The 72,089-nt window shown below is 31.5% G+C and overlaps 1 protein-coding gene across 1 annotated transcript; it reads left to right on the top strand.

Annotated features, from left to right (window-relative positions):
* The first annotated feature begins 20,617 nt into the window (after positions 1-20,617).
* Positions 20,618-46,220, top strand: LOC145314766 (protein tiptop-like). Its single transcript, XM_080154828.1, has 3 exons — positions 20,618-20,825; positions 42,345-43,370; positions 43,858-46,220. Exons 1-3 carry the CDS (start codon positions 20,750-20,752, stop codon positions 45,813-45,815), a joined length of 3,060 nt encoding a protein of 1,019 aa, XP_080010954.1. The 5' UTR covers positions 20,618-20,749; the 3' UTR covers positions 45,816-46,220.
* Positions 46,221-72,089: the final 25,869 nt, after the last annotated feature.

Below are 72,089 nucleotides of genomic sequence, written 5' to 3' on the forward strand. Positions count from 1 at the left end.
TGTTATCAATCAAAATGTCGATATTCCTACTTGAACTCTTGTCATCAAACTTCTAAAAATACAGGGATTATTGAAAAAGTAAATAATCAAAAAGAATATAACCTTCAGTTTAAAAGATATTATAATGATAAGTTAAAATTATTTTACCTGCCAAGATAAAAACTTATTTGCAATAAATAAAGAGGCCAAAGAAGCAAAATATGACATGGTTGTTTTAAAGTCAGAAAATCTTCATGTAAATTGAAACCATACTGCAATTTTAAGACCTCTTGTTATAACAGAAGTCGAGGTACCCATCCTCCCCCTTAGATCTAGTCCGGCTGAGGGCCAGGGTTACAGCAAGTTTTCAAGTCCTTTAACATTAACCATCTTTTTAGTTCATTTCACTATTCTTTTATATATGCAGAGGTCTCTTTGTAAACCTTTTGTCAATATCCTGTTTAGAAGAAATAGAAAAGTGGATGAACCCTCCCCCTGCTTTTTATTTATATTTTGCTTGTGGGAAGTTCTGGGAAATTTACTAACCTTTAGAAAAATGGCATAAAACCAAAGATACATTTTCTTACAATATCAAACACTTTAAATAGAAGCAAAGTAAAATTTGCATTTTAAAGACATTGCAAATTGTACTAAACTTATAAAGAAGCTTCGCTTCTAGCAATAAAAAAGTAGTTTCCCCGCATTAAAAATGTTGAGTGTGCCCTTCCTATCCTGCTGTCAAGTTTGCAATCATGATCCGCAAATTTCAATAACTAAATATTGATATTTTTACATTGCATGGCGCAAAAGACACAATAAAGGGACAATTTCTATTATTTTTAGTTTTGAACCACCCCTTAATATTTCAAAAACATGGAAATTTATGCCCTTAACAGGATACTGCTATATATTAAAATAAAAATACTATACTGCTTACTAAAATATAGAGTAAAAAGTGCACCTTTTTGATAACAATTTTTTAGTTAATGATGAAGAAAGGGGGGTGGGGATAGTTAAGGGTTATTAAATAGTTGTATGTATTTTTGAATTTCTTAGTAGTGCTAAATAAAGAAGTATTTTACAGAGAATCAAAATTTCAATTCACAGAAACGGGGAAATACAGAACCAAAACAATACATCATTAACTGACTAATCTAACTGATAATACTTATAATCTAACTTAAGGGGCATTGCCACAAAAGGGAACATACCCATCTTACTAAATGTGATCCAAACTACTATTGTAATCTTACTGAATGCGGTTCCAACTATTATTGTAATCTTACTGAATGTGGTCCCAAACATTATTGTAATCTTACTCTGAATGTGGTCCCAACTATTATTGTAATCTTACTGAATGTGGTCCCAACTATTATTGTAATCTTAATGAATGTGGTCCCAACTATAATGGTAATCTTACTGAATGTGGTTCCAACTATTATTGTAATCTTACTGAATGTGGTTTCAATTATTATTGTAATCATGCTGAATGTGGTCCAGCTACTGTTGTAATCTTAATGAATGTGGTCCCAACTATTATTGTAATCTTACTGAATATGGTCCCAACTATTATTGTAATCTTAATGAATGTGGTCCCAACTATAATGGTAATCTTACTGAATGTGGTTCCAACTATTATTGTAATCTTACTGAATGTGGTTTCAATTATTATTGTAATCATGCTGAATGTGGTCCAGCTATTATTGTAATCTTACTGAATGTGGTTCCAACTATTATTGTAATTTTACTGAATGTGGTCCCAACTATAATGGTAATCTTACTAAAAGTGGTCTCAACTATTATTGTAATCTTACTGAATGTGGTCCCAACTATAATGGTAATCTTACTGGATGTGGTCCCAACTATCATTGTAATCTTACTGAATGTGGTCCCAACTATAATGGTAATCTTACTAAAAGTGGTCTCAACTATTATTGTAATTTTACTGAATGTGGTCCCAACCATTATTGTAATCTTACTGAATGTGGTCCCAAATATTATTGTAATCTTACTCTGAATGTGGTCCCAACTATTATTGCAATCTTACTGAATGTGGTCCCAACTATTATTGTAATATTACTGAATGTGGTCCCAACTATAATGGTAATCTTACTGAATGTGGTTGCAACTATTATTGTAATATTACTGAATATGGTCCCAACTATCATTGTGATCTTACTGAATGTGGTCGCAATTATTATTGTAATCTTACTGAATGGGGTTGCAACTATTATTGCAATCTTACTGGATGTGGTCCCAACTATAATGGTAATCTTACTGAATGTGGTCGCAACTATTATTGTAATCTTACTGAATGTGGTCACAACTATTATTGTAATCATACTGAATGTTGTCGCAACTATTATTGTAATCTTACTGAATGTGGTCCCAACTATTATTGTAATCTTACAGAATGTGGTCCCAACTATTATTGTAATCTTACTGAATATAGTCCAACTATTATTGTAATCTTACTGAATGTAGTCCAACTATTTTTGTAATCTCACTGAATATGGTCCCAACTATTATTGTAATCTTACTGAATGTGGTCCAAACTATTATTGTAATCTTACTGAATATGGTCCCAACTATCATTGTGATCTTACTGAATGCGGTCCCAACTATTGTTTTAATCTTGCTGAATGTGGTCCCAACTATTAAGATAATCTTACTGAATGTGGTCCCAACTATTATTGTAATCTTACTGAATGACGCCATAATTTTGAATGACCCAGGCTAGATAATTCCTTGCAAATCTTATTGTAATTTTACTGAATATGGTCCCAACTATCATTGTGATCTTACTGAATGTGTTCCCAACTATTATTGTAAACTTACTAATTGTGGTCCCAACTATTATTGTAGCCTTACTCAATGTAGTCCCAACAATTATAGTAATCTTACTGATTGTGGTCCCAACTATTATGGCAATTTTACTGAATGTAGTCCTAACTATTATTGTAATCTTTCTGAATATGGTTCCAACTATTGTTGTAATCTTGCTGAATGTGGTCCCAACTATCAACATAATCGTACTGAATGTGGTCCCAACTATTATTGTAATCTTACTGAATGACGCCATAATTTTGGTTCACCCTGGGTGCTATATTTGATTTTGAATGACCCGGGCTAGATAATTCCCTGCCAATCTTTAGCTTTGCTGTTATTTCGACAAAGTACTATGCTCTCAAGTGGCAAATATATTATTCTTGTATTAATATCGAAATAATTATATTTTATTCACAGAACAAGAATATCTATTTGTCCTTTACAATATCAGTTACAGGCGTATTGTCGATAAAAATTATAAGTCAACGCTCTACCTCTAAGTTTAGCAGGAATATGCTAGATGTGGTTAGATTGAACGTAAATACAAGGCATGGCCCATAAATAACGCTTTTCTGGCTTCAATTCTGATTGCATACGATCATACACGGACACTTATTTCCTTACACAGACACACATAAACACACACACACACACATAAATACACACACCACACAGACATTTAGCACATATAAATTTACACACACATACACAGATCTATCCTACACATAAATTGTCGGACTAAATCACACAGAGATTTTGATACACACATAAATAGATGTACACACACAAAATATTTGACATTAGAAAAATATGGGTAGTAATTCTAAAAAAGAATTTTATAAAGTCGTAACCCATTTTTCTGTAGCTAAGAAACTCGCTAAGAAACTTCCTTATGTTTCTCCTTTACAGTAAACTTCTTATATGTCCAGGGAAGGTTTACAAATACTTTTGGGGTGGGTATCACAACCCTCCCAAGATAAACCGCCCCTAGAAAAAAATTATTCCAAATATTTTTTTTATTTTTTTTCAATCTAAAATTGAGAATCCTTAAAATTCTCAATTAAAAGACTGATGTGAACATTATATACCAATTAGTAAATTTTCAGCCATCTTAATCACAATTTTTTGTGATAATACCTAAACATAGAAAAAAAAGTTAGACAACCCCATCAAAAACAAGACTGTAACAGTAGCCTAGATATAGAATATAATTGTTGAAGTAATAAAGTTGACCTTTCTGTATGAAAATTTAGTTGAAAAAATTGAGATACTTTCCTTTAAAAAAAAAACACTTCTGCTGGTATATATCAAGAAATTTTCTCCATGTAAAAATGAAACCAGCAAATGTTTATTTCGCAACTTTGCACTTCCTAATCTATAAATTGGCACTAAAATAAACCAATTAGGTGGCTGTTCCTTGCTAAAAGACATCCAATAATACGCTGGTATATTGACTAGAAGGCTTGTGATTGGTCCATTTTAGCGGCAAATAAGAAATTTAAAAATTCAAAGTTTTATCATCGCTAATGTGCATGAAATAAGGATATTAAAATTCTTAAGACCAACACAGAACCATAAATGTATATACATAATGTTATTGGCCAAATAAATACTTTTTTACACAGTAGTATAAAGTACAGCAGCATTTCAGCATGTACGATCTCTGGTATTTCCGTACTTATGTTTGTTGTTTAAAACTAACTCAACATATTAAAAAAGCTTTTCTGAAAATCCCAATCCATTTTTAGATGTTAGTATTTGAGGAAACAAACTGTAATATTGAATTCGTGTCTTTGTCGCCTAGATTAAATATGTGTAATGTCGTGGATAAGAATTGATTGAAAAAACAGCTTGAAATAGTTATGGCAAGGGTTCTATCATCAACGGAGTTATTGATATCAATTTAGGGGAGTTATAGAAGCCATGGCTCTTAGGAAGTAAAGAAATAATTACAATGTAATTCAATTTTTTCTTCATCAATATAAATTCAACAAGGATGACTATTATCAACATCCAAAAGTAGCGAAGTAAAGAAATTAAGTCTTAGCTGTAGTTTCTGTATGGACAAAGTAATTTACAGAAATAATGCTCAGCATTAAAAAGAAATATATTCCTCGTTTTATCCACTAAAAGATGGACTGACGAACTAAAAAGTTTTAGACTAAAATTTCTACAGTCTTCAAAATATTAAAGTCGAATAATCTTTTAGACTGGGTCCTTAGTGCTCAATAAATTCTTCTAAAAAAAGCAACCATCTCTAACAGTGCAGTGGTCAAGAAAATTATGATTCAGTGCATAGCCTTGTACCACAAGAGTGGACGAATGGGCTGGCGGATAAAGTAAGTAGTAGTGTAGCCTCGCTAAAAATAAAAAATAAACTTTAATTTTTTGTTAAATCTTAAATTCATTACTGCTTTATTATACCTAACTAAAATTATTTATCTATTTGCATAATTTTAAGACATTTTGAAATTCATAAAAAAAATTAGACCTAATTTTAATGTCAAAACCCTGTACTGTTCTTTTATCAACTTAAGATTATTTCTTTAATGTCCTTATTAGATGAGCGTTTTTAATTCTTGAAACATAAATAGATACAATATTGAAATGATGACAACTTTTTATATTTTCGATAAAAACCATTGACATTGTATGTCAACATAGCGCTCTTTTATTTAACAGGGATTTGCATCGGGTTAACGATTTGAAAACTTGCAAAATTATTATTGCAATTCATTCTTCTTTACGATAATGAGTACGAAAAACAGGAGATTACAATTCTTAAAATTAATTTATTTTTGAAAATTGAACAAAAATGTAGTTAAAATGTACACATCTCTTTGGAATGATACTTTTTGACTGGCGGAAATGTTGAAAGAAACGTGTTGGCATTGACATGAAGAGGATAATGGAAAAGTCATTAATTTTCCTAAATCTGGAATTTGATGAAAATGACTCGAGAAACTCGTACGTCGGTCAAGCAGCAAAAACATAAAAATTTATATGTAAAGATTTCGTGAATTTTTTATATACCTCTTTTCCCAAAATATTATTATATGGGCACTGAACATCTACTCTATAACTCACTTTGTTCGTTTTTCCAGCCAGATTTTTGTGCTTCGCTACTTGTTAGCGCTACTTAGACATCCTTGTTTTGATATTATTTATCCATGTCCCAGAATAATTAGAGGGATCTCTCAATCTTATGAAACGATGTTGTAAATTTAAAACAAATTATGCCATAAGTTTGTTGCTGTATTTTCCTTGTAGAGTTGACTTGGGCGTGTTTTCAACCCCCCCCCCCCCCTAAAACACGCCAACGACACACTTTCTAATCCTTAAATAAAAATAACATGATGTCTTTGAATCTGTCTGTTTATACCGAAGGATCTCACTAACTACCGCACTGATACGGTTCTCCTTTTCAATGTAGTTTTTCATAGGTCCAGGGAAGGTTTATAACTATCTTAAAGGAATTAGTAATATAGATCCCCAATGACGATATACAAAATTACTCCTTTTATTGATTATAGGTTGAAAGTTTTGGACACTACCAGTTTTAGGCCAACAAATGAGATAATGTGTTGTTTAACTATTTACCATAAGCTTCGCCGTAAAAATTTTTTAATTGATGGTGTTACAAAGCTTTTAAGTGGGGAAATTAGAGTATTGGTCATGTTATAAATTTGTATATTGCTAGTTAAAATATAATTTATAGGAACAGAATAGTTTCAACATTTTGATGTGTATTGCTTTTTGGTCAAAACTTATTCTGCTATATATGTTGCGATTATAGGCCTATATATGGGATTTAAGAATCAGTAAATTGTTTCGACGATTTTTTAGTGAGTTTTAACTTTATACTTATACATATCTTTTTATTTTGATTTATTTTATTACTTTGAGCTTTAAATTTCATTAACATTTTTATTCATTACTTTATGAAGGAAAAATCTGTTCATGAACAAAAATGGGCTTGCGATGGTTAAAATAAAAAAAGAGATACATTAAAATGTAAGACAGTAAACAGAACCCTTAAAATGAATATAAACTACATTAAGAGATACTATAATCTAAACAAACATTTAGTTACAATCAGTTAATTGGACGGTCGAACATACCAACACACCCTAGTTATTGATGCGCATTTAATAATTATGAATATTTTTATCCGATTTTTGTATCCTTATTTCCCTGCTATTTGTAGTTTATGATTATTTTTGCATCTAGACTTTAAATTGGCAGCTATAAGTTTTTTGGCTTTAAACAACAATACAACAGGGATTTACGAAGCCTAAGGGGCGAAGCTCAATTACAGAAAATCTTTGTCTATGCTTTCTTTAGTCAACAAGAAAATAATTTTAACCATAAAATTATTAATTTTATATAAATGTTACCATACCAATTCGAATAAATCTATTTCTTGCAGTGGTGAAGATTTTTTTTAAGTTAAGGGGCAAATACTTTTTTATTTAGATGTAATATCCCTCCTTGGTCCAGTTGTTGCCAAGCAGCCGTCACTGTCAGGTTTCTGTCAAATTAATTGGATTACAATTACACGCCCATTCATTTCTGAGGGGGGTTGTGTCCCCGTGTAAGCAAACTCATTCCTTTGTCCACCCCTTCCTAAGTATCCCCTTACTTGTAGCGCGCCCATTGTCTCTTTATTTATATTAAGTACCAATCAAACAATTTCATATGATTAGTACACAAAACCACCGCTTTTTGGTGGGGCGGCGCTTTTCACAAATTTAGTTGGGCGGTCAGTTTGGTGGATTTTAGTCCATTTAGGGTCATATTGACTCTTTAATATTATGAAACAGAACGATTTTATAGTTTTATTTAATATGTTCTTAAATCTTTATTGTTGATTATTATAGAAAAATACCGAAATAAGCTAATCATGACATCTTAAGTAATATTTCATCCTTGGGTAGTGTGTGGTCTAAATTTGTTAAAACTCAGGTCCGCAGTTGGCATAGCAAAAAAGAACCATTTTATATTATAGATGAAACAATATAGCATATGACTACAATTAGATATATATGAATTTAGCTATAACAATATATCTAAAAAGAACAATCAAAGCTAGTTATAAAAAGCTGCATTATTCAAAACAAGAGTCTTACTTAAGTAAAAAAAAACGCAAGAAATTATTTACATTTTTTTCTCTGAATTACTAATTTTTGTTAAAATATATCTAAAAAGTAACACTTTAAGGAATATTACTTTGTCTTAAATTTAAATGTTTCATGTTTTAGTAAATAAGAGGTGGAGTTAAAAAGACACTATATGGAAGTGGGAGGGGCAGAGAAATTAGTATAAAGAAGGGGAAGGAGAAAGGGTAAAAAGGAGAATTGTAGGAGAGGGTAAAAGATGACCGCTTGTCTGTTAACATTAGCGGTCTGTTTAATCTGTAATAATCGGTTCTTGTCTCATGTCTTCATTTTTATGCATCAATCAAATTTGGTTTTATCTAGCATGTGAAATATAAATACATTAATTATCATCTTTATTCTATACCAAGCCCCCTGATACCTTATTCGCGCGCGCAGCTATAAATAACTTTTAAAGCTTTTTCTATAACTAAGGTCTGCACGAACGTCCGTCAGTACGTAATGGTTAGCTCTTATCGACAATTTAAACATGTTATAATTGCCCTATTGATTTCAAACATTGTATGATATTGATGATTAATGTAAAAGTGAGGTACGAATACGATTTAGAAAACGTATCAACTATAGAATCGTCTATATGTCAATTTTAAGCGAAACATTTCTATAATCAAGTCCTCTAAAAATTTGATTATTGATATTATTTTTATACTTTATTGTCTCTGATATTTTCTATTGTTATTCTATTACTATTTGTCTATATTCTCTATCGTATAAAAAATCTTTTTGTCCCAATTTCTATAATTTTCCTGTTATTTCCCTAGACTATGAACGGGGACATATTTACATGAAAATCAATTTATTTCAATCATGTTATTTTAAGAATGATGAGCTAGTGCTGGATCTGATTTTGTACAATACATATTTTGAACTTTAAGTTTGCGGGTTTATCTACTAAAATGTACAACAACAAAAAACGATTGGCTAACAGTGCATAAGTGGTTCAAAATAATTTAAATCACAGTATACCTATCCCTTTACATACAATGGTAATTCTACACTTTATGTGTATGTGTGTGTGTGTGTATTTGTCTGGAGGGGCGTGGTTGTGTAATCCTATTGAATTTTGATTGATAGGTCTCCGTAATAAAGGTACTAAGAAAGAGAGGGAATGTCTGATTGAGCCAATAGGAGAATCGCATCGGAATTTACATTGGATCTCATTGGTTGAAATTATGTACACATTTTCCTACGAAGGCATGTTTTTTTTCATTTCATACATACATAAAAGTCAGCTGTTAACAGTATATTTTCTTAGTAGAAAGCTTTGCGGAATCAGAATTAATTGCCCAAAAATTTCGTTTACAATTTGAAAGCTTGAAACAAAGTTGGATTCTTAAAAAAAAAGTTAGGCTGGCAACTCGCTGGTGAGGCAAAATTATTTTTGTGAAAAATCCTCCAAATCGAATAAAAAAAATTACAAAAATGAAATAAAATCTTAAGAGGGTTATTAACATATGATTTTGTTTAATTTTTGTAGATTTTTAATGTGCTTTTGGATGATTTTTCACAAAAATAATTTTGCCTCACTATCGAATAGCGAGTCTATCATTTTTTAAGAATCCACATCAGCTTGAGTCGAAAGTAAACAATACTTTTGTCTGCTAGGAATGTTCTCTCTTAGATTTGACGAAAAAAGGGTTCAGAATATTCTTCTACTCTTCTATTTCTATTGTCTCCGTATTATCAGAAGCTAGGGTCCAGTCTTTAAATAATATTTTTACACTTACTATTTTTATTGATAGGTCTCATTACTATTAGTAGCCAGGGTCCAGTCTTTAAACAATGTGTTTTTTATTGATAGGTTTCCCATATTATTACACATTTGAGATTAAATAAAAAGTCCTCAAAGTGGACGTAGTTATTTAACTTTTGGGACCAGCATAATTTACAGTCCTACCCTACCTGAGTTCTTTCACCAAATTAAAGATCGTATAATATGAGATATACCTCATTTTATACTTTAAAACTGGTCTCATTTATTATATAAGCTTTAGATTAGATATTGCTAGTACATCATTAGATCTTTAATTCAGATATTTTGTATTTGATGTATATTATTTACTAGCGGCTTCGCCCCTAGCCTCTAGGGGCTTTGCCCCAAGAGGTTTGATCAACTTAATTTTTCGTATTTTAGATTTAAAAAGAAAAAGTAAAAAAATTTTTTTTTTTTTTGGGGGGGGGGGTATTTTCATTTTTTTGGGGGGGTTGGGGGTGTCCCACCCCCCAAGAAAATAGCTTAAAACCATCACAGGACCAGTAGGTATATTCCCTGAAGAGTAGAGCCCAATCGGTTCAGTGGTTACTGAGATCTTAAGCTTCAGACGGACAGACAGACGGACAGACGGACAGACGGACAGACAGACGGACAGACATCGTTCTACTTTGTATTATAGATAAGCATTCAGCACCTCTTGAAGTTAATATCTTACTCATTTATCAGAAGATATATAAATTTATAAAACAAATATTTTATTTATAGAGATTTTATTGCTTCAATTTACAATGCCTAAAACCTCTAGAATGATGATTTTGTTTAGATTAAACCTCCTACTAATGGTCAATATGTAAAGAAAATTTAGAATCTGCACCATTCATTTCTTTTCTTAAAGAATAACCCCCTTAAAATTATCAATTGACTTTGCAAGAGTTTTTTTGTTTTTGAGATGAACTATTTTTTAAGAATATATCACCTAGTATTGTTAAATGTGAATTACATTTAGAATATACCTCCTAAAGAATATTTATTCAAGAATAACCACCTAAAACTATTAATTGACGGTACAAGAAAATGGTTGTTGTTGAGATGTTGTATTTTTTTAGAACATACCTCCTCATAATGTTCAGTAAATTCAGAATCTGCCCCCTATAGAATATTTATTCAAGAAAAACCTCCTAAAAATATTAATTGACGGTACAAGAAAATGGTTGTTGTTGAGATGTTGTATTTTTTTAGAACATACCTCCTCATAATGTTCAGTAAATTTAGAATCTGCCCCCTATAGAAAATTTATTCAAGAATAACCTCCTGAAAATTTTAACTGACTGGGCAAGAGTTTTTTTTTGTTTTTGAGATGAAGAATTTTTTTAGAATATACCTCCTAATTTTGTTCAATGTAAAGTAAATTTAGAATCTGCCTCCTAAAGAATATTTATTCAAGAATAACCTTCTGAAACTATTAATTGACTGGGCAAGAATTTTTTTGTTTTTGAGTTTTTTTTTAGAATATACCTCCTAATGTTATTCAATGTAAAGTAAATTTAGAATCTGCCTCCTAAAGAATATTTATTCAAGAATGACCCCCTGTAACTATTAATTGACTGGGCAAGAAAATGATTGTTTGTGATTGACACGAGGAATTTGTAGGAATGTTAAACAGACAACTAAATATTTCATTTAAAACAGGCATTAGGCATATCACATAACTTTAGGAAGCTCGTTTAATATTCAAGAAAAAAACAAGGATGATATCCATATGTAGCGAAGCTTATATTATAAAAGAAAATAAACCAGCTAAAAGGGAGGAAGAAAAAAGTGAGTTACTTTAAGAGTTGATACTAATTTTTAAAGGAAAGCTAACAAAATAGGAAATTCTAAATCTGATGAGACCAATTAAAAAATTGGCTTTCTGCTTTACTAAGCAGACGAGAAAACACATATCCACATATTAATTTAAATGTATTTTGGTTCACCTAATATTATTCAAGCAACAAACCTAATCTATGTATATTTCTATCCATTTTTTAATCTGAATGCCAGTTATCTTTCTGCCATTACATCTATTTTAACCTTGCATCTATTTTCAATTAATCTATCGACTTATCTACTGTTTATCAATCTATCTATCTATTATGCATCACATTAAAATCCTATAATAAAGTTGCACTTATATTATCTTTTTTCTCTCTCTCTCTTTCACTCACATACCCTCTCTCTCTTTATCAAAATCTTATCAAAATTCCACCCCCTCAATAATTCCATACCCCACTGCCATGCCCCTTCCCTTAACAAATCAATTAGTGTGTCAGAAGGTGTCAGATTGTATGCTAAATGAAAGAGTGGCTGTCAGTCATTGCTGACAGGTGACAGCTAAATTACAGAGCTTCAGAGTGAGAGAGAGGGACTACTACTACTACTACAAGGCAGTGTTAGCAGTTACAAAATTATTAGAGTGTTCATAAGGGTTGAAATATCCATGTTTCTTAGATTGAAGATTTCTATGAATAAGCTTAAAGTTACTATTAAAGTTAATATTTTTCATCAAAAATTATAAATGATAACTGATTTGTATCTTTTACATCAAGATCTTACCTAAAGTAAGAATCGAAAAAAAACTTTTTAAAAACAAATCTTTATTATTTTTTACACAAGCGTTGAGATGGCTTTAAATACCTTAAACAACCCCAAGACCCAATGAGATCTGCACTTAAAGGAAGACATCTTTGTTTCATTTATAAAGCTTCCGCGAAAAGAAGTATAAGCAATTTTAAAGTATATTTTAGCTAAAACTTCTTTACCTATACTTTTTATAAGGGATTTATTTTCGACTTTGGAAATGTGTAGTTGGATATAAGAATTGAAGGTGCAGTGTATTCTAAGAAACTGTGTTATTTTGAGCGAGGCCTTTATCAAATAATATTATGTCAAAACCCTGCCATTTCAATCTACACACCCCCCTCCCCCATTTTACACATTACATATTTATATCTCACTCCTTCTTTTATTGTGTTGTGTTATTTGTTTTTATTTCTTTTCTGTCTTTTTTTATTCTGTATCTCCCTCTATGTATATATATTTTTTTATTTTACTATCCTACCCTTATGAAATAAAGTAGTAAGGCTTTTCCTCTTCCAAAGACCCTTGGAGTGTTTTATGCTATTTTATTTACAGTCTTTGAATGAATATTTTTTTTAAAATATACCTCCTAGATGCTAGGGGCGCAACCACTCTGAATACATATAACAGTACTTTTTAATAGGATATTAAATATGACTCTTTTCTAATTTAAAATATTTTTTCATTATTTAGTCTTTTTTCCTCCAATTTCTATTTTTTAATCTTCTTCTCTCTTTCACTTCTTTATATTTTAGTTACTCTATAATGAAGGTCTGTCTGTCCAAATTGATATCAAATTTAAGAGTTTATGTCGACTATATGGCTTTAACTATAAGTGGACGTGGATGACATAATATTGACATGCTATTTTATAAATTACTTACTTCGAGCTTATGGCTTTTATAACTCTTAGGGATGGTGAACTGAAATTAGTTTCCGAATGTGAACACATTTTCCTAGGTGTTTCCCAATCCTATCTCAATATTTGCTACTAGCTAAAAAACCTTCAAACTTCCAAAAAAAAAATCAAAATTTTAAAAATTAAAACTTTGAATGTATAATGTATAAATCGTTAATACATTCAAATTTTGATTTTTTTTTGAAGTTTGAAGGTTTTTTAGCTAGTAGCAAATATTGAGATAGGATTGGGAAACACCTAGGAAAATGTGTTCACATTCGGAAACTAATTTCAGTTCATCTTAGGGATCTTTCCTAATATCTACCTCATAAAACAGCCATTGAGGATGTAAAGGTAAAAGTCACACCGCCATTAAATTTAGGGTGGGGTAAATGTGGAAAAATCAATATGTCAGAAACGATTTTTTTACTTTTGAGTATGTTAATTTGAAGGGCATGGACACATAAATTTTAATAGGGCAGTATTATTTATAAGTATGTTAGACATATTTGTGTGTGTGTGTGAAAGTCTAAGTGCTTGTCTGTAGGTGTAAGTCTTGTAAGTTGTGCTTGTCTGTGGTTGTAAGTAAGTGTGTGTTTGTGTGTGTCAGTGTGTGTGTGTAGTGTGTGTGTGAGAGAGTGTGTGTGTGTGAGTGTGTGTTTGTGTGTGTGTGTGTGTGAATGAGTGTAAATGAAACATTCATTGATATGATAACGGGTAGATGTGTTTAAACTTATTTTCAATGCATCTCAAGGTTATGAATATTCAGGTTGGATAATTAAAATTGAGCGCTTGATTCATTGATTATAATAACAGAGTAGATGTGTTTAAACTTATTTTCAATGCATCACAAGGTTATGAACATCCAGGTTGGATTATTTTAACTTATTTTCAATGCATCTCAAGGCTTTATATATTTAGGTTGGATAATTAGGACTGAGCGCAAAATTTATTGATATGATGTTTTTAAACTTTATGTCAATGCATGTCAAGGCTATAAATATCAGGTTGGATAATTAGGACTGAGCGCAACATTCATTGATATGATAACAGGGTATAAGTGTTTAAAGTTATTTTTAATGCATGTCAAGGCTATGCATATTCAGGTTGGATAAATAGGACTGAGCGCAACATTAATTGATATAATAACAGGATATATGTGTTTAAACTTAATTTTGATGCATATCAAGGCTTTATATATTCAGGTTGGATAATTAGGACTGAGTGCAAAAGTCATTGATATGATAACAGTTTTGATGTGATTAACTTATTTTCAATGCATCCCAATTCATAATCAGGTTGGATAAATAAACCTGAGCGCAAGATTCATCGATTATTAAATATTTTGTTCCTCTGAAATGAATAACATACTTGTAAATTTATTGTAAATAGCTTATTGCTTACCAAAGACTATATGCATACAACTCACTAATTTTTGATATAGGATTTTTAATTGCTCTATAACCATAAAGACTGAAGAGTGAAGCATTAATTTGTCTTCCTGTATACATAACATTAGTGCATCTCAAGTAGAATTTGCATGATCTACTACTACGATGACCTACAATGTAGACTAATGTTTGTACAGTTTGCGTTATTTTATCTTACTATGTAAAACTTTACAGCATTAAGATGACGTATAACTGTAACCTTGTTTGAAGACTTTAAAACTGTATAACTATAAAACTACAATTGAAAAAAAGATAATAGAATACAAAACCAAAGATTGGTCATTTTACTATATAAAAATACATCTCTTCTTTTAGTTCAAATCCTAGTTTTTTTATTTTTTTGATCGAGATTGAAATACTATGAATTGACAAAAGCGGCATAGAGGATGCTAAACTATGGAAGAATGCCTTGTCCCAAAAAAAGGTTTCATCCAATTTGATGCTGTGAGTATTGGTGCAAAAAATATGACGTAACAAAAAAATTAGCCAATGAGAGGCCGTTATTGACCAATGGTAAAATTTATAGTGGACTCTCATTGGCTAATTTTTTTGTTACGTCATATTTTTTGCACCAATACTCACAGCATCATCCAATTTTATGCTAAATTATATAAGAATGAATTCTTAACAAAGGTTGTGCAATCAAAGTTTTTTTTTATGTAACGAAATGGTAACACTGGTTATTGTTGTAAGTTTAGCAATAAAAGGCTTAATTGCGAGTTTTCTTTTAGATCAAAAGCATGCAGTAGTTAGGCTTTATAAAGGAATTTTGAGTCCCGCAAGGGCTTTGTATGATAAAGAGTGCAATTATGATTAATTATGAAACCATTATGATTATTGATAAAATTGTGTATACCCTTTCTTATCAATCACTGTGCGCCCTTGAGGTGTAGGGCATCAATTTTTTTCTCTCGACATAATGCACGATACATGATGAATCTATCTTTCACATGTAGGGAGAGGTTTACTGAAAAAACAAAAGTTAAATAATGCATGTCTTATCTGATAGTCCAGCCATACTTAAGTCATCGTTACCTAAGTGGAATCTATATATGTTTTTTTTACTGATTTTATAAATGTAATTAAAGTTACATCTAATGGTTTTTACTGATTTATTGACAATGCCTACTAAAATTATTCTAAGCATAATCGGTACATGATTTGATTAAACAAAATAAACATATTTTAGTTTTTTTTACGTAGCATTGTCCTACGTAAATACATTTTCTTTAAACTAGTTGCTTCGCCTCTAGTCTATATTGAACTAGTCTCCCCCAAACTAGTAAAACCTGACCTAAACTTGTACTAAGCTTTCCTAAAAAGAAAAAGTATAATTCTATTATATAAAGTATTGAGCTTTTTTTGTCTGTAGCGAAGGATCTCGCTAACCGCTGAACAATTATGGTTCTCCTTTAGAGTAAAGCTTCTTGAAGGTCCCAGGGTGGTTTTAGGCTGTTAAAAAAAGTCGTTGTAAGTTTTTAAGTTATTTTTCTCACTTTCATGTCCCTTCTAATATCCCTAGATACTAGGGACACAGTCGCTAATAGGATTATAATTTTAAACATCCCTTTCCTTGAAATATATTTAGCATTGATGAATCAGAAATATGAGTGCATTTTTAAGTCATTTTCAATAAATTTTTGTAATTTTTACATGCAAATATGTTCTTATGTAGCTTAGTATCACTAACAAGCTTGATTAAGAAAGTGTTATGGTTAAACCAGTTCAATTTTATGTAAACCAAAGCTGTTAATTGAAATGATTTTTATTGTCTGAGTGACTAAAACAGTTTATGGATTTATCATTTAAACTTCAACATGTGAGAAAATGATGCTTGAAATGTATTTCAAACCTTAATGTGTCTCCAATACATTTATTCAAAATAAAAAATTTCATTTCCAAAGAGTATTACAAATTATTAACACTTTGTTTGAGAGATAAATTGTCTGATATTAACATCAATATTATAACCATTACAACTACTTTTTTTAGGGCATTACAATTTTAGCTTTCCTAATTATATATGTACTTTATACCAACTTAATATAATACCAGCACTTAAGTTTATAGAGAAAAGTATAAGTTGAAGAATAGTGCAAGAAGGAGGTGTGCATGCAATTCCACCAAAAAATGTATGCAGAAATTGCCAAAATTCTCTATATATTTTTTTAAAGAAGTTGGCTTTTGTAAATATGTACTTATTTAAATGGAGCAACATACATCAAATTGTCTGGAGAGCACCTTACCTCCATATTTTTTCCTAAATAAGGTTTGGTAGGGGGGGGGGGGGTCAGTGCTCACTAGAAACTTCGATGAAAAGCACTTGCACTGTATATGAAACTAGTCTCTAGGGGCGATACCCGAAGAGGTAATTTTAAAAAATTTAAATTAAAATAAAGTGCTGCCGTTTTATGTGAAGTAACTGCCTATAAACAATTTTTGTTGGGGGGGGGGGGGGGATTTTCATTTTTTGGGGATTTGGGGTGTCCTACCCCCCAAGAAAATAGCTTAAAACCACCACAGGACCAGTAGGTATATTACCTGAAGAGTAGATCTAAATCGGTTCAGTGGTAACTGAGATCTTAAGCTTCAGACGGACAGACAGACGGACAGACATTAAGCTACTTTGTATTATAGATAATACCCAATTACACTGTTGATGAACCTAAAAACGTTTCAGAAACCCTTTTTTGGTCATTTTACAGAAACACCATGCACCAAGAACTTGGAGCATAAAAAAAAAGAAAAAAAGAGAGATAGAAAAAGGGAAAAAGATAGAGAACAGGGAGCTAAAACGAGAGAAGAAACAGCGAAAAAAGAAAGAAAGAAGGAGAGAAATGGTGTGTGTGTGTAATATTTAGTATTTGAAAGAGGATATTTGATTGATCGTATTGAGACTTGATGGATGGATATACGTCATGGATAGACATCAATCAATCCATCCATCCATCAACTTTCAAATGTAGGATTAGACTGGGTTCTTTCTATGTGTGTGTGTGTGTGTGTGTGTGTGTGTGTGTGTGTGTATGTGTGTGCACTAAGAAGTTTTAGGCATAAAGAAAACTGCTTTTTTCTGACGTTAGATCGGATGCATGACTAAATAACACAAATAAGAGGAATGCTTTGGCCCATAACTGGTGTAACTAAAACTATGCACAGTTACACCAAAGTGTTGTTTTTATATTTACATATCAATCACTTAATTTTCCTTTGTCCATGAATACAAAAAAACACACAGACATATTATAAAACCCACATACACACACACACACACACACACACACAAACATACACACATACACATTTCCCTACTTTATAACACACAGACAATAAATTTTAAAAGTGTCTATATTAAATCAAATATATCTAAGTAACTTTGATCGTTGAAGATGTTATCATATTAAAATAATAGTAGTAAAGTTTTCGTGTCATATCTGCGATGGTAATGATTTGCGCTTGTTTATTGACTAATTAATGCATCCCCCCTACTCTCACTATTAGTGGCACGTTTAAGACCTAGCAGCAGTAGGTACAATGTTTATCGTCCATAGTATGGCGCAGGATGGACCAGACTCGAACCCGACAGCAAGTAGGCATGCTAATGACGCGGTTTTATGAAACAGTTTATTGAATGTCAATACTGCACTCCCAGGATTAACACGGCATGTATTCATAAAATTGCATAACTACTATAAATCTATCAATGTTACTCATAACTGACAAGTAAACAAGATCAATTAAATCCATAGTAGTAGGCACAAAAGTGTAAATAACTCAAGCAGTGTTTTCATCAAAGAGCCAAATGGTTATTCCTGAAATTTGTAAAGGTTGTCTGTTTGTTTGTATCTGAATATATTTGACAACTTTTTAGGGAAGCTTTTTGTATAAAATGGCTTAAAAACCCAGAGAAATGAAAACAACAATAAAGTTAAATCGAGCCCCAATCATTCTCTCTCCTCTAAAAAAGTAAAAAGGATTGAATTCTTATAGAGATACTTTTTATACAGGGTGTCCCTCATAAACTGTTTTTTTTAAACGCTTATTACTCCCTTAATATTTGAGCTATCTTAGTAAAATAAAAAGTATTTGGCAGTCTACTACTGACCATTTTATGGGGTAATGATGAAAAATCCACAAAATAAACAGGAAAAAATCTACGAGGTATTACTTAAGAGGTTCATTTTATTGAATTTAGACTAACCCACAAGAAAATATTTGCTTTGTGAAGTTTAAGATTAGTTAGGGTCCAAACGGCTGGTCGCTTAGACTTTCTAAGCACAAAAATTGAACAGGCTTGACATGGCATACCAGAAATTCTCAATAATCAAGATTCTGAAGTGTAATATAAGTGAACAATATGTAAAAATAGGCATAATATTGGTCTTCTTTGTAAATTTTTTATGTGAGCTCGCTTCAAATGCACGCAAGAACCTGAAATATACCAGATTTTTTAATTAGACTACAATGCCAGTTCTTATAATGTCTGGAGTAAGTCTTTTTGATCCAACGTTTGACCACCAGCTGCTTTTAAAGTTAACGAAGGCATATATTTCTGGTGGATTAGTCTTATATTCACTAAAATCAGCCTGTTATGTATTACCTTGTAGATTTTTTTCTGTTAACTTTGCGGATTTTTCATCACTAGATCATTAAATGGTCAGTAGTAGGCTGCCAAATACTTTTTATTTTGCTAAGATAGCTCAAATATTAAGGGAGTAATAAGTGTTTCAAAAAAAACAGTTTACGCGGGACACCCTGTATAAGAATTATTTAAAACTTATGTTAGCAATAAATCAAATTAATTAACTCACAATTTTTAAATATAAAATATTAAATAAACATTTGAAGACTTTAAAAAATATACTTTTTTAGTATGATGGTTAAAGAATCACTTTACAAAAATGTCTAATATCTCAAATTGACTTACAAATACTTGTTGGGTCTAAGCTATTTATATCCCATCAATAAAAAATCTAGGATGAAACAATTTTACTCTCCCTTGTTGGCCCCCCTCCCTTCCCCCATTGTAAAAAATCATGTGCACACCTATGCTTTGTAGATATGAGTTTCTAGTATTAATCTTAAATAATCATTTTTTGATCATTTTTTAAGGCGTACTTCTTAGTAATTGGCTGCGTGGTGACATCCCTCCCCCCCCCCCCTCGCAAAAAATGTATAAGAATGAAAACAATACTATATACATTTGCAATGCATGCTAAAAAATGTCAATTTACATACATTTTATGAAGCGCAGCTACTCAACATTGCAATTGCAGTTTGTTTGTCCGTCCATATGTCCTATCCAATTGAAACTATACATGAGGATTCATGCCTGGGGAAAAGACCCTCAAATTTTAATTTTAAATTCAAAAATTACAAAAGTTTGGGTTGGGTATTTTTCTATATTTCTCTTGTTAGGGTGGCGAAGAACCATATCAGTTTAGTGGGACCTTTCTATTGACCATTTAAATCAAAGTTTTATTTCTGACATCCCCTTGGCTATTTATATACATATGTTGTCATTCTTGTTACAAATGCAAGCAATCACACACGCAAAGCTAATTCACATCAAAAATAGAATATCTAGGATGGGTGTGGGGTGTTGAAATGGAGGGGTGTGGGGTGTCAATGGGAGAAAATTAACCCCTTTGCAGGCCAATAAGCAAATTTGTGCATTTATCCGATCAAATACACACTTATACTCACAAACACGCACACACTTTAAAAGACACAGGCACACAAACACACACAAACGCATATACAAGTATGTCCCTTTACTACCGTATTAAAGAGAATGTCATAAACGGGGACGTGGACAAGGTGAGATATTAATGGAGCAAGGGAAACAGTTAATTGGGAAGGAAACAGAAAATCCGCGTAGAACCAATGTTGTCATAAATCAGCTGTTATGTCATCCAGAGTGAGGGAGCCGGGCGTACGCGACGGGCCGCGGTATGCCGCGCCGCGCCACAATTTTGTGGCCTGACTAGACTGATCAGGCCGGGCGGCCCGGTACAATGAGGCTTAATGTCTGCCTACTCCGGCCTAGCAGTCGGAATAATATACTTGAGTGAGATGGACTATGCTACGCAAACGGAAACAAAATCTGCCTAAACGAAGTGAAAACAGCCCTGAAAGACCTGTAGATGAAAATACAGGTATAGTACCTTAAAAACTATAATATACTGTATTGATACCGTATAAAATCCGCATTCTCTTGCTTAAAAGTCCTAAATTAGTGCTTATTATCATAATACTCACAAAGTGAACTATAGTTTTGAGATATGTCTATTAATGTTTATGACTTTTTATTATTACTTTTATGATAGCAATATAATGGCAAAGCAACCGCGCCTTAAATTATGCTAATAAATTTTCTATTTTAAGATTATAAAAATATGCATACACAATCTGTTACTATATATTAGAATTTTTATTAAACTTTTTATTATTTAAAGAAAAAGATCAAGTTTATTATAAAAATTGAAAATACTTTTGTGTTTGTTTTTTGTACCTTTAAAAAATAAAAGTATAAATATGTAATCTCTATGGCAAAAAAGTTATATTTACAAGTGTAATTGTTAAACAAAAGCATTTTCACATAAATATTTGACATCTATAAGTACGTTAGGGAGTTATATAAAATTTTAAAAAAAATTGTCTTTCCTTAAGCTTTTATACCAGTAGCAAATATTGCCATTAGTGAGACAAAATTTAGTATTAAACTGTATTCTGTAATTGTTGGAGGTAAAAAATTCACTCTAGATGAAACATCTCAATCTTTGCATCCTAATATATCTATAATACAAAGTAGCTTGATGTCTGTCCGTCTGTCCGTCTGTCTGTCTGTCTGTCCCTTAAGATCTCGGTAACCACTGAACCGATCGGATTCTACTCTTCAGGGAATATACCTACTGGTCCTGTGGTGGTTTTAGGCTATTTTCTTGGGGGGTGGGACACCCCCAACCCCCCTAAAAATAAAAAAAACCACCCCCCAAATTTTTTTTTTTACATTTTTTGTAAAATCTCAGTAACTGCTGATCAAATTGGGCTCTACCCTTCTGGGAATATACCTACTGGTCCTTTGGTGGTTTTAAGCTATTTTCTTGAGGGGTGGGACACCCCAACCCCCCCAAAAATAAAAAATCCCCACTTCCAAAATTTTTGTAAACAAAAATCAGTAATTGGGGTGGGGGAACCCCACTGCAACATGGGGCGAAGCCCCCATGAATTCCCCCCCCCCCCCAAAAAAAAAATTTTTTTTTTTAATTTAAATTTTTGTGTATGCGAACAACCTAGGTTTAATTTTTACGAATTGAAATTTTTTTGTACAAATGAAAATTTTTGTGCATAAAGTGCACAACCTGGGTTTAATTTTACCACAGAGTAATTAAACAAAGAATAATTTTTTTCAATATTTCTATTAAGGAGGGTTGACTTCCCATAACTTTATAGGGCGAAGCCCCTAGAGGCTAGGGGCGAAGCCGCTAGTTATATACAATGTAGTAAAGTTTTTTTCTATCTGTAGCTTAAGATTTGTATAATTACTGATCCGATTGAGTTCTTCATTTTATGGAAGCTCCTTATATATCTTTGATTCTTTTACCTAAGTTGGGTCATAGGCTATTTTCCTTACACATTCGAATACATAGCTTCTAGATGCTTGGAGCGCAGCCGCTAGTAATATGATATAGGAAGGGTACATTGGATCTTAAATATAATGATACCCAAAGTTTTATACATATGTTCTCTCAATTGTTCGTTGAAACACATCTTGATATTTGGGTTTAAAACTCTTCAATCAATAATATTTAACTGCAGAAGTGGTAATTTTGTTATCATCATTGGGGATGTACGTACATTAATTTATCGAGCATTGTCTCATCCCTGTATAAGCAAGATATATATGATATAAATTTGTGTGGAATAATAAATCAAAATCAAGATATTTCTCTATTCTAACTCTCAGGCTGAAAAAGCCTCAATAAATAACAGAAAAATGTCCAACATTTCTATAGTAGCGCAGCTACTATATAATTAGGTTTTGTCTGTCTCTACGTCATTATATGGTTAAATAGCAGTAAGTTAAGCATACTGACTAGTGACTATATCTTTTTTTGTGTACTAATTCTTTTAATTACCAAATATATATATAGGTATACCTATTTTCTTATTGTTCTTTTTAATTGTTAATGTTCTCTCCTTTTTTGATTTATATTAGCGTTGCTTCTATGGACATATATTTTCTTGTTTAATATTTGATTTATCTTACAAATCAAGAAAGGCTAACTGTTATTTTTTCCTTTGTTTTTATATGCTTAAATGTTTTTTCCATCAATTAATATTATTATTTCTTACTAAAATGATTAGTTAAAAACTTTTTTGGTAATTTATCTTTAAGATACCTATATACATAAACCCATTTGAAGATAGATATGCCTACTTGTTTCGATATATTTTTTAGATAGCTTTAATAGAAGGTACTTTATATACCTAACTAGCGGCTTCGCCCCTAGCCTCTAGGGGCTTTGCCCCAAGAGGTTTGATCAACCTAATTTTTCGTATTTTAGATTTAAAAAGAAAAAGTGAAAAAAAATTTATTTTTTGGGGGGGTATTTTTTATTTTTTGGGGGGGTTGGGGGTGTCCCACCCTCCAAAAAAATAGCTTAAAACCATCACAGGACCAGTAGGTATGTTCCCTGAAGAGTAGAGCCCAATCGGTTCAGTGGTTACTGAGATCTTAAGCTTCAGACGGACAGACAGACGGACAGACGGACAGACAGACGGACAGACATCGTTCTACTTTGTATTATAGATTAAATATCTCCTTTTCATTTCTTTTTTATGTTTCTCTTTTTCTTTCTTCCTCTCTATCTCTGTTTTTCTCTCTTTCTCACTCTTTTTCTCTCTCTCTCTCTCTCTCTCTCTCTCTCTCTCTCTCTCTCTCTCTCTCTCTCTCTCTCTCTCTCTCTCTCTCTCTCTCTCTCTCTCTTTCTCTGTCAATCTTCCCCTTTTTCCATATCTCTTTAAGTTGCAAATCATCAGTAGATATTTTGTTATCATAAAAAGTCATCATAAAACTTCACACCTCTACGAACCACAGGGAAAGGGATGGGTAAACTGTTAATCTTATTTAGTCTTATTAAAATAATAAAAAAAAAATTTAATGTCAAGTTTTAAGTTACATTTATAACATATTTAGAATAATATGATACTATTTTTAATATGTCAGTTTAGATAACATTGAAGTTGATATCGTCCAATGGACAATGTTGTGTTTTATTCTTCAGGAAACAAATCCCTTGCCACAATGATAAAATACCAAGCATTTTTATATCATTGATTGATTGATAGACAGTTGATTCTTCGAGATTCTTGCTTTATGTTTTATATATAAACTGTTATAGCTATGCTTGGATATGTAAGACCATAAATAGTATAGCTAAAATGTTAATTTGTAATTCTATAGCTACTAGGACAAGTGTTTCCAAAAGTAACGCAGCTATATTTATTAAACGAGGATTTGCATGCAATTTTAAAAGGTTTATGACGACTGTATAATATTTCTTTTGCAATTAAATGACAATTTTTTATTCTAATATTATGTAATTATAATAGCACTTTTGAATTTAAGAGCAACTTGAAAACTTAAAATAATGCATAACAAGGAAAATCATGTATATAAAAAGCGCAACAATAATATGCTAAATACATTTTATGTAAAAATTACACAAAAGAAAGTACATATTAAACGAGGATTTGCATGCAATTTTAAAAGGTTTATGACGACTGTATAATATTTCTTTTGCAATTAAATGACAATTTTTTATTCTAATATTATGTAATTATAATAGCACTTTTGAATTTAAGAGCAACTTGAAAACTTAAAATAATGCATAACAAGGAAAATCATGTATATAAAAAGCGCAACAATAATATGCTAAATACATTTTATGTAAAAATTACACAAAAGAAAGTACTTGAAATTTTTTGTATTTTTAAAATTCGTTGTTAAACAAGAAAGTTATTAACACTTTCCATTCAACATACATGCACAATAAGACGTAAGGACTGAATATAGTTATAGAGTAGCTGCGATGCTTTAAAAATGTAAGAATTATGTGACTTAAAAGAAAGTAAAGATAGGAACATAAATTATGTTTAAGAAAATTAACTAATGCAACTTTTAAATCTTTTAAAAAGGAAATTAAATAAACTGCTCAACCCTTTTTTGCCTATTAAGTTTTGTCTTCATATTATTTTTACCTTTTAAACTTCGGTGCCCTTAGTATGCCAACATAATGTCATTATTAGAATAGCTTTTTATAACATATGACTATGGAGTGAATTGTCGCTTTTTAATAGCAGTAAAAGTTTCTTGTTATATCATCTACGTTCAATTTTAATAGGTTTTAGTAGATTTAAGTTTTAACATTTATAAGGAGGACAAAAGGAATATTATACGGCTATTTGTAGTAACTAGTCGACAGTAAAGGGTTAATTGGTGATTTTGTTTCGGACATTAGTTGTTTGTCTTGATGCGATTACTTTTAGGCCAGGTACCCGACAAGGTTGTACATTAAGGTTCATCATTTAATGCTTTGCGCAGTATTGGTCTATTTACTTAAATTCTTTAGAGTTAATTTTAATAGTTAACCATGGTTTAGACACAATTTTACAAAAGGTATTATTTAGAAGTCATAACTGACTTTTTACATCTTATTGTTTTAGGACAAAATTGCCCTACAATTTCGTTTACTACATGAAACCATTACCTTCTAAGTTATGCTAAAACTGACTATAGTCTTATGATGATTTGATAACAGCACCTTTGTTAAGAACCTTGAAAAGTATATACACATAACACTAAAATTTAAGTCCCAAAAATACATAGGTATAACATTTATATTTATGTTTCTTTTCAAGTTATATTTGAGATAAAAGAAAAAGCAAGGTATTTTTAACAGGGATAGTTATATCCATAATTGTAGCTCATGTGAAATAAAATAAGGACATGTATTATTTAAGGAATTATGGAGCTTGAAATTACTGGTCTAAATAAAGTTTGTACTTTTAGGGAAGCTTTATTAATATCTTTGAGTGGTTTTAGTTTATATTCCTGACCTCTCCTAGATGCTAGACTCAAAGTTACGAGTTCCAAATAAAACACCAAGTATGTTATATCAATTAGTTAGCTTATTCTATGATATTATTGTTTTTATGATAGTTACTCTAGTTACAGATTAGCTGCACTACTAATGAGATTAAATCAATTAAATAGGACAGACAGTTTATTAATCCCTTCATTCCTGGTGAAGTTTTGCTCTCATAATTCACAATTAATTAGGCAGGGCAGAGTAATTACTACAACTAGCTACCCAGGGATGTATGGATATAGTTATACTCTCATAATTATAATTAATTAGGTAGAGCAGAGTAATTACTACAACTAGCTACCCAGGGATGGAGGGATATAGTTATACTCTCATAATTATAATTAATTAGGCAGGACAGAGTAATTACTACAACTAGCTACCCAGGGATGTATGGATATAGTTATACTCTCATAATTATAATTAATTAGGTAGGGCAGAGTAATTACTACAACTAGCTACCCAGGGATGGAGGGATATAGTTATACTCTCATAATTATAATTAATTAGGCAGGGCAGAGTAATTACTACAACTAGCTACCCAGGGATGTATGGATATAGTTATACTCTCATAATTATAATTAATAAGGCAGGGCAGAGTAATCACTGCAACTAGCTACCCAGGGATATACTCAAATTTTGCTATCTAGCAAGGGCAGTTTAATCATACATAGTTTTAAGAGTTTATTTTTATCCTTTAACTGATAAACCTATGAGCCAATTTATTAAGTCGATTTCAAAGATAGCATATATGTATTATATGAGGTAATTCTGGGATAAAAATTCTAAAATTTAAACATTTATAATATGACAGATAAATAACCAATTAAACATAGAGACATTTACCATCTTAAAATCAATATTTTCTTTCCCTAATGATTTTTTTTATAATCTAACCTTAATATTTTATTTCATTCAGTTATTTATTATTTCAAAATATAATTATTATGCTGTAATTATTATCAGCATAGGTATGTTTTAAAGAAATCTTTGAGTTTTACTTGCTTATACATATAAGTTTTTTTCAATGACCTATCCCTTTCCATGATTGAGCGAGTGTACATAAAGGTTTATTATATAGGATGCTTTTACCTGCCCTCTTTTGCTTGCCTGAAAAAAAGACACTCCTTGTTTTATATAAAAATTGGATAAAAAAAGCAGAAGTTTTCGTCGAAAAAATTTGTTCTCCTACTTTTCTCAGTTTTAAATTTAACAAATGCCTTTTTTTTCTTTGTCACTCAAAAATTACCAATAACTTTTGATTCAACATAATCATTATTTTCGTTTTATTATTTGTTGGCTTATTTCACTTTGAATAAATCTTTAATGAAGCAGTTTCCAAACAATGATATTAATCGAAAGAAGGGGTAATTTTGTTTTTCATGATTGTTCTTACCCTTGAGATCCCTGGAATGATAAATAAACCAGAATTTTTTTTGCAAAAAATGTAAATATATGAGTTTACTTTTAAAGGTCCATAACTTTTTCTGCATCAAATTTATTAGCACATCTGAAACGGATGATTCGAGTCAAATATTGATAGGTAGAAATATATACATCAGGGTTTAGGAATAGGTAGAAATACATTTTTTATATTGAATTTATCTATTGCTTTTTTAACCAACTTACCCGCCTGACAAAAATTAATCTTTAATACAGTGTTCCGGAGCCGTAGCCGGGAGCCGGGAGCAGCAACATTTTTGGTGGAGCCGGAGCCGGATCCGGAGCCGGCTCCGGCTCCGGACTAGCTAAAAATGATTTTTTAAAGTAATATTATAATTTGGCAACGTTCTATTTCCATTTAATAAACTGAAAAACTATTGTTACTTAACAAATAGACACACATCCTTCTACTTTTATATAGCTTTAATCAAATAAAAGCAAAATATTTTATATTATTTATTTTATTTTATCAAATTCAATAGTGAAAAAAAATTGATATATTAATTTTAAGGTAGGAGCCGGAGCTGGAGCCGGAGCCGGAGCTGGAGTCGGAGCTGGAGCTGGAGCCGTATTTTCAGATACGGCTCCGCGGAGCCGGAGCTGCATCAAAATTAAACGGCTCCGACACCCTGCTTTAATATATTACTTTCAACTAATATAAGTTCATCGTTTTGACAAAATAACTTTAAATCGACTATCCGCCAAACGGATGGCAGCACAGTCAATGTACGTACATCAATATAACTGGATTAAAAGATCTATAAAACACATCAAATTTACAATTTTAAAAAACGCGACATATTTTTCAGATGCTGTTTCTTTATTAAATCCCCTTCCATGATATTTTTTATAGATAATGTCATCCTTGTCTTTCATACCTATTAAAAAATTATAGTTATTAATCAGTTCATTTATATATATGTCACTGTTATACTTAGAACATTGTGTTGACATACAAATTTATATTTAAATGCTGACATATTATTGAATTATATCTATACTCGAGGATTCTAGGGGTCCTTGCGGGGAAGGTGAAGTCGACCCCCACTCTACCAATTGTAGTTTTCAAAAGTAAAATAAAAAAAATTTGAAATTTTGTGGCTGTAAATTTTTTCTAGAGGTGATTTTCTTTTAGAAGGTGTTGGTACCCTCCCCCAAAACAGTTTTAAACCTTCCCAGAACCTACCCTGTAAAGAAGAACCATATCGGTTCAGTGGTTAGCGAGATCCTTCGGTACAGACACACAGACAGGCATCTATTGTAAAATGTAGCCCTTTGATGATATAATAACGGCATTAAAGATTAACAGTGGTGGTAATGTTTAATTGTATTGAGGTTAATAAATGGCGCATATGAAAATGAATAATATAAAAGAATTCCTTCACATTTTTAGTATGAAAACACATAAATTTTGTGCATATATTTATATGCAGGGTGTACAGGAAAAAAAGTGTATAGCCGTTTCTAGGATCTTTATGCCCATGCTGGCTAACATGATTTTTTATATTTCAAAGGATGGGATAAAAAGTCATCTCCCTCTAAAAACAAAAAAAATATTAACCATGGCCCTCCCTCCCTTTTGGGGCGAAGCTCTTAAAAGGCCAAGGTAAAGTCGCTAGTTTATAATTTAGTATAGATGTTTTATATTGCAATAAAGCACCTTTTTTAATATTTTGGCCGTTAAAAAAATATTTTAAAACCTTTTTTCTGGAACACCCGCCTTACATTGTAGTAAGTCTGATGTATTCCTTTAATGACTTTGATAAATTTTACCGCGCTAAAAAAGATTAATAGCCGGGTAAATTGTATGAATCATTTTTTATGTAAGTAGCACAGCTACTTTATAAAAGTTTGACATCAATTTCGTTAGTTATCTTTTTTTTACTTATTTTATTAAAACTTTTCTGTTTGTCTTTAACCCTTTAAATTATACAAAATGCAACATTTTTTGTGATATAGCTGCGCTTACAATGAGCATTATTGTTCTTGTTATTAAAGCTACGATAAAGATCAAAGGCCATATATCATATTATTCAGACATTTGGGCATTAATTTTTTTATTTTACTGTTTAAATTTGTATAACCATTTATAATTTTTATGGATAGGTTTGTTTAAAACTGTATTTATGCTTATTCTAATTATAATAACTTAATGAAATCGTTTTATTCCTGTTTAATCTACTTGTTGCTTCGCCCTTAGCTTCTAGGGGAGGGCAGCCTAAACCCACCATAAAATATCTATATTGATTTCTTGATAGGTACTATTAATTAGGACCAGCTATTTCCGAGATCTTAAGCTTCAGACAAAAAAAAACCTTACTATTTTATATCACAGGATTTAAACTCCTTTTCATTATAAGAGCATTTTAATTATTCTTAAATTTGAGAAAATATGAGAAGTTAAAGGCCTCTAAAAAAAAGAGTAAAAATGCTATGATTGAAAATTTGAATTGATTTACAGTTTACAGTCATAAACATACATAAACATCTCTTTATAGTAGAACCTCTCACAGTGAAAAAGGAACTGTCTAAAAATAGAACTGTTATAAATTTATCATTTAAAAAAGAAATTATCAATATTGTATAAATTTTGTATTTTGAATGGAGTAAAAGGTAATACCTAATGAAATAAGAAGATTTGTTTTTAAGTTAACATACAGGACTTTGGAAAAATAGGATAAAGATATTCTTTTTTTCAAAACTCCAGAAATTTTTATATAGTGCCATTCAATCCATCCATCCAGTGGCGTTGTAATTTTTTTATGGTGACCAATATTAAGCATTAATTTTTCGTACCTACAAATTTTACTTTTATGTTCACAGTATGCTCTTTTTGTGTTATGTTTGTTCTATTTGTCTGTTTAATTATCGACCCCTAAAATGGCCAAAATGTACAGACATGTTAATCACATTATTGATCATCCATTTTCTGTGTTTCTCCTTTCAGCATTGCAAATTTATCTGCAAATAATTCAAATCTTGCGCATTTTATTACCCAGGATACGACCCCATGCAAATTTTATTTCAGATTTTTCAGATGCCCTACCCTGCCGATATTGTGAAGGGGAGGGTAATAAGTCTTTTTGTCGATAATTTTCTTTCAAATTAAAGTTGGCAAAACTAAATTAAAATGCTTAGATGTTTGATTTTTTCCTCGACCTCACAATATAACAAGAAATTCAAACATTTCTGTCTATAGTCTTATATTGATATAATAACAGCTTCAAAGTTTAACAAGGATTAATTGTTGATTATTAAACTAAATTTGCTACCCTAATTAAATAAAACTTGCAGCATTACCCCCCACAAATAACTGCAACATGTATTATTTCTATACCGATTTGTTTTAATCACTTAGTATGAACAGGTTTAGATATCTTATTTTTTACTGAAGCGATTTATTAAGATTGATCAAACGTAGTTTTGACCACCACGTTCCCTTTTTTTTATAGAAAAAAACTTACTTGAAGCCTATGCGAAGGCCTCTCCAACAAAGCAGGGAGCTTCTATCGTTAACTAACCTAAAATAAGCAGTAAATAGATCGTTTGTTGCTTATATGCATAATCTATAATTAAACTAGAACGTCTTTCTGTATGTCCGTCTGGATGAGCTTTATGATGTTATCATGCTTTTTTATGCGACAACCCCTATGTTTGTATATGCTGTTTCATTATTTCAAGGCTAATTTATGACTGTTTTGGTATTTACGTTGCTACCTAAAGATGTTGTCATCCTTGTGTATGTGTCTATCTGTTTATCTCTTCTGTCTATCTTAGTGTCTGTATGTCTGTATGTGTGTGTGTGTGTGTGTGTGTGTGTGTGTGTGTGTGTATGTGTCTGTAATGTTTGATTATATATTGACAAATTTATGACTAGATCACACCTGCATAGTCATATATCTTGTCAACCTTACCAAGAATACAAGGATAGCATACTGCAAGATAAATTATTCTCCCCCAAACCCTATACTCAATTCTTTACTTTACATATAATGTCTCCTATAGCTTGCGAATATTGTTTATGTAGATTGGAGGAAATTATACAATCTACGATTGATCTCTCCGTCCCTGCATTTTAACCAAGGATTAGATGTCGTAAATTAGTTAGATTATGTGACAATTCCTGCGTATATATGTCCTATTATATATTGTTTGTATTTCGTAATGGAAGATTTTATTACCCCCCTTCCTCACTCAATGGCTAGGAGCGAAGTCACTACTACCTAATCAAAATACATATTGAGAATTACAATAAAAAATTGTAAAAAGAACTTTAATTGGACAATTAAGATTTTTAATTTCATATGTTATTCGTTAATAATAGGCTTATTTATGAGTGAAAAGGTAGAGCATGAATTGAATCTTATCTCTTCTGCATATGATGCTTTTCTGCGACAATCTAAAACAAAGTCTTAATAATAATTACCCACATCCATGCATGCAAAAACGCTGTTGTATGATGATCAATGTTGTTTAAAAAGTGTGCCCGCCCAAAATTTGACATATTTATAGCCAAGAAGAAGTCTGAGGCTATAATCAAGTAATATTAACAATACATGTTGCATTTTTATTAACAATATTTTAATCAGAATTTATGTACAATTTAATTAGAAATGACGATTACTCCTATTAAAAATAAACTTATCTTGGATTTTAGAAAAATAAAGACCTTAAACAAACAAGGAAATTTTTTCAAAAAAGTTAACAAAAATGCTGTGTACATAAAACTAGATTGTAATAGAATGATTTATTGGCATCTCACATGAAAATAATCATTCTCAAAATATTTTCTTTGAAAACAAGTTTTGTTTTATAGCTTTGGTCATAAATTAAATTGATTACAAAAAGGTTTTGTGTTTTTTTTTGCTAAGCAAATCAAGTTTTTTCTTAACTTTTTAAATTAATGATTAGGAATAGAAAGTTTTGTCCTATTATAAGACTATATTGAATACTAGCCGCTACAACCCTAGTCTCTAGGGGCTTTATATTAGAAGTGACGTAAAGACTTAAATCTGAAAATAGAATGGCTAAAAACATTATACTTGGAGCTAAGAGAACTTAATCGGTTCAGTTGTTATTGAGATATTAAGTTTCAGACAAAAAACCCTTACTTCTTATAATAAGATTGTCAATCTTTATTTGTATAAACTACTAGCGTCCAAACTTTCCAACAATGATTTTAATCTAAAGAAGGGTAATTTTGTTTAGGTATTATTTTGGTGGTGTTGTATATCTGTATGATAAATACTTTCCCTTAAGATATCTGCAAAACTTGTTTAATATATCCTTAGTTTTTATTAAGGACAAGCCTATGATAAACCTAGGATTTTTACATAAGAATTGAAAGAGGTTTTTTAGCATTTTTAGTTCTAAATAGAAAAACTATTAAATAGATTGCCTTACCTGTAAATTTTAAGTTAACCTACACACAAGAAGTGTTTTTTGTTGACTAATGTGATAAGATTTCGAAATTCTGCTAAAAGTACTTATTTGTATTACATTTTTTGTCAATAGAAACGTTTTTTTTATTCTGTTTTTAGTACTATAATGACTGAAACAAATGTACGTGGATCATTTTCGTGATCATTGCAAGTCTTGAGTGCCAAACCTTCTAAAAAAACTCTGTTAGTCCAAGGTTTCTCTTAAAGGATATAAATTTAATGTTCTGTGTGATTTTGACAGACACATTCACTTAGGTGACATCCCCGCAGGGCTAGGGGATAGGGAACTATAAGATTATTTTGACAGACACATTCATTTAGGTGACATCCCCGCAGGGCTAGGGGATAGGGAACTATAAGATTATTTTGACAGACAAATTCACTTAGGTGACAACCCAGCAGGGCTAAGGGGTAAGTAACCTTAAGCTTTTTTAAAATGGTACATTATCTTAAAATATCCCCTTAGGGCTAGAAAATAGGTTTAGGTTACTTAAGATTATTTCCACTGAAATTTTACTTGATTTTTTGCAATACCTATCCTTTTATCCTTTTACATATGTACATACCCATACTTTTCTTGTGGTTATCCAATATTTTACAAAAATCAGACTTTTCAATTTTTGGGTTGTAGCTACTCTTTAAAATTTTAATGTGTTAGTTCTTAAATCTAAGATGTTATAAAATCTAAAGTAATCTTTCATTGACTTATATAAATATGTGTTTTAACCATTATTCTATCTTTTAAATTTACAAAATAAGCGCCTATTTATATGTACGTTCCTCAATAAAAAATATAAGTTCACATTAAGGTTGCTTTTGCTTCTGTAGCCGAGAGAGAGAGAGATTGTTTTAAGAGAAATGTCTTAAATTCTTAATTTATAGGTAGATTCATTTGCTAAGATTTGTCACTGTAATTTCTGTGTGTCTGTGTATGTTGAGTTCTGTGTGTGAATGTCTGTGTGAGTGATATATTCCTACACAGACACACACAAGCAGACTATACACAAACACACATATACACAAAGTTAGTCGTACATCTGAAAAGATTTATACGATTTAGGGAATTTATTGGACTGATTTATTGCGCCCATTTAATTTTTGAATCCTAAATACACATAAAGAGAGGTATACAGAGAGAGAGAGAGAGAGAGAGAGAGAGAGACAGTGGGACAAAGGGTAAATGAGTAAAAGAGACGGACATTAATTTTTCTTCCCCTTTTTTCTGGTAAATTTTATGTATCCTACCCCAAAATGTCTGTTAAGAAATTTTAATGGGGGGAAAAGGGGGGACAATTTAATGTCTTTCCCAATTATTCCTTTTCACTATATCACTCTGTCAACCTCCCTCCCCATAAATTAGTGTTGGGGGAGGGTGGGTTATGGGTCCACCCCTCCCATTTTAGATTTAATGTTTCTGTCAGTGGCAAATGTGAGCTGAGGTATTCCATGGAATATTTACATAAGAGTTGCTAAATTAAAGTTCCTCTTAATCATACATTTTTAATCCTTAGTTTTACAATTCTAAAACAAGACTACTTTATTTATATAATTTTTTTTACAAAACCATATCCAGTTGGAGTCGTTGTCTTAAAAGCACTGCATTATTTTGTTAGATTTTTGACAGGTATTGTTAATGAAACTTCTTGTTTTATAACCCGTAAGTAAATATAAAGGTTTAAACTTTTGACAAATAAAATTATTGCCTCACAATACAAATTGGTTTTACATTTATACACACACATACATATACACTCAAATACACAGAAATACCAACAGAACAGTCTGGGTTTACTGCTTAAAATTATAGATAAATTCTTATATAAAAGCAACAAAATGTTTGTCTGTATCTTAGGATCTCGCTAACCCCTGAACTGATACTGTTCGTCTTCACAGTAAAGCTTCTAAAAAACAAGAATGACAACAAGCGATGCTCTATAACCGTGGAGTTGCTATGCTTTCTAAATAGTACTTAACTGTTTCGGACGTACTGACGGACGGACCTACCCTAATTGTAGAAAAGCTTTGCTTATCAAATAACTTATGTGTAATTGATGTTTCAGTGAAATTAACAAGTAAAATTTGAGGTACATATAAAGTATGACATTATCTTATATGATTTTATCTTAATCAATAACAATATGACTCTTAATATCATAATAAAATAGGATCAATATCTTAAAAACAGAACAGAGTATAGTAGATATAGGATTCTAGCATTAATAGCTATGATATTTTATAAAAGGGAATAGTCATTTATCACATAGTATTATAAACAGTTTTCCGTGGATATTAAAATTAGCCGAAGTCCCGGGCTAGCAAAACTGTTCTTTTTATTATTCGTCGAAATTTGTCTTTCATACGATGGTATACATGCTTTTTCAGTATGGCTGAGAACCGGTTCTAATTTCGCGGATATTAATTGATTCGGAAGCAATACTGGAAAATAAATTATTAAAACGGTGATTTTAAAAACTGCAAATAGTCGTAGACATAACCTATTGAAATTGAATGTCCATGCAATGGTTCCAAGGTTTTACAAGAATAAGAAAACCCATATTTATGAAAGTAATTAATATCATGTAATAATCGATATATTATTACTTGGATGTTGCACCAGATTTTCATGTAGTATGATAAAGTTATGTTAGCAGCTGGCTAAAATAACTCCATTACTCGATCCCCTCTCTTCTTACTGGATGAACGCACTGACCAATAAATGGGGTCCATAATAGCAAGCTAAATTGACGACAAATTTTCCCCTGTCAATATATCCCCGTATATCCTATATCCATTTATGTAATTCTATAATTATGCAAGTACCAACATTGCACTGATTAACTTTAATTTATTGCAATTTTAATGTATATTTAGATACTCTCAAAGTTATATGAACAGGTAGACATAAATTGCCTAGGTTTTAAAAAACATTGACAATTATGTACAAGTTGGCATAGCTTTTAGATATATATTTAAAAACACAGCATTTTTACCTGACACAAGTAAATACGGACATACCATGTTGGTTTAGTGGCTGCGTTATTAATCAACAACCTAAAGTACACCTTAATGCATAGCCGTGATTTGTGTTGAAACTCTGAATATTTGAATGTTGATGATTAAAGTTATGATTCCCCTCATTTCACAGTTTAGTTCAAATACAGGATGTTCCAAAAAGATGAAAATCTGATATAAAAAAATTTGTGTTCATAAGATATTTAAAGCAATAATTTATCCATAACATACATTTTTCTATATGTGTCTCCGAGCGGCTACATCCCTAGAGGCTTCTAGGGGCACTTAATAAGGGGGAGTGTAATTTTTTTCTAGGGGCGATTTCTCTTGAGAGGTTTGTGGTTTTAAAACTTTCCACGACCTATTAGAGTCTAAGCTACTGTAAAGGAGAGCCATATCGGTTCAGCGGTTAGCGAGATACTTCGGTAGAGACAGACAGAGATCCTGTTACTTTGTTATAAGGATTTCTGTATAACCCTTTCTTTATCTCTCTTTCTGTGTAAATGATGCATTACATTTGTGGCAAGTTTGAATTATGTTGAAAGGATTGCTTAGTGATAAGACTTGTCAACTGCAATACACTCAAATAGTGCCCTAACATAATATGTACAGGGTGTCACTCAAATATTTATAGCTTAATTTTTTCAGGGTGTTATATAGGGCCCTAACATAATATTTACAGAGTGTCACTCAAATATTTATAACTTAATGTTTGCAGGGTGTAACTCAAATATCTATAGCTTAATGTTTACAGGTTGTCGCTTAAATATTTATAACATAATGTTTACAGGGTGTCTAATAGTGCCCTAACATAATATTTACAGGGTGCCAATCAAATATTTGTAGCTTAATGTTTACAGGATGTCGCTCAAATACTTTTCTAGCTAAATATTTACATGGTGTCCCTTAAAAAATTTGCTGGTTTTTGTCTTTAAGTTAGGTATTTGTAAAGTTTTCTTTCAGTAAGCTACTTTATTAGGGATCCATTCTAAGATATTTGAAATGTTGGACGCTAGTATGTCATATGTCCATTAATTTTTTTGTTTCAACTCAAAATAAAGAGAACTTGATAAAGATAACAGAGGGAGAGGAGGGGGGGGGGGGAGAAATGATATTTGGAGCAACAATCAAGGGGGAAGTGGGCTATATAGATAGTTGGAGCACACTGTATTATTAATAGAAGTGAGAATGACAATTATTCCTTCAACATCTTTCAATAGAGGCCTTTTAAGTCATCTTATTGGATAGGGAATCATTTTTCAAAATATTAAGAACTTTTTAGTAGAATCAAATAAAAGTGTACAAGTAACCAAAGTAGCAAACAGCTTTTATATATGAGATTAAGTCACCTTTTTAAAGACATGAAAATTCCATATTTTTTTTTATTTGCAGTCTCAAATACGATTATTCTAATATAAAAGTAACAAAGTGTATTTCTGTCTCCTTTAAAGGTTTTAACTATTTGAGGGGGGGGGGGGGAGGTACCACCAACCCTCACAAGAGAAATCGCCTGAGAAAAAAAATTACCCTCCAAAAAAATTTTTTTTTTTTTAATGCTACAAAAGGCCTCTAGGGGCGTAGCCGTTAGCAAAAATATAACACATAAGACTAAACAGTAAAAACTTTTTACTCTAGCTTTGACTTGGGATTGTAAAACAAAATTTATCGAAAGTTATATTCCTGTCCCTGAGATCTAAAGTGACAAGCAATTAACTTTTATTTGTTGACAAAAAGTTTCTATATTTTTGTGGTAAAAAGTCCTGTTTCACATTAAGCCTAATAATGGATAGAACAAAAGCTCTCAAAGATTTCAAAAGTGTCATTATCAATATTATTTTAACTCTCACCTATTTTTATCATAATTATCTTAATATGATATTAAAATATAATATCTAATTAATACGAAATGATTATTTCTATATTTCTATTAAACATAAAAAAACTCAAAAAATTTACTTTTGTACTTAATTTTTCATAGAGCTTGATATATGTCATTTTACCACCAATTTTGTTAAAGTATTTACACAAATAAGAGCAAAAAATCGATATTTATAAATCATTTTGAATATTTTAAAGAATTATTAAAATTATTATCATTTTTATCTCTAGGCCTATAAGCACATCAAATTAAAGAGTTCAGCCATTAAAACAAAAAAAAGTATTCTTTTTTTCATAGAAGAATAAAAATTCGAGTCTAGTAAAATATGGAAGAAGATATATATATCTTCCATTGTCTTTCCCTTGATCCCTGACCTACAGACAAGATGACAAGCCCAGTGTTTTCAAAGGTGTTTAGTAAACAAATATAGGCAGACATATTGATTGACACCTCACAAGGAGGGCTAGCTTATCACTAGCAAACACAGTGGTATTTTTAGGTAGTTTAAGTGCATTATTTGTTTTCGATATATATTGGCACTGCATTAATAGGGCTAGTTAATCAACATTTACAGTGTAGACTGACTTATTAAAGGAGTAAGCAAACACAGTGTAATTTTTCAGAAGTTTAAATTGTAATAACTGACAGAACACATTGGAACATTTTCAAATATATTGAAGCTTTTTAGGACTTGATAATTTTGTACATTCTATCCAATTGATTGTGTATATTTGATTCTTTGAATAAAAAATTTTTTAGAATATTGAAAAATATCCATAAAAACTCCGTTTTAACCGTATTTTTTTTTCTCTGTGAATTTAGAATTGACAGGAGGGTGGGGGAATCAGGCAGAAGCAAAGTGGATTAAGACAAGAGAACTCACATTTGACAGCCAAGTGTCACAACATCAACATTATCCAATCACAATTCAATTTACATTTCATTTAGCCAATTACATGTCACTACGTTGTGATCAACCAATCAGAATCACTTAGCATTTTTTTAATTTGACCAATGGGAAAGTTGATGCAAGTGTCATGATGGCCTGTCATTCAAAATTGGATTGTCAAATAAAGTTCTCAATTTTTGTTTGTTTTCAATGTAAATACAAGATTTGTGTTGACCAAAGGAGGACACAAATTTTATGATAAAATGTAAAATCAAATAATTAGTACCTATATATGCGCATGATTATTATTAAGACAAAATTGATTACCTATTCTGTCTTTATTTAAGAAAAGTTATGTTGCAATTGTCATTGGTATATCATTTAATTAAAATGAAAGGCACTACTTTACAAATTAAAGACAAAATTATTTTCTTTTGACGAAAAATCTCCCCTAAATTAAAACAAGCTTTTGGGACTTTGAATCACAGTACAAAGTAATGCCCCTACAAACCTACAAATCAACTGTGATAACTAAAAACATTTGGGACTTTGGAAACTATTATTATTAATATGTGTACAATATCGCCATAAATATATCTAACTCTAAAGTTAGCAAGGACAATACTGAACATAAGTCAGGCACTGCAAAGTTTATATGATTGCGCCCAAAAGCACTTTTCAATCTTCTAAAATACATTATTAAAACACGTAAAGGCTGTTAAAAGCATTGCAACTGCCAATATTGTTTGATACTGAAATATACCTAATGTATTTAAGAATCTACAAGAAAAATCATATGCCTACCTTTCTCAACAGCTGAGTAAATATCTTATTTAACACATATTTTTATCAACTGCTAGACGGACTTGTGTTATACAGTAGCTTCACTATTACAAATATGAATGGTTCTCTAACATTACTGATTACCAACCATTAACCATAGGATATACCACATATATAACAATATATACTAAATATATATATAAATATACAGGGACATATATTATATATTATAGATATAAGAGACGTATTTTCAGGCAGAAACTGATTTGCAATGAACTAAAATTATTTTTGTAATTCTGTAGGTTCATCTTTCAAAATTGAATAGAATTAAATTTTATTATCTATAAATCCCTGTTAGCATAAAATATTGTGCAATAACCCTCCCCATTTCTCTTTTTTATATGTGCCTCTTGAAACTTGTACCTAGTTTTTTACTACATTTTCTACTCTTCACACCCATATTTATCCTTTTTCTCTCTCTCTTTCTATTACTTTCTCTCACTTTTTCTCTCTTTTTTTCCCGTATGACATGACAAGTAATAATGTGGGGACCATTTTTACTGGTAAACCATTGAAGGATGATTATTTAAAATGTCAAGGTATATATTTCTTTTCAACTGCTACCAATATATTTTATAAATAGTGCAATTTCGTAGTGCAGCTTATCAATAGTTGTGTTTAGTTGTATGTTTTTTTCTTCTAAAAAATTAATTTTGCCTACAATTGCTTACTCCTTTTTTAAATGCAGAAAGCTTAGGATCAAAAGAATTGAAATATACCTTACTTACTATTAAAAATGAATTTTAAATTTTCAAATTTTTCTTTAATCAACTATATAGTTATATAAAAATACTCTCATTTATGTTTGTACTGTTTTGTCAATCATTTTTAGAACCATTTTCACTTTCCCTAGTCAAATAAAACAACAACAAAAACCAATACTAAAGAAAAGGGGGTAGGAGAGAGGTGAAAATGATATAGATAAAAAGGAGTGAGAGAGAAAGCAAGAATGAAAGAACATAAATTGAATAAATTAGGACCACTTATCAAAGCGACATATTGACGGAAAAGCATAAATTTGTTCAAATATTGATAGTGTGTATTGATCATGGGGGAAGGGATAGAGATATAACTATACAGTTACTACACTAGTAGATCTTGCATTTTCATACCCTGCAAGGGATATTCACCTTTTAAAGAACTATTTCGTCTCAAACTTTTGATTTTATTGGCAACAATTCTACATTAAATTAAAGAAGAAACAAATTTTGTTTCAAATTTTTTAATTTCATTTAAAATAAAGAAAATAAGAGATCTTATTTTAAAACTATTAAAATGATAATTCAAAAATAAAACCTAAATATTTTTTATGCATGCCTTATCCCTATATTCCTGCCCATGGCTAACAGACCAATACAAAATCAATACCTTGCCTAAAGTCTGATCAACACTAACAAATTTTAGTAGAATTTTTAATATAAAATTGTTTTCATGGTGTTATATTTATCTGTCAGTCAAAATCTTAATTATTATGACAAATGTATTGCAATCTTCTACCATGCAATACTGATATCAATAAAGAATGATTTCCTGCTACACAAATATAACAAAAAGCTAAAACTTCCATTTTATTTCAACTGTGTTTATATTGACAGTTTTCAATATAAATTGCTAAAATTATATTTATTTTTTTGCAAACAAATTACCGTCAAATTTTTATACTTTTTTATTTAATGGTTATAATTTTAATAGACATAAAAAATGATTTAATCATTTTGATATATTTTTAAGAAAAATTATTGCAAATTTAAGTATGGGGGAAGATTAATTAAATTCCATTGTACTTGCCTGAATGAAAACTAAGCTATTTGGTGACTCCATAATTCCGCATATACATAATAATCATTACTGCATATCATAACGACAGCGCAAACTGCTATTGCGGAATGAAAGACTCACCCTGACGGTTTGATTTCTACATTTGTAAAATTTATTATTTATGCAAACCTATAAAATCTAAAACATTGAGAAATATAGAACAAAAGCCGTCCCTAAAGTCATTGTATTACAACAGCTTAACAATATAATGGTAAGACATTCTAAGGCACATATTCTACTCTTATTATAGTACTTTAAGCATATGTAGAACCCAACTCAAGTGGGAAAAGTACAAAAATATAGTGGAATAATTTTTCTTTATGATTCAAAGTATATACCTACCTTGTTTGGTCAAAGTAATTCAAAATATAAGAAAATCTGATAATCATATCTTAAGATTAAGTGGTATGATGTCTGTCTGTACAGCTGTTTGTATCTTCATGGTAACTTTAAATCATTATTAAATACACATATGAACTTTGAATTCTTGTTGCTTTTTTAAGAAGATGAGATCATTTATTGGTCATTGATAAGGAAATAGAGGTTTTTAAAAAGTAATGATTAATGCCAAAGTAAAACAAACTAGTTCTTAAAACAGCATGTTGATATTGTGTCAGATATACAAGGACAACTAATCAAAAAGCTCTCTTTTACCTTTTTACTACACTTTGATGTACTGGGTATTGGGTTTTATAAATTGTGTTGAATATATCTACATAAATCTGGACAGGAGAAACGTTTTTTCATCTTCCCTTGCAATCTTTTTCTTATATTTCTCATTTATTATTCCAATAACTCAATCCTTTGCCCTCCTTGCCTATTCCCTCTTTTTATATCTTTACTACTTTCCATCAAAAACTGCCAAAAATATTGCGAAACTTCAAAAAATATGTATAAATCATACATTTTAACTGTTTTAAATTAATTTTTAATTTGGCCTTATATATGTATACCTTTAGTGTTTTATGGTTTTAATATTGCTCCTTCCTTCTATAAGCAAGGGGCATAGCTTTTTAAAACCTTTTATAATTTGAGCTTAAATTTAGCTATCATGCATTTTTACAGTTTTGAATAAACTTGATTTTATATATCTTTTTATCTTAAAACTTGAAGTTTTGCTTAGATTTTGGATTGAAGGTTGCAATTTTGCTTTTTATTTAGATAATTTGTAAGATTTTAATAATTCTTATTTATTTTAGATGTGTTAAAGACCAAAGAAGATTCAGAAATAGTTGATGAAGAAGAATTATCTGACAGTGACACAGCTATAGTTGACGACACAATGCCTGATCTTGACAACAACAAGGAGTCATCCTCCTCCCCCAACAATAATGAAGATATTGCCTCTAAATCTCCGAGCCACCCTGCAGCTACCTCAAGCCCCAGTCCTTCACCCCCCTCACCCGCACAATCGCCCCCCACAATGTCACAAAGATCATCTGAGAGTCCAAAGTTAAAGATGAAGAATCCTCACGAGCTGTTGGCGGCTGCCAGTGTAGCTGCCTCAGTCTCCTCAGCCGCCAGTAGCCTTACAACTGCTGCCAATCCCATGGATATTTTGAAAAATAATCCTTTTCTGCTGCCAGCACAATTTCTGGCACTAAATCCTGGATTGTATGCTGCACAGTTGGCGCAGTTACAAGCCGCACAGCTGCTACTTGCCCGCCAGCAACAGGAGGCATTGCTAGGTGGACTAGCCGCGACAGAAAACGGCGAAGCCGCCGATTTTCATAGTTCTCGTAAAAGGGCTGCAGAAGATGACATATTTTCAGCTGCCAAGTATAAGTTGTCACGAAGCAGCTCACCGCCACCATTGACAATTGGAAAAGCAGAAAAACCGCTGGATTTATCAGGAAGTAAATTTTCTGATGACAATAATGGCATGCCCATGAATCCTTATTTCAATCCTTTAATGCCTGGCGGCCTTTTGTCCTTTTTTAACCAGCTGCGGCCGCCGCAGTCAAGTGCATCACAATCCGCGGCCACTGGTCCTACCTCACCACGAAAATCTCCCTCGTACAGCCCACCAACTAGTCGGTCATGGCTGTCTGGTATGACCGGCCAATGGCCTGGAAACAAGAATGCGTATGATGGCAGCGCGAAACCAGAGGATGTGTTTAAATGTGTGTGGTGCAAGGAGAGTTATGAGACTCTGGACGCGTTGACAAAGCACATGAAAGAGGCCAAACATCATAATCTTGGAGCAGTATTCCCACAGTCTTTAGGTAGGTTTTACATTTATTTTCTGAAGCGCATCTACTTCATCTGACCCCTGACATGATATATTTTAGACAAATAATTTTGTTTCTTTTAAACAAGCTTTTACTGAGCTTGTATTTTTTTCAACCGTTTTCCTTATTATCTTTTTCAATATTCGGTACATTTTTAACATTATTATTACATATACTTTGTTTTTATCTCTACACTATTTATGAATTTAATTAATCTTGTCCGTGTAAATATACTTTATAAATTCTTAAATTATCAGTATTTGTCTGAGAGAGAGGGGACAATGAGCTGTTTATTACACTAGTCCCCAAGGTTTATAATAACGTGTTCTTATTACGTTGAGTGTTCAAACGTTTCAACCACTTATTTTACGCTAAAGAAGGGGTAAATTTGTGTATCATCATTGGGGATGTACATCAATTTATCGAACATTGTCTTATCCCTTTAGATCCCTGTGTATTAATGGTCTTTTTATATTTTCAGTTACCTCATCAGCCAATCATCTCGGGGGCTCCTCCTCCCTTCCCCCTTCATCAAGCATCTCCGCCTCCTCCCCATCTCCCACAAAAACCCAAGTCGGGGGGGCTGGCGGCCGCGATATTCTGCGGGACCAGATGCCGCTGCCGCGCAAACTTGTCCGCGGCCAGGATGTATGGATTGGACGGGCGGACGAACAGACCCGGGATATTTTGAAGTGTATGGGATGCGGACAAAGTTTTAGAAGTCTGGATTTGTTGACAAAACATATGCAGGAAACACAACATTACAAGAAAGTTATTTCTCATGACCAACTTTCTAATTGGAAATATACTGATGGGGGTCATGGACCGCCTGGCGGGGCCGCTAATAACGGACATTCAGCCGCTGGCGGCGGTAAAAATCATCTTAACTCTGTGTTGGCATGTAAAGTTTGTGACAAAGGTTTTGGAACATTGAAAGACTTGAGTGATCATATGGTGCGCGCAAATCATTTTGGCCCACCGCCATCGTTGGCTGACAACAAGCTGTCACCAGCTGCCGCGGCCATGGCTGCAGCTATGTCACGTCCAGGCGCAGCCAGTCAATTTTCACCGCAGGCGCTAGCTGCGGCTAATAACAGCAAAGAGCGTAAAAAGGCGTTGCCAGTGAAAAAATTACTTGAACTAGAACGAGCAAGGCAGGAAGTTGCGGGCAACTATAATCCCGTCAGCTCCCGCGAGATACTTGAAACAGGCAAGCTCCTCTGTGAGCGCTGTGAAGAGAAAGTGCCCATTGATATATTTATCCCACACATCCAACAATGTGTTGGAAAGCCAAGGTATCTGAAGGAGAATGGTACACTGAATGTGGGGGGAGGACAGGTCTCCCCCGGACTTATGTCATCGGGGAGCAGTGGTGGCAAGACAGATTTAGCAAAATCTGACATTTTGGGGGTGGGGGATAAATCTGGCGATTCGAGTGCTAGTTCTATTCTTGGCTCGCTGGAAATGCTGGTTAAAGGTAATTTCAGCGGTGCTGGATCTCGACCAAACACCACACAAGGCCAACAATCCCCCAGTCCAAGGTTCCCTGCAGTTTCGTCCGCAGCCGCCGCCGTCGGTGGAGCAACAAGGAATCCTCAGTATTCACCAGAGAACAAGTTCAGTATTAATAGTCTTTTTCCCAGCCGCACTTCGCCGCTAAGCTCTGCCTCATCAGTCGCCAGCAAACCACCATCACCCATACCTATCAAAGGCACAATTTTGGCTGAAAAACTTGCGGAACAGCCGCTGCCTGCGGCCAACAATGACCATTCATCACATCACGATAGAATTTTATCACCTGTGTCCAGTGAAAAGTCAAGAGCAAGTCCTGCAATGGCGGCGGATATTAAGCCGCCTAAAAGTTCAACCCCCATCTCAAGTCCAGAACCAAATGCGGCAAACGGCGTTGACCCAAAAGAGTCGCCGTCAGAGTCCTCAGAAAATCCCCTTGCCAAACTTCAGATGTTCTGTGATGACCAGAAAAAGGCGCCAAAAAACGGTAACGGCGGTCCAAGTCAAAATGGGGCCGCCGGTGGTAACTGCAACAATGCAAACAGTGCGGCCGCAGCCGCCAACCTCCGCAAGGAGTCAAGCGCTAGTCCTCTGTCAGATCCGGGCGCCATCCTAGCCTTCTCATGGGCGTGCAATCAGGCAGTGGCCGGAGGCGGTGACTCAACCACGCCGATTAAGTGCCCGTTTTGTGATACGCCGTTTATATCCAAAGGCGCCTACCGCCATCACTTGAGCAAAATGCATTTTACAAAAGAGAATTTAAGTGCCACAAGTGGTGGGCCTGCTGGCGCCTCCGGCGGAGCGGCGGGAACAACCCGTACGCCTTCGCCGCAGGCAGCTAAAGACACCGAGGAAAGTCTACAGTCAAAGTATCAAAAGTATTCTCAATTAGCAAAACAGTTGTCATGTTGTGAAGCTTCGAATTAGTGACAAAAAAACATTCCTTTCTTTCTTAATATTTATTAGTGACAGAATTTTGTTTAACTAAAAAGTATTGCAATTCTATTATTCATTTTTGAGGAATTTCATTGTTCACTAATAAAATCACACATCATGTATTAAACAAAATTTAATTAAAGACCAATTAAAATATATTATAGTATTGTGGTGATATAAAAACTAATTGTATACTTAAAAATCTACACAAACCAAAAACCAGTGCTAAAATTTATAATTCCTATCATGTTATTTGTTTCTCTTTTTTTATTATTACAATTTTTCCTAATTATTGCTTTTTTAATTGTTATGTGAAATTATTATATGCAATTGCTGATTATTATTATTATTAAAATTATTGTTTTATTATCATTAGAATAATGTTGTTCTTTGTTATACATTTTTTTATTAATTTTATACTAGTTGCAATGCTATTCTGTCACTTGCTGTCTGTTAGTCAAACAAGAATGACAACATCCATAAAAGCGAAGCTCTAAATTCAGACAGTAATGAATAATAGAGTGTCATTTTGTAGAGTGTCAAGTCTTTACAAAATTGTATATCAATATGATGAAAAAATGTAAAATACAGGATACTGTTTAAGGGCATACTTACATTTTTAGGTCTTGATTATTGAGATGCTTCGCTCATGATAATGTACCTTGTTGTCCTAGGAATTAATATTCCAATTGACAGATAAATAGGATAAATACATCATACAAAAAATGTTGCTACGGCTTCTAAATCGTATCTAACTGTTACAGTATTTATCCTGCAAAGGTTAAAATCGGAAGGGCAATGCCTAAATTATCCTAAAATGTAAAGTAGTAAGGTTATTTGTGTTTTTCTTTTAGAATATAGCTCATCATTACTGATGATTTCTCCATTTCAGGGATTTTATTAGTTCCAATAAGGTATTTATCTTTGAAATATAAAGATGAGATGCCAGTATCTAACTTCTAGACAAAGTCCGTGTAATCAAAACAGTAGTAAAAAACAAGTTAAATATATTTAGTTTTTACTACCAGGTTCTTAATTTATCGACAATTTATGTGTATTCTTAGACTTAACATAATTCAAAATAATTAAAATTTGTCCCTATTCCTGTGTCAGAGAGTGGATATTATAAATTGTAAATATGTAAATTTAAGAGGCAATTCTATTCTTAATGTAATGTCTCTCTGTCCAACTTATAAAGTGGTGTAGCCACGTTTTAGCAAAATTTGTTTTAGATTTGCTATGGTATAGGTAAAATGGGAATAGTATAACTATAATGAATCGAAACTTCCTACTTTGAAAGGGGTGGCGGGATGAAATATTTTCTAAATTGCCTCTAACAAATATAGGCTACATTTTTTTACAACTAAATCTCAAAATAATTCATTCGAACATATTTAATAAAGTTCTTGTATGTGTAATGTGAAAACACTACTACTAGCTCTGCTATCTAAGAAGAAATAAATGTTTATGCAATACAACAAAAGTAGCTTTCCTTCTGTTGGTCGGAATAGGTTAAAAGAGGGGTGTTTGGGTGTTTTGACGCTTGAAACGTTATAAATTCCTAGTCATTAAGGAGTTGTGAGAAGAAAAAACAATTTTTATCTAAAATTTTAATTTGGCTATTTCCTAAATTTTTGCAGGATTAAATGTCCACAAAGTAGATAATATGCATAGATTAGAACTAAGATATGACATATTTAATGTCATTAATTCTAGAGCCTGACAGTTTTATTGTTCAACATACAGAAAGATTGACTGCAAGGGCTGGATGACCAATACGTGGCTTCCATACTTTGTACTTTTTTCTCCTCATGAAACCTTAGTGTATTTCATCCTTTGTGGTGCCTCTATAATAATAGAGGCGTGCAAAATGAAAGTGTTTGGAACAGCCCCTAAAATGCAAGGGGGTGCTAAAATAAAATGTTTCACTCTATTTAAATTCAAGGATTGTAAAAAAATATTTACCGTACAAAAAATTTTTTTTTGCATTTTATTATGTTGATTATGAATGGGGCGGACTTTAGGGGGGTGTATTCACCACCCTGACAATAAAATAACACCCTTCCTGTTGTCTACTTTACACCTACCCCCCCCCCCCCCTGGCTTAATGGGAAGGTCAAATTTTTTCCTTTTGTCGATAAAATAACAGCAAATTTTGAGGTTATGAAAAGTTAAACCCACTTTAGGTCAATAAAGGGAAAATTTAAATAAGGGGTAAGGTTATATAATAGCAATGGTAAGTAAGAGGGTAATTTACGGGGTGAGGGGGGGGGGGGGTAAATGTCAAGAGATAATAATATGATGAAGTAAAGAAAGGGGGGAGGGGGGGACTTTAAGACGCATAGAAAAATTGCTCAAAATTCAATCTCTTTAGACTTATTTTTATGATTCCTCAAAAAGCAAAACTTTTCTATAATTAACGTATGATTCTTTATATACCAGCAAATTTACTATTCAAAAAGCATTATGTATAAATTATATATATGTATATAAACACAGGTATTTTTTTAACATTTTAAGTAGACAGATTTTTTGTTTGTCCTTTCATATCTTGCTTAACACTGAACTGCTCTTAAGTTTCAGTGCTCAAAATGCACTTTGAGGGGGAAATCCCTAGATATTCCCAACCAAGGAATCATAAGATTGATAGAAAGGAATATAAATGTTTAATTCTAACAGATTAAAATGTGGCTTTTAACAATACTTTCTCCTTATGACTTTTGGTATGATGTCATAGTGCAAAAAGTGGCTAAATGTAAATTCTGTACGGAAAAAATGCAAGTGTGTATCTCAAAAACAAGGGTGACAATATCCATAAAAGGGTTTAATCATTTTTTTAAAAGTTAAAAACAAGAATGATGAAATTTTGAAAGTAAGGATCTTAAGGGATGAGACTATGGACGATAAGTTTTGTAAATTCCAAATTATGATAAACTAAACTAACCCTTCTGTAGAATAAAGTTAAATGTTTGGACACTCAGCTCAATGGATAAACCAATCAAAAGTACCCAAAATATTTGGACATCAAATAAGAAAACATTAGTATAGAACTTTGGGTTCTAGTGTTATTAACGGTCCCCCTCCCTCTTTGTACGTACATAAATACTGATTAGAAATGTTCTTTATAAAAGCATGGATCATATCATCAATAATTATGAAAGCAAATACTTGATTATTAATAAATAGATGATTGTTTAAGTTTTAAACAAGATTAACCATTTACATAATAAATCAATAATTGTTCTAATTTTGGATTATCTAATTAAACAGACAGAAGTATGGTAGCCAATTTTAGAGAAAAAAGCTCTTTGAAAAAATAATAAAAATATGTTAAAACGTCACTCATAGGTCAAAATTTGTCCTGAAAAAAAACTCTGAATATTTATAAAAGACAAAATATATCTTCTTAAGCATTTTTTTTTCTCGTCAAAGTACAACTCACATTTGGGGACATGTGTTCTGAGGGGAAAATATTGTTATTGGCACTTGGGAAAACGCAACATTACTAAAGAGTATGATGCCATAGTAAAAAAACTTGTTTATTTAATTTAAATTTTAACGTGATAATATTAAAGATTTTCATTGCCACAAACAACAGACGTCCAAACCCTGTGACGATTTTTTATTTATTGTTAATGTACTAATATAACCTTTGATTATGAAAAAAGGTCATTTAGATTCTAAATTTAAGAATAGCATTAATTATTTGATTGGCTTTTTTCTAATGTTCTTTCTATTTTTTTTTTTCTTATAATATTTATCCCTAATTCCACTTATAAGTTGTTAAAAAATGATTTTGCTGTTGTACAGTACTCTATATACATCAATCCTTCTCTTTCACAGTGTCAAAAACATTGCCGAACACAGTTGGGTATTTTAAATAGCTTTCACTGGCCCAAGAGATATTCTTTTGTAATATGTGCAATCTTATCATATAAAGACCTAAGGTTTTTTTGTCTGCAGCATAAAATCTTGGAATTTGCTGATCCGAATTGGTTATACTTTTGAGGGAAGCTTTAAATATATCTTCGGATGGCTTTATACTATTTTCCTTAACTTCTTCTCACTCCCCTAGAGGAAGGCACGAAGCAAATAGTATATAATTATGTATTTTTTAACGTACGTTTAAAATCAATTAAATGTGTCCTTGACTATTACGAAACATTTGATATACAGAAAACAAAAAAAACTTTTGTATTTTTGTTATATTCTTAGGTTATTTTATACATAAGAATCAGATATTTTATTCTAAAATGAGTTTCTTCTTATAATTTTTGAAGAAATCCGAAGTTGTTTAATGTTCGTAACTGAAGATAGACAGGCAAATTGAATGCTTTAAGTAAAGAAATTTTAACAACATGCACTATAAAAAAAAATTTTAAAGGTTTTTTTTGCAGATTATAATGATCATTGTTTGGACAAAAGGTATTGTTTAAAAGAGATATACAGACAGACAAACACTAGATAACAGACCTAATATCTCTAGACACACACTCTACTTAAATTTAATGTTTTAATTCTTTAGAGTACAAATTTTGTGAGTAAAGTTGTAGCGTACAACATGATTTGTATTGCTAATTTTTCAAACAAAATTGACATAAAGCTTAATTACATACAAATACACACACGCAAAAGTGAATGAATATCTTTTTAGTGGCAAAGCTGCTATTTATGATTTACGGCAGCATAATTTGATATAACTCTAACCTATAAGCATCCACTCTTATTAAATTGTGTTATCCGCAGAGGAGCTTGGGATAAGGGCTTTGCTGATTTTGTGTACATGACTATAGGGTATTCAAACTACCCAATGATCTCAATTCTGACACAACCATAAGAAGTTGCGTGAATGTATTGTAACTAAGAAAGTGGAGTCAAGAAATGGAGACTTGAACTACCGTAACTCAGTGTTCTTGAACTAAATATTCGTATTTCGCTTCCTCTATAAGTTTTGAATTTTTCATCAAGAAGAAAAGGTGGTTAATTTACTTCAACAAACATATTTATTTCAAATCAAAAGACTATATAGTTCCACCGGAATAAAACAGTTCTGAACCATGATAAAAACACATAGTTTGTAATGGCTTTTTAATTAAACAATGCACTGGGTGTGCCTAAACAATTCCTAATCAAAGAAGTAAAATTTACCCCCCCCCCCCAAAAAAAAAAAATATAAAAGCTTAGACGCCCTTGAATATGTTATTTGAATTTGAACTTAAGTATTCTAAATAATACAATTATATTATCCCTTTAGCCTTGCAATTACGAAGAGATTATGAACTCAAACAATATTTATGGAGAAATACTCTTAATAATAGAGTTTAATAGAGTACTCACGATGTGACAGGGTTGTAATTATAAACTCATATCTATAATACAAAGTAAAACGATGTTTGTTTGTCTGTCTGTTTGTTTGTAGCGAAGGATCTCGCTAACTGCCTACATACTTCCCTTCAATTGGACAATTAAAATTTTTACTGGCCTGTCATTGGTAATTTAGTCTCTGTATTAGCCTATCATTTGTATTGTATGACTTATTTTTTTTACAAACACTATAAACAAACAGCTACACAAAAAAAAATATTCGTGGAGATTCTATATTTTCTCTCCGCCCGCCCTTGATTAAAACACGCTACATAATAAAATCTAAGGTTGCTGTTTATTTTAAAAATATTTTTATCAATTGATGACAATAAAAACATGTCTGATACAGTAAAATAAAAAAATGTCCTATTGTTTTGTTCTTAAGAGGAAAACCAGTTTAAAGGTTTAATAAACATATATAAATTATACTTTAATAAGAAAGATATGGTAGTAATGGTAAGGTATATCAAACTTGTAATGTATGAAGGTGTACAATAAATGTAACAAAATTTATTCCAATTTAATTTTTTATCATTTATTATTATACAAAGTATGAAAATATAATTAGTTTCATAAAAGTGTATTGCCATAGTTTCTTAGATTGTCCTAAACAGTTATAGATTAGCTACGCTAATAAAAAATATTTGGTTATTTTGTAGACCCACCCATCATAAAAATTGTCATGAAATGGGCTTCTTAATGCAAAGTAATGTCCCGCCTTTGATTTAATGCTTATATCTTGTAAGTAGCGTAGCTACAATTTAAAAGGGTCTACTATTCAATCCTTAATTCAATGTGGAATATTTTAAATTTAAAAATAAAGGCAAAAACCAAACGCTTTGATAGCACGTTCATTTTCTGGGACTTTGCTGTGTCAAGTATTAAGTTACGCCTGTTTTTGGCCAAGACAATAACCCTTTCCTTACAATTTATGTAGTTTATCTGGCGTGTCTGAAGTAGGTACGACTTTTGACGTCTCTAACTACCACGGGGTCTGACCGATATTCGAAACCATTATCTCTTCTGGGTGAGAGAATGCTCTAATCTTACTTACTTATTTAATAATTTATTCCTTTAAGAACAAACTATACATAATTAAATCACATAGTCTTGAATTATTATTATATACAGTTTATAAAATAGCACATAAATTGTTAATAACAAGCGATATTATAATATATTGTAAAAAAAATTAACTAGTTATATTTGGAGACAGTTTGAAAATCAAATACTAAAATATTTTGTGTTGTCTTTATATTTCAAAACAAAATTAATAAATTTTTCAATAAGATATGTTGATATACCACCTTTATCTAATAATGCTCTAATCTTATGGATGAAAGATTTAAAGAAAGACATACAACTTTATATCCAATAATATAAAATATGTACTTTAACAAATTCGCCAACTGCTGAACCGATATAGTTCTCCATACTAGGGAAGATCCATGTATGTAGGTCCCGGGAAGATTTTAAGCTAAATTCTGCCCTGTTCCTTCCCCTTCGAATACATAACGCCTAAATGCTAGGGTTGAAGCCACTAGTGAAATAAAAGAAAAACAGAGAGAGATGTAGAGGTAAAAAGCAGGGAGAGGGGGATATTAGGCTGTTCATTACACTAGTCCCCAAAGTTTTACTATAACGTTTTCTTATTCTTTGGCTTAGTAACTTTGGGGACTTTAAGTGAATTTTCATTTGTTCCTTCATTAAGTTTAGTGTCCAAACGATTAATCTACCAATTGCAATCTATAATGATTGGGGATGTACAACAATTTATTGGACATTGTCTTATCTCTTTAGATCCCTGGGTAGAAAAGACCATGAAGAGAAGAAAGAAAGGCGAGTGTATATAAGGTATATTTTGTGTAATATTGTCCCTTGGGCGAGATATTTTCTCATATACACCCACATTAGAAACAGGGATAGGGAACGCAAAGAAAATCTGGTAAAATCCCATGACCACCAAACATATTATTTTCAATTTAAGAAATATGTTTAAACTCCTTGGTTAGGCTCTAACCCTGCTGAAATATATATCTTCGGAAGTTTTCTAGACCTTACCTAATGTAGTCTAACTTAAAATAAGCATCAAAAATAAATTTTCCTTTTAATAAATAATTTTTTACTTGATCCGTTCTCATGTCTAATGTCCCTGAAAGGACCATGAATTAAGGAAAATTATTCCAGACTTCACTCAATGAAACATCCTTACTTGGCGGCTCACAGGGATAGATCAATATAACTAAATAAGACACTCAAAGTGACATTCATGCCCACTAACTTATTATTAAGAAATTATAGAAAAGTTAAGAGTATAAAACGCTGAAAACATTTAATGATACAAAAAGACTGAAAAAAAACTATGAAAGATATAAAAAGTATTAAATGACAATCATGCTACATCAAAACAGCTTTACAAATACTGTCAACAAATCAACAGTGATAAAATCTATCTATTAACAATAGAGGTTGTAAATACTATAGAGGTCCAGTCTTGTTTATATTAGCAATAGAGGTTGTAAATATTATAGAGGTCCAGTCTTGTTTATATTAACAATAGAGGATGTAAATATCATAGAGGTCCAGTCTTGTTTATATTAACAATAGAGGTTGTAAATAATATACAGGTCTTTTCTTGTTTATATTAACAATAGAGTCTGTAAATATTATAGAGGTCCAGTCTTGTTTATATTAACAATAGAGGTTGTAAATATTATAGAGGTACAGTCTTGTTTATATTAACAATAGAGGTTGTAAATATTATAGAGGTCCAGTCTTGTTTATATTAACAATAGAGGTTGTAAATATTATAGAGGTCTTATATTGTTTATATTAACAATAGAGGTCGTAAATATCATAGAGGTACAGTCTTGTTTATATTAACAATAGAGGTTGTAAATATTATAGAGGTCCAGTCTTGTTTATATTAACAATAGAGGTTGTAAATATTATAGAGGTCCAGTCTTGTTTATATCAATAATTGAGGTTGTAAATATTATAGAGGCTTAAAAATTAATAAATTAACTGAGTAAATGGGATATTTTTTACTTATAAAAAGATGTGTTTAAAATCTAAAAAAAATCTTAATTTTATCCTAGTGTCATCTTGTAAAGTTTGAAATCGATGGGATGATTCAAATATGCTTAAATAAATAGTCAAAGTTTTTTTTGCTGCCCTAAATGTATAAAACCATTTCCAATATGTCTTCGAAACTGATTAATATCCGTTCTCAGCCATGCTAAAATATCCTGAATAGCATCGTATTACAGGAAATTTAATAACACTTCAATAAAATCATAATATTAAGGCTGATAACCCGGGCTAACAAAACTGGAATACATATTACATTTTTTCATTTTATTAACTGCGGAAAGTTGGCTATAATACGAAGCAATAAATAATTAATAATATTGATTTCATCTATTTCTGGTACCTTTATTAAACATAAAATGACAGAAGTATCTGTTAAGAATAAATTGCTTGTAATATTTCAGTTAGCAATCTTCATACTAGTTACAAAGATGACAACATCAAGAAACTGAAGCACAAAATATAAAAGTGTTTTGATACAAAACAAGAACAATGTTTATACATACCTAGGTAGCGTAGCAATTAATGATTTTTAAAAAAGACATTTAAAGACTCTTTAGTAGCTGCGCTACTTGATTTATAACATCATTTCAGATAGTTTTTGATGGTGTTGTTACTCTTTACTTGAATCATTTTATTGTTATTCTTTACTTAATCCATTTTGTTGTTATTCTTTACATGATCTATTTCATTGTTATTATTTACTTGATCCATTTTGTTGTTATTCTTTACTTGATCCATTTTATTCTTATTCTTTACTTGATCCATTTTGTTGTTATTAAAAGCGAGGCTTTTCTATGATTATGGTCGGTCAGTCCGTCCGTCCGTAACGGATAGCTTTTTTCGTTAATTTAGTCATCTTAGAATTGCTTATCGATTTCAAACTTTGCATGATGATTCTTGTAAGATTTTGAAAGCGTAGCAACTCTATAATCGTTACCAGAATTCATTTTTAAATATGTTAGGTAATTTTTTTACTTTTTAACAACAATTTTTAATGTGAAAAATCATCCGATTGATCTGATTTTTAGATTACTGATTCCTATTACAATGAGGTACAATGTTTTGAGCGAAGCATCTCTATAATCAAGTCCTAAAAATGACAGTATGGTCCTTAAACAGAATTCTGTATTTAAGAAGTTTTGCAACAAATTTACGTTTAATTTTGTCAAAACTTATATATTCATATTTTGTATATTCAGTTCTGACACTTTACAAGAGTTAATGTTCGTCTGTCATACCGTTCAGAGCTTTGCTTTTATGGATGTTGACATCCTTGTTTTTATTTCAATCTTAATTGTGATCCTATTCTACACTGGACTGGATCCATAATATGATGGTAATATCCCTTGAATATCACTAAATATTTTAATGTGAACCTATTCTACACTTGATCCATCAAATAATGGTCATATTCTGCACTTGATCATTTGAATTGTGAGAGATATCACTAAATATTTTAATTGCGAACCTATTATACACTTGATCCATCAAATAATGATCATATTCTGCACTTGATCCCTTGAATTGTGATGTTTATCTGTAAAACAAGAATGACAATGATTTATTATGGTGCAACTGCTTACACAATCTGTTTTATACAACCACTATGGACTAAAATAGATTTGTTGGTCAAAAATTATTATGTTACTAGTGTCAAGGCCTCTTGCTTCAAGGGGTTCTGAGTTTAAGATTGAACAAATAGCTTAAAACAATTCCAAACTTAAAAATAATCTAAAACCATCTCGGGACATATGTGAAGCTTCCCTTAAAAGGAGAACTCAATCGGTTTAGAACTTATTAAAATCTTAAGCTTTAGACAGAAAAATCTTACCAATTCATATTACATCTTATAGGATGAATTTTCAATATTAATGGGAAGATGAAATGAGCTGAAGAAGGTATAATTTTAAAGAACACAGTAATAGTGTCTGACTGATTATGACGTAACAAAAAAAAATTAGCCAATGAGAGGCCACTATAAATTTTACCATTGGTCAATAACGGCCTCTCATTGGCTAATTTTTTTTGTTACGTCATAATCAGTCAGACACTATTACTGTGTTCATTTTAAATTTTAACTGCACTTCAATAGTATGTAAGCCATAACCACTTCTACAATATGCAAAACAGTCGACATAAAACAATTGGAATTGTCCACACAAGTCTTCCAAAATAAACATTAAAAAAAAGTCATTTACTATAAAAAGTCCGGCCCACAGTGTTTTTTCGTTTAAAGCATAAAAAATGACCATTTTACCATGTATAGTCAACAGTCAAAGTCACATGTTTAGAAGGCGTAGAGCTACTCTATAATTTACTCTGCATTGTTAACAGTCTAGTCAAATGTTTAAAGAGCAAGCTATTCTATAATTTTTACCATGTTAATTGTAAAAATCACATGTTAAAAAAGCGTCAAGCTACTCTATTGATTTTTTTTAAATTCGATAACGTAGCTTTAAACAATGCTCTGTTACGTACGTTTTTAATTTTTTTAACATTTTAAAGTAAATTTTTACAATAATGAGGTAAAATTTCATGAACTAATTTTGAATTTTGTTATCCTTGTTTTTTAAGTCCTTTTGAGGGGTCCATAGCTCTATGATAATAAATATATTTAGGTGGATATTTTTATAGAAGGACACTCCTAATTTTATTTTTATAAAGTAAAAATAGTTTTAAGGAGGCATATTTGTGCTATTTTTTTTCTTTTCAAAATTATAATCTTAACTAAAAGAACTGTACAAAACAAGTTGAACTGCTTCGATGGCCAAGCCTTTATATATTGTTAATTATTGTCTAGAAGAAAATGTCGCTATAATTTTTTTTTAATTGTCCTTTCAAAATTCTAAAATTGAAGAATGATTAAAAAAAACGATGACAAGATTTTTGTGGGCAAAAAAATGGTTGGCTTTCTAACAATCAATAATTTTGAACTTGATTTACATCAAAATGTCCCAACTATGAAATAAGACCATTAATAAAAAATGCAAAAATACCAGAAAAAAAAATGTTGATAGAGATTTAAAGAAACTTGGTTTAGGAATTAGATTACAAAACAATAAAGATTCTAGTATAAAAGAGATCTATATATCCATCTCTTTGTTCCAAAATCTTTGAAATCTTCTGTTTGGAGAAGCTTCTTTTATCTTAAATGTGTCTTTTTTTTGGATTAACCCACTCTAAAAATGGCTCTGAAATAAGTATTAACAAGGATGGGCTTTTGGTAACGATTATAGAGCAGCTACGATTTCCAGACTGTAACGAATCATTGCAGGGATACTCTTATGATTCTACAATTCATAACATACTTTCCCATACCGAGAAAAGCTTCGCTTTTAAAGCAGAATATACAATTCCTAAAAAAAATATCACTATAACATCAGATAAATAAATTATTGTCAATTAATTTAGGTTTCAAATAACATTTCTTAAAATGCTAAAAATATATCTAATTTATAACACTTATAAATTATTAAGATTAAATGACTTTTTTAGAAAATAAATTATGGAAACTATGATTTCTTTAAAAAGTTTAAGAGCAAATTTTATACAGAAATTGATCCTCTTTTTAAAGAGCTTTTCTATGATTAGGGTAGGTTCGTCAGTCCATTCGTAACGGTATCTTTAACCTTCCTTTTGATTTTAGAGATTAGCTTTTATGGATGGTGTAATTCCTGATTTACTGACATCTACTTTAACTGTGCTTTGCAATGTTTACTTTATGGTAGTTTTTATGCCATTATTATAACCTATTCAAAATGTTAAAACCTTCCTCCGTTGGCGATGCCATTATTAAAGAATTAAATGGATAAAACATTACATACTAGTATTGGAATAAAAATAATTGCCCCCTACCCATTTTATAACAATACCTAAGGGTTTATCTATGTGCCAGACCATTTGCAGTATATCAGCCACTGAAACCAATATACACAAGCACAGATCACATAACAAAAGGACAATTGAGCCAAAAAAACAATTGATGAAAAACAGTATCATGTTTTATAGCATGTTTATATACATACATTTTTAAAAATTTTCAAGTAATATAATGTCTTTTTCAACAATTTCCTAGAGCATTTTATTCTATATACTATTTTTACCACAAGTAGGTCTTTTTTAAACTGTGAAATTTATGACTAAAATTTAAAGTAATTTTTCATGGAAATTGTCATTCCCATATAAACAACCCCTTAAATAGTGGATGTAAATATTCATTTATTTCCCTGGTATCTCATTTATATCCCTGGTATGATTTTAGAAGATTTTTAATTTTTTTTGGAAGATTTTATAATTTTTATTAATTACTAAAAGAAAGAAAATGATCATAGCCGGGAAATAAATGAAAATTAAAAACCAAAATTAAACCACATTTTAGCATAAAAAAATGAGTTTTTTGTTTAAATGAGAATGATATTCCTGTCCAGTTTTTTGTTTAGGAATGAATATTCATTCCTAAACAAAAAACTGGACAGGAATACCCCATTCCATTGCAAAAAACGCGATATTGGGTTTGTTTAAATATCCATTTATTTGGCATTTTTCAAGAATGTCAAGCGTGGGAAAATTTTTTGAATGTGGGAACCATTTATTTTGATTTAAATGGTACATATGATTTTCATTTAAATTCATTTTTAGGACCCGTGGGAACTTTTTTTTAACGTGAGAACCATTTAATTTTCATTGAATTTCATTTTTTTGAAGTGTGGGAAAAAACGGGAGAAAAAATATGTTTTAGTATAAAGAAATGTTCTATCAGTTTCAAACCTTTTTCATTCGATAGATCATACTAAATTTGGAAAAACTGTCAGACCGATTTTTGAAATTCAATCTGTGAAAAAAGATATTCAAGTTTTAATTTTTTGTTTTGAAAATATTATTTTACATGTATTGACGCCATCTTGGATTATGATAATTTTTTTTGTTAGAAGATTTTTTTTCTAAAATATTTTTAAAAAATTAACTTTTTACAATAAAAAAATCTTTGAACTTAAATTGACCAATAATTCAAAGATTTTTTCTCTTTGATTTGGAAGATTTTTTATGATTTTTATTTTTAATGTCAAATAAAAACACAACAGTGAAAAAAATGAAAATTAAATGAAAAAACGTTCTATGATTTTATTCAAGAAATTATTTGCTAACATCACTTTTTGTTTGCTTAAATAACTCATTTGAATGCCATACCTTAATTAAAAGACAAGATTTTATTCAGTTTTTACAAGTCATTATCCTTGCTTACTTGAAAAGCTAGTTATTTGGGTTTATAAGGATAGGTTAATTTTTAACTAAAATTGTGACATGTTCTAAAGACTATCTAAACTTATTTATGACCCCTGGAATGACACGAGAGGTCGGAAAGACTGAAAGGCTTCCAACATTTATCAACTTTATAGCCATACTTCTAAGCCCAAGGGAGGGGTAAGAGCGGGGGTAAAATCCCATATTTTGCAAATGGTCCATCAATAAACCCCCTTATCTGAGTCTATCCATAAGTTAACTATGATAGTTGTTTGAGAATAGTTAGGTTAAGTAAGGATCAGAAAAGACCTGCAGGACACCTCGAGAGCTAGTACTTATGTTTCCACTTATCAAAGATAACAAAACCCTTTTGATTGCACAATCTTTGTCTGAAAGTTTTACTTTTCTTGATAATGATTAGACACGTTTTGGGCTTTTCTCATCCACTCTTATACTCTGACCATTAACTCCATGCATCTGACATAGCAACAGCAGTTTAAACATCTTTAGTTATGACGCGGTTAGGGGCTGGTATTTAAACACGTCACTTTCCAGACATCTAGCGGTTGTGTATTTCGAGCTTTCCGCAAGAGCTAGAAACAAATTGTAACTAAGATATTGGGGTGGGGTGGTTGAATTTGGTCAAATGGTAAAAAAGGAATTCTGCTGAAATGGGGTATCATGACTGGGAGACGAGAAGATGGACATATATAAATGAGAAGGGATTTAATGTTAGGGCTGGGCAAGCGGGGGTGTGTGTGGGGGGAGTCTGGGTATAATTGCCCCCATTTATCTCACAAAGTTGTTGGAATAGTGTGTACAATGTCTAGTTTCTATCAAATATACAGGGATAGATCAATAGACAAAAAAAATTTAAGTGAAATCTACTTTAAGAAGAAAATTTGAGGCAGCTAACGTTTATTTATCTGCAATTTGAACTCCCTATCTAAGTTAAGGATGAGGAAGTTTAAAGATATTAAGAGTACAAAGTTGTTTTAGTTTAAAATGGCGATTCTCGTGATGATAAGCAATGACTCCATTGACATCTTTTATTCATTTTTAAAGCTAATGGTAAGAGAACTTTCTAGTGTTTTTTTATAATCAAAGCTGTCTCTCTCGTATACTTTTTTTCTCTGAGAAGCCAAAAGAGAATGAAACAAAGCTCTGAAAGGGTAGGACAAACAAACATTAACACTTGTAGAGTGTCAGAACTAAATAACCAAAGCATAATAGAAGAAGTCCGGATTCAATATTACACATTGCTATTACTACGGAAAGGGAAACGAAAAGTCATAATTTCATTATCGAAATAGCGTTATATTGTAATTTAATGCAAATTGCAAGTTGATAATAATAATGGAAAAAATTTATTGTTATTTAAGCCAGCTACAAGTTTTAGCTATAAGAGAAGATGAAGATCTGGTGTAAGATACAAGTAATAATAATGAATTCATTTCTTTATTATTCAGTTCAAATTGATTGAAATAGTTGGAAATGTCCCCCTGTCCTTTGACTGTGAATAGGAAAAATATTGGAATGATTTGACGTTGAGATTTGCTCAACTTATAATTTCTTACGATTTATCTTCATCAATGATGATAGAATGGTTCTATTTCTTTTAATCAGTAATCCTTTATTATTTACATATATTATGATAGAATAGTCCTACATAGATCAAACATTTTTTGTATCTGAGCTGATTCTGTGATAGAATTGTCCTAATTGTTTTAATCAATCATTTATTGATCTATAAATAGATACTTTGATAGAATCGTCCTAACTCCAACCCTTTCTTCTTAGCTAGGTGTGCAGCTGTTAAAATAATGTTGAACATACTCTAATAATTGACTATATATAACTGAGATGAAACCTATTTAAATGATATATGATTTACTGTACTTTAATGTCCCCATAAACCTTGATTTGAACCCCCTTGTTAGTACAATATTCGTTTTGATAAGTTTTTCAAATGTATCAATATGCATCCAGATCAAAGAATGGGCTTATAAATGGATCAAAGTAATCTGAAAGGGAAGTTACAAAAATATCCAAGTAAATCAGATAGGACATTTGATTTTTAAAACAAAGACGAGATCTTTCATTTTTAGAAATATTTCGGTTAGTGGAAATTATTTTCTCGTATTCATTCGAATCCGGTGGATAGGAACCAGTTCTCATCCATACGAAAAAACTATGTCTAGCATCGTATTATATCCAGCTTTCTACGAATATAAAAATGTACAATCATAAGATTAAAACCAGTTTTTTTAGCCCAGAGGTGCCGAAGGCACGGGCTAAAAACATTCTATTTCCGCGGAAAGCTGTTTATAATACGATGCGAGAAAAAACTATTATAATTTTAGTTTTTACCGCCCAATCAAAAGTTCATACGCCAACAAATAAAAAAGTTTTTTTATACTTATATATTTTAATGTCTCCTTCCTCCCAAATAGGAACAAACAAATAAATAAATATAATAGGGAAATATTGGTAATTATTTTCTGGGGAGTAGGGGGGCCAAACTAATATATTGTGACATTGAGATCTTGAGTGTATAGATGATAATAGCGCATAAATTTAAAAACTGCATGATGCAGAATTTATCAAAAAGTTGCCAAGATTTATAGGCAATAACTGCAAGGTTAGATTTATCTTAAGGTTGAGCAAATAATTGACATGATGTCTATTATTGAAAGGAGAAATAGGTCTTATAACTGCTCATTCCAATAAATGATATGTCTATTCTTTTAAAATCTTTTAAATTTATAACTTTTTGTATATCATCCTTGGTAATGTCATTAAATAGTCAAGGACATCCAAAATGTAAAGTAGCGCAACGAACGTAGTTTGAACTTATTCTCCAAGTGTTTCCAATGTAAATAGAAAAGTTACAATTTACATTTTACTCTTTACTTATTTTATACCTTATACTAGCGGTTGCGCCCCTAGCATCTAGGGGCTCTATATTCGAAGGAGCTAGAAAAACAGCAAAAAAACAAGCCTGAAATCTGAAAATATGATATCCGAAAACCATTAAAGAAGCTATGTCAAGCTTACCTAAAATAAAGAATCCAATGGGTTTAGTAGTCATTGGAATCTTATGCTTCAGGCAAAAATAACCTTACTATTTAAAATAATAGGATATATCATTCAAATTATTAAGAAATTGATAGGGACAACAACACTTACGATAGCGAACCATTTCATATTTATTTGGGTGTTTTCACTCAACTGCCTTGTTGAGCACAGAAACCCTTCACTATTTTTTTTACGTTTATAAATTTAAGTCAAGTTTAAGGTAATGGTTGCCACGCAGGAATGTGGTACTTTGCAAACGTTAGGTATAGGAAAAAATACCCCAACTAATTTAATCAAAAAATGGAGATAAGGGGGTGGCATTCAGTGCTCGGCAGATACTTTGAGGAAAAGCACCAAAGATATAAACATCAAATGTAAGATTGGACACACCTTACAACGCGGTAGCACAGGCTGTGTTCTAGAGTCCTTTTTACAGTTAGATATCACGCTTAATCATAAAAACAGAGTAAAGTATCAGAACTGTGACAGAACTATTCCAGAACCAAGCCACCTTTTATGATTAATTATTTGATTCTGTCAAAAGTTGCATACAGAGACGGTATTAAAAAGCACAGGAAAGGATTATTAGATTCATTAGAATACACAGTGGGGGAAATTAGGAAATTATGGACAAAAAAATAATACTATTAGAAGAAGACAAAGACCAAATTGCTGCAACAAATTATCCATGTGACGTCATAAAAATGAGGAATTATCCATCTCTTTTTGAGGGGTTTTCTTTCCCACTTCTCCTATCATTTCCCTCATTTCTATGACGTCACATGGATCATTTTTGACACAATATTGCAGCAATTTGGTCTTTGTCTTAGTAGAAGTGTATTAACATTTAAATATTTATTCCAATACGAAATAATATACAAACATAGTTAAAACATAATAATAATAAAAAGATAAAATTAAGACATAAATCGATCCACATAGAACGAATAAAAGAAACAATGTGTATGTTAGGCTTAGTTTGATATGAAATTAATAAAATCATATATTATATTGTTATTCAAGCCAGCATTATGAAGGAGTTTACAAGTAAATTGAGATAAAAGAATAGAGTGTGCATAGAAATTGTTGTCATCCCACTTAATGAAATCGTCCTCTATGCTTATTTTTAAAGATCTATCTTTTGCAACTAAAATTAAATGGGATAATTGTAGATAGAAATCGTTTGAAAAGCCTTCATAAAACATATTGTATAAGTAAAAGTTTTCTTTTAAAAAGATGAATTCTGGCTTACTATCATTTAGAACATAATCTAGAAATAATGCAAGTTTATGTATAAAATAGGTAGGAAACACACAGAAATAGAGGGCATGTTCTGTTGAACTTATTATATTACATTTTGAACATAAATTTGAATCAGTTAATTTAAATTTATATAGTTTATTTTTACTATTTAATGTTCTGTTCATTTGTTCAAGGATAAAATTTTTATAATATAACGACATAGAAAGCATTTCTTTGTCTGGAATATATAACTTATCACTCACTCTAGTTTTTAGTGCAGGTAGCTCACATGAGTTTTTATTTCTATGAATTAGTTTAAAATGGAGAGAAAATACAGATTTGTTCTTTAAAAAAACTGTTCCAATTGGAATCAAAAGTTGCTTTGCTCTCTTCATGCTAAACACACAATCTCTAGGAAAAGCTGTTTTTGTTGACTCTACTAGTTTACTCAATTTATTTATTAAAGAAACATCTCTAATTATATTCGATAGATCAGATTTTATGCATGGCAAAAACAATACTTTTTCATCAATTTTTCTTGTTTCAAATATGGAAGCGATGGTTAGCTTCTTAGTTTTAAGTAATATATTTTCATCGTGTTTATTAAAAGGTGTTGAAATATTAGCAAAATTGGATGAAATAATGGGGGATTGGAAAAACGTGGATGGTTCATGTTCTAAATCATAAAAAAACTCACTTAGCTTATGAAAATAATTACCACCTGCACATGGATAAAGACTCTTAAAGAAATTTTGATGCTCAATTATTGTTTTATAACTAAATGTAGGTAATATTGCTTGAATGTTTAGATGTTTATGTTCTAAAATTAAGCTAATGGTAGTATCATTATGTTGGGAAGAAAATCTTAGACAATTCATAAAACTATTTAACCATATTGAAAATGCTTGGGTGTCAGGTTTTAGAAAGTTCAAACCACCCTGAGTGAAATCTTGTTCTATACGATTTTGTGAAATTTTATATCTGTATGATATTTTTCCATCAGGATCTCTACTAGACCATAAAAACTTTGAAATAATTTTCCAAATTGATTTACAATATTTCTCGTCAGGGGGATAAATTCTGTATACATGGTAAGCACAGGCTGATAATAAATGGCTACAAAGATTGCGTCTTTTAATCCAATTATAACCGCTTTTTAGAGGAATTGACTTTGCTTTTTTTTCAAGTTTACTACATAATTCATCATAAGTATGAATTCTTGCTAAATTTTGATTAAAGGAGAGGTAAATTCCAAGATGTTTAAGTTTGTCGACAATTTTCCCTATAGAAGCAAGATCGGGGGGGAAGGTGCCATGGGTTAAAATTTTTGTCTTACTAAAGTTTATATGAAGCCCGATACCTTTCTCAAGTTTGTGCAATAACTGTTTTAAATCATTAACATCCTTATTTGTCTTCAATTGAGAAATTAAAATAGAATCATCAGCAAAACTTTTAGGTTTGGTATGTTTCTTTCCAATCTTATAGAAAATATGCTTTAATTTTTCGCTGATTAAGCATCTTATAAATATATGGTTTGTAATTATAAATTTACTTCCACTGGGTGGGTCACCTTGAGCCGACCCCCTTTTTAACTTGTAGAATTTGGAGAATGTTCCTTTTATAGCTACTCTAAATCTACCGTTATTTGTAAGTTGATTAAACGTTTTTGCAAAACTACCATTGGGAAATATATGCAATAAGATTGAGTCAATAACTGAGGGTAAAATTGTGTCAAAGGCACGTGACCAATCAAGTGCAATGATTTGAGCATTGTCCTTCTTTTTAACAATGTGGTTTATGGCGGCTGTAATGTTAATTGATGCATTGGACATTGTTCTGTTAGGAACAAAGCCAAATTGTTGACTATGAATAATTTTATGAAGATGGACATTAAGTTTTTTATTCAGTGCCTTAGACAGAATTTTATACACAGTTTCCAATAACGCTATGCCACGATAGTCGTCAGGTGACAAAAGGTCACTATTTTTCTTGGCAATGAAAATTATATTTCTATCTTTTATGAATTTAAAGGGGCTTTGATCAATGTCGATATTGTATAAGTTATTCAAAGCTCTTGTTATAAAATTTGGAAAAATATTAATTAAGAACTCAAATAGAATTTTTGTTTCTGAAGTAATTCCTGGGGCAGAACAGTTTTTCATAGACTTAATTATATTCTTAAACTCAATAGATGTAGAATAAGGAGAAGTAAGACTTTTAATTTGCGGAAATATTTCATCTAATGTCAAATCATAGTCCTCTAGTAAACCCTTTAATTCAGAGGGGGGGATGTTTTCAGGGGACACAATTTTGGCATGATTTTCTGCAAATATATTTGCTAGTTTATGGGGACATGTTACTGTATTACCATCAATTTTTAATTTGTAATTCTGCTTCTTAAGATTTGGTATATGTTTAAATGTATAGCTATTGTTTGCCCCATCAACTTTTAATCTTTGCATATATTTAAATTCCGCTTGTGTAAAAACTAGACCTTCTTGCTTGTTAAATTCTTGTGTTTTATGAAAATTTTTCAGTTTATATTTAGAGAAAAAACGATCATGTTCATTTTTAAGATGCTTCAGAAGTTTAAAAAAAGCAGTTGTATCTTTATACTCGAGGCTATTAAATGACATTTCATTATCTAAGCAAGTTGGGTTTTCAACATAAAATTCTTTAGACTTTAATAAAATGCCGGGATCTGCGTAATCAAACAAAAATTCAGTAGCTTTTTTTTCTAGCATAGAGGTAAAGTCCTTATTTCGAAATAAATAATTTTTCCATTTAGGAGATGCATATATGTATGGTTTTTTAAAGCTAACTGTCGCATGCATGTGGTCACTAAAGCTATTGTGCTCAAATCTTATGGAAGTAAAACCATCGAAATTGACAAAAAAATGATCTATATTGCTAGTATGTAATTTTTTATTTCGAATAGTGGACCAAGTATATGCATGATTACTGCCTAATTTGTCTGCTAGATCAAACAAGTTAAATTTGCTTAGAAATTTTTGTAACCGCTTAGCTTTACAAGAATGGTGAGGTGAATCAAATGATATATTGAAATCACCATATATGCAAAAATTGCTTATATTATTGTTTACAATGAATTTTTCGATTTCAGAAAGAACAGTAAAACACTCCAATATGTCGCATGGGAGATACACTATAATGTTCTCAATATATTTTTCTTTTATCTTCAGTCTAATGTAACATGCATGTTTTGATGAAATTACTTTAAAATTTTCAGTTTCTAAGCTATTATGAGAATATAATAGTATCCCTCCTTTTCCTCCTGACGTTTCCCCGATGTAACTACAATTATTTGGGAGATTTGGGGTATTTTTGCTAGGTTTTAATTTTGTTTCTAAGAGAGCATATAAGGAAGGTATGCCATTATTGGAGTATTCCAGTTCTTTGATTTTGTGTGAAATCCTATTTAGTCTATGCCTTTTGCTGTTACTTGAGAGGAGCCCTAGACCACGACAGTTAACAAATCTTATGTTAAAAGAGGAGTCAAATTGCATTCTAATCTTAACTTAAAACTAATAATATAACTATATAATAATAAGAAGAAGGGGGGGGGGGGGAAGAAACAAACAATGAGTGTTCCTATAAAAAAGGGAATCAAAAGCCAAACTTTTGAAATTCTTAGTCCAAATTTAAATATGAGAATTGGCTTTGGACAACAGCCAAAAATTTAAAGGCAAATCAATGAAAGATTCTCCTAAAAATGCAACTTATGTAAAAACATATTCTACATTTTAAATCATCATATTACACATTGTAGCTATTATAAGTTAGGCCTGGATTTTGCTGTTGGTTGTAGGTTTGTTGGTGTGTCTGGAAGTTGCTGTGGTTGTATCCCTGCGGGGCTATGCCAGTGTGTAGGTGGACTGGTGCTAGACTGGGGTGCTGTGTTACTGTAGGAACGCTTGTGATAGGATATAATTGTTGGAGGGGAGGGGGGGATGTGGAGATGTGGGTTTGCTGTGGTGGAGAGTATAGAAAGGGGGAGGTATTGTGATGATCGTTGGAGGGAATATTGTAAAACTGTTTTTTTGGGGCATGGAGAAATGGGCTAGAAGAGGAAGAGCGTCCGCGTTTACTTTGATGAATACTGTTGATAAAAGGGTTAGAGTTTTGACAATTGTTGATGCCGTCCACAGAATCTGAGGGAGTGTTGTGTTTGTTAGTTTTCTGTTGGATGTTCCTTTTAGGGTTGATAGAAGTGTTTGTGCGGTCTAATGACTGAATGTGTTCCATAATCTTTCCAGTCAATGTTTGAATGTGGATCTGCGCTTCCTCTGTGTTAGTGCTTTCCTGAAATATATGTCCGTTGCTTGCGCTGTCTGGGTTGATAGTTCGACTCTCTATATACTTGCTCCATGGTCCATTCTCTGTAACTTTAACAGAATATAGTGGGATTATGGATTTGTCTTTTGCCATAGAGAAATTCATAATAGAATAGGCAGTAATTTCTTTGTTCTGTTTTGCCAAGCTGAGAATAGAAGAAACATCTCTGACACGTTTCTGTAGTGTTGGGAAGCCTGTTAGGGCGTATTGAACAGTTGGCATTCTCTTACCAGCCTTGTCACAAACAGATTTCAGTATTGAGATAGCTTTATCACTTGCAACTTCAGAACTGAAGTATATATTCACTGGATAAAGGGATTTCCCATTCACAACTTTAGGCTTTAATTGATATATTTTCACTATAGCCTGGCTATTACCAAACAATGCCATAATCTGTTCACTGTGGCTTCCTCCATATTTCCACGTGATTTTGTCGACATGAATGAGGTCACCTATGTTCACAATGTGTCTGGCTTTGTGGATCTTAGCAAGTTCTGGTTCAGAATTGTGAGAGTTAAGTGTGCAGTTGGGTTTGGGGGCGTCATTGATACCTAGGATATCTTTTATTCTTTTTATGTCTGAGTGACAAGTAGAACACTTATCTGTAGATGTGTTGTTGTTGACCTTTTCTAGGGCAGTAATTCTGTCTTGGAGTAAAGATATTACCTTCAGAGCTTCTTGGAGACTTGCTCTTACTGATTTAACAGAGTCATTTTTAGGGGCAGTTTTGGTATCTTTAGACTCTGTAGTTAGTGACTCTATGTCAACATCATTAGACATATTATTTTTTTCAAGAATATTTCTTGTGATCTTATTAAACATTCTTGCTGAGGATAATTTTTAATAATATTATAAAATATGATGAAAAAATATAGAAAATTGTCTTTTATCTATGCATTGATGGTCAAATGCTTGGTTGCACTATTTTTATTTGTATCACTTAGTTAGATGAGGGTTATGCAATATTGAAAATATACTATGTTAGGAGCTATTAGATCATTATATACTTTGACATAGATCTAATTACACACTTCAAAATAAGATGTGCCTTTCTTGGGAGCACATGTGCAACTGGTAGAAGTGTATAAAAATGTTAGATGGATAGAAACAATCACAATGGGCCTTAATTGTAAATAATATCTAATTATGGCCACTTTAAGTCCTAATATTAACTACTTGTATATTTTAAATTATAAAAGTGATTTTTCTATTTAAAAAAATATATAATTTTAACCACCGTTTGCCTCACTGTGAAATTGTTTTAAAATCATTCGTCACTGTCACATCACAGAGGGCCAAAATCGATAAAGAATATTAAATTACACCTCGCGGTAATAACAGGGAGAAATAGTGAAAACAAGAAGAAAAAGGCAGTAAGTTTAATTAAGAAAAAATGAAACAAGAAGAAAATAGATAACTATTAGAATAGAAATGTGAAAAATAGAATATAAAGTGTAAGATAGAATAATAGTTTTAAAACTTCTAATGAAAAAGAGAAAGAAAATAAAAAAATGATATAGATTTAATAGAAGCTGGATAAATAGATAGAGTTATGGGAAAACTGAAAAAGACATGAAACATCATATTATTAATTCTTACAAAACCTCTTCTAAAAGATAATTCTTTAACCCCTTACAGTCGGGCCCCTTGCCGCACCTTAATCAGTCGGGGGGGGGGGGCGTTCAACGCCCCCCCCATGTTCTCTCAGTTCCTATTAGAGCTAGAGGGCTAAAATTTTTTGTGTAAGTCCCCTGTGTTATGATGAATTTCCTACCTTAAGTAAGTCAAGGTCAATTTTCGCTTCCTTCACCCTTTTATTTAACAACCTTTGTTTTTAGGTCCTTTTTTAATTAAAAATTTCAAACGGCTGTAATTTTTTTTATTTTTGAAGCTAGAATAAAATTTTTTTGCAGAAAATGTTAATCTTTATGTAAATTTTAAATTTCAAATATCAAAATATAAATTTCAGCGGCCGCAGCTGTACTTAGCAGCTGCCAGCCGCCGCAGTCGGCGGTCGGCGAGAAAACGGCGGCGGATCTTTATGAAATTTTAATACGTTATGTAGACATGTAAGAAAAGCTTAAGTTTAAAATTTGAAGTCTCTAAGTCAAAAATTGCGGCCACAGGAGCCATTTAAAGATTTCTGGAGACCTGGAGGATCAGGACCTGCAGGATCATACCTGGAACCTGAAATTGACTTGAACACCTGTATTTAATATGAGGATGTACTACTAGAGGATATTTTAGTATTTTGGTAGGATAAAATGCTTTTTTAAAGTCAAAAAATATTTTTGCTCTTTACCTGGATGACCCTGCCAGGTTTGCTGGCATCCTGTGCCCGCCAGGATGGAGATATTCAAAAAATTCTAACTCTCAGTTATGTGTCATACCCAAACTTAAAAAGTCACTCAGTTTGGGCTCTTTATCTTTCACACACAGAAAATGAGATAGAAAAAACCGGATGGGGGGGGCGTTCAATGCCCCCCCCCCCCCGACCGTTTAGGATTAAGATAATTTATGTCTCAAAGTGCCTAGTCGAGCAAGGAACTACACCCTTATCCTATTTGTCAGGTTATGTTAGGCTATATTGGGTAGAAGGTAGCCTCGCATGATTGGGGCCCCGGTATAGGCAATGCAGGATTAGAGTCCGCCCGCTGAGGTTAGGCATAGAAAAAATAGCATAAAATGATGAATTCTATACATAGTTATGTTGATATTATATAATGACAGCATCAAAGTCTTACAGAACCTAGACATTACATAGCTATGTAATACAGGGAGGAAGGGAACATTGGGCTGCTTATTACACTACTCAAAGTTTTATAATAACGATTTCTTTATTCGTTAGCTCAACAACTTTAGGGACTATTTTGAATTTTGATTGGTTGGTTCATTATGTTGACTGTTCGAACGTTTCAACCACTTATTGTTTTCTACAGAAGGGGTAATTTTGTGTATCACATTGGGGATGTTATCAATTTATCGGTCATTGTCTTATCCCTTTAGATCCCTGGTTGTAATATGATGAATTGTTCTAATTTTTAATGACTCATCTATGGAGTTGTAATTAATCAAAATATCCATACACCATAATTCTATTTTAGTTGGGATAATGCATTGATCATAGTGCAGTAGAGCGGATATAAAGTAACAATTAATCAAAATATCTGACGAAGCCCAATCTGTCCGACTTTTGAGCAAGACAATTCCCTTTTCTCCCATCTCTTTTGAAGAGATTTTCTTCCCCCCCTTCCCTTTTTCTTTTTCTTTTATATGACGTCATATGGGAATCATCTTGCTCAAAAGTGGGACAGATTGGGCTTCGTCAAAATATCTCAGTTGGGGAAAGGAATTGATAACAGTATGATAAAGCAGCTGTAAGAAATAATTAATCAGATTATCCATAGACTAATTCTATCTTAGTTGGGATAATGAAGAAGAGTGGATATTAAGTAATATTAATTATATATAAATATCTCAGTTGGAAAATGATTTCATCATAGTGCAGTAGAGCGGTTATAAGAGGTAATTAATCAAAACATCCGTACACCATAATTCTATCTAGGTTGGGACAGTGAATTGATCACACTCAACTTTAGGGTTTTAAAGCAATTAAATACTTCCCCTGAAAAGTAGAATCCCAACCTCCAATAGGTTAACGACAAGTAAAGCCCTTAGACGAATGGATTAGCAGATATCGCTCTACTTTGTCTTATAGATTTGATTGGTGAAACCTTCAATGCCTATCCCTTTATTCTTTACGCAATATGTAATAATATAAGGTATATAATTATAATTATTGTGCTTTATCCGAACTTAATGATTTTAAGCTTAGTTAAGCCAAAGTTTAAACCAGGGGTAATTGGGAAGGAGGGTAGAAAGGTAATTGGG

The sequence above is a fragment of the Acartia tonsa genome, chromosome 1, assembly GCF_053477335.1.
Source record: "Acartia tonsa isolate MP-2025a chromosome 1, ASM5347733v1, whole genome shotgun sequence".
Lineage (NCBI taxonomy): Eukaryota > Metazoa > Arthropoda > Copepoda > Calanoida > Acartiidae > Acartia > Acartia tonsa.

Coding starts and splice junctions, on each gene's coding strand:
- LOC145314766 (XM_080154828.1), top strand. CDS start 20,750: ATGCTACGCAAACGGAAACAAAATCTGCCTAAACGAAGTGAAAACAGC. Junction 20,826..42,344: donor ACCTGTAGATGAAAATACAG/GTATAGTACCTT, acceptor TATTTATTTTAG/ATGTGTTAAAGACCAAAGAA. Junction 43,371..43,857: donor AGTATTCCCACAGTCTTTAG/GTAGGTTTTACA, acceptor TTATATTTTCAG/TTACCTCATCAGCCAATCAT.